The sequence below is a fragment of the Oncorhynchus mykiss genome, chromosome 19, assembly GCF_057628025.1.
Source record: "Oncorhynchus mykiss isolate SJ-2025 chromosome 19, ASM5762802v1, whole genome shotgun sequence".
NCBI classification, from domain to species: Eukaryota; Metazoa; Chordata; class Actinopteri; order Salmoniformes; family Salmonidae; genus Oncorhynchus; species Oncorhynchus mykiss.
In genome coordinates this window covers 2,116,367-2,187,111 of record NC_143040.1, presented here as the reverse complement: position 1 = coordinate 2,187,111, position 70,745 = coordinate 2,116,367, and the positions used below count along the sequence as shown (strand labels likewise).

General features: G+C 43.3%; 7 protein-coding genes across 8 annotated transcripts in view; all 7 read right to left on the bottom strand.

Annotated features, from left to right (window-relative positions):
* The window catches only part of LOC149974641 (NACHT, LRR and PYD domains-containing protein 1 homolog), a 14,965-nt gene extending 3,556 nt beyond the window's left edge, over positions 1–11,409 (bottom strand). The window contains exons 1-14 of the mRNA XM_090209853.1: positions 11,248–11,409; positions 9,306–9,472; positions 7,420–9,220; positions 7,163–7,336; positions 6,910–7,083; positions 6,568–6,741; positions 5,956–6,002; positions 5,270–5,819; positions 3,194–3,429; positions 2,672–2,709; positions 1,958–2,022; positions 1,611–1,825; positions 1,166–1,422; positions 880–1,008 (exon numbers count right to left, since the gene is read on the bottom strand). Coding sequence (XP_090065979.1) covers positions 880–1,008; positions 1,166–1,422; positions 1,611–1,825; positions 1,958–2,022; positions 2,672–2,709; positions 3,194–3,429; positions 5,270–5,819; positions 5,956–6,002; positions 6,568–6,741; positions 6,910–7,083; positions 7,163–7,336; positions 7,420–9,220; positions 9,306–9,472; positions 11,248–11,318 — 4,098 coding nt within the window. The 5' untranslated portion in view covers positions 11,319–11,409. The remainder of the gene's footprint in view (positions 1–879; positions 1,009–1,165; positions 1,423–1,610; positions 1,826–1,957; positions 2,023–2,671; positions 2,710–3,193; positions 3,430–5,269; positions 5,820–5,955; positions 6,003–6,567; positions 6,742–6,909; positions 7,084–7,162; positions 7,337–7,419; positions 9,221–9,305; positions 9,473–11,247) is intronic.
* A 9,686-nt stretch (positions 11,410–21,095) lies between these two features.
* LOC110510685 (NACHT, LRR and PYD domains-containing protein 1 homolog) lies at positions 21,096–27,824 on the bottom strand. The gene is made up of 6 exons (XM_090209860.1): positions 27,613–27,824; positions 27,168–27,424; positions 26,882–27,010; positions 22,497–22,623; positions 22,392–22,421; positions 21,096–21,492 (listed from the first exon to the last, which is right to left on the bottom strand). The coding sequence occupies exons 1-6, from the start codon at positions 27,701–27,703 to the stop codon at positions 21,158–21,160; spliced, it is 969 nt and encodes a 322-aa protein (XP_090065986.1). The 5' UTR covers positions 27,704–27,824; the 3' UTR covers positions 21,096–21,157.
* Positions 27,825–31,026: 3,202 nt separating this feature from the next.
* On the bottom strand, positions 31,027–32,535 carry LOC149974640 (neoverrucotoxin subunit beta-like). Its single transcript, XM_090211791.1, has 4 exons — positions 32,523–32,535; positions 32,310–32,403; positions 31,824–31,870; positions 31,027–31,687 (listed from the first exon to the last, which is right to left on the bottom strand). Exons 1-4 carry the CDS (start codon positions 32,533–32,535, stop codon positions 31,134–31,136), a joined length of 708 nt encoding a protein of 235 aa, XP_090067917.1. The 3' UTR covers positions 31,027–31,133.
* A 717-nt stretch (positions 32,536–33,252) lies between these two features.
* LOC149974639 (protein NLRC3-like) lies at positions 33,253–35,293 on the bottom strand. Its single transcript, XM_090209802.1, has one exon. It carries the CDS (start codon positions 35,209–35,211, stop codon positions 33,253–33,255), a length of 1,959 nt encoding a protein of 652 aa, XP_090065928.1. The 5' UTR covers positions 35,212–35,293.
* Positions 35,294–46,337: 11,044 nt separating this feature from the next.
* On the bottom strand, positions 46,338–48,808 carry LOC149974638 (caspase recruitment domain-containing protein 18-like). The gene is made up of 4 exons (XM_090209848.1): positions 48,678–48,808; positions 47,497–47,623; positions 47,390–47,419; positions 46,338–46,803 (listed from the first exon to the last, which is right to left on the bottom strand). The coding sequence occupies exons 2-4, from the start codon at positions 47,570–47,572 to the stop codon at positions 46,469–46,471; spliced, it is 441 nt and encodes a 146-aa protein (XP_090065974.1). The 5' UTR covers positions 47,573–47,623; positions 48,678–48,808; the 3' UTR covers positions 46,338–46,468.
* Positions 48,809–53,392: 4,584 nt separating this feature from the next.
* Positions 53,393–57,489, bottom strand: LOC149974637 (neoverrucotoxin subunit beta-like; the record flags this gene model as incomplete). Its single annotated transcript, XM_090211790.1, has 3 exons — positions 53,393–54,351; positions 54,488–54,534; positions 57,272–57,489. Coding segments are annotated over 3 exons (819 nt in total), but the record flags the coding sequence as incomplete, so codon positions are not given.
* On the bottom strand, positions 57,294–67,121 carry LOC149974636 (protein NLRC3-like). 2 transcript variants are annotated; one of them, XM_090209795.1, is made up of 4 exons: positions 67,054–67,121; positions 62,272–62,593; positions 60,330–60,496; positions 58,307–60,228 (listed from the first exon to the last, which is right to left on the bottom strand). In XM_090209795.1, exons 2-4 carry the CDS (start codon positions 62,565–62,567, stop codon positions 58,307–58,309), a joined length of 2,385 nt encoding a protein of 794 aa, XP_090065921.1. In that variant the 5' UTR covers positions 62,568–62,593; positions 67,054–67,121. The 2 variants fall into 2 exon arrangements, with proteins under 2 accessions (XP_090065920.1, XP_090065921.1); XM_090209794.1 differs by lacking the exons at positions 60,330–60,496; positions 62,272–62,593; positions 67,054–67,121 and adding an exon at positions 57,294–58,227 and having other exon boundaries at positions 58,311–60,327.
* Positions 67,122–70,745: the final 3,624 nt, after the last annotated feature.

Here is a 70,745-nt window from a genome sequence, read left to right as displayed (position 1 = left end):
ATCGCCCCACAAAAGCCGTGGCCCTTGCAGAGCAAGGGGAACCACTACTTCAAGGTCTTAGAGCAAGTGACGTCACTGATTGAAATGCTATTAGCGCGCACCACCGCTAACTAGCTAGCCATTTCACACCGGTTACACTCACCCCCCTTTTGACCTCCTCCTTTTCCGCAGCAACCAGTGATCCGCGTCACGGCACCAATGTAACAGTTTAACTTTAGACAATATATCAGTCCTGAAATTGGGCATCCCTGCCTGATGCCCCTTTGGATGGGGATGCGGCAGCTCAACCCACCCTCCCACCACAGACCACAGACTCCCCTCTGCCACATCCCTCTCAACACTCCCCTCCTGTACCACATCACTAGTACAGGGCATCTCCTCCACTACCTGGGAGACTAGCCCCACCTGAACCCCCTCCTGTACCACAACACTAGTACCGGGCATCTCCTCCACTACCTGGGAGACTAGCCCCACCTGAACCCCCTCCTGTACCACATCACTAGTACCGGGCATCTCCTCCACTACCTGGGAGACTAGCCCCACCTGAACCCCCTCCTGTACCACATCACTAGTACCGGGCATCTCCTCCACTGCCATCCCCATTTCCAGTGACATCCCCATGTGGGTCGCCATCCCAACCAAAACAATTCAACAAGAAATACAATATATCTAATTCTACCACTGAAAAAAACCTGAATCAGTGGCAAAAAGGAAACCACCCAGAGAAGTAACCACAGGCGATCTAACTCCAGGCAACACTCACACTCGCTCATACAATACCCAGCATGCACCAAACACTGCCAGCATGAACAGAGACAGAGAGAGAGAGATATGTGACTTAAATGTCAGATTCATGTTCTTAGTCTACTAAAACTGTACCGGTGGAGTGATGGAGGTTGAACAGGGAATGTTCAGTCTGAAGTAACTATTCAGTTTGAAGGAACGCTCTGGTCTTGTGATGGGAATCCTTTTAGACCCTTGAAACTTTATTTCCTGTTGTTCCACAGCCTGCGAAACGAGGCACGAAATGCCCAGCCAGTCAATGTATAGTCTGATTCAAACATTATTCAGAAAACTAGCAACACACTTATCTTCATTTAATGAGTGTCAACATAACGAACCAGTGGTGCAGTTTAAGGTCATCTCTATAATAATGGTACCTCACCTGTATTTGGCCGGGGTCACTGGGGAACAGGTATAGGCGTTGAATTAGTTTTTCCTTTATCACTGTCAGATAGAGCATCAGCTCACAGTGGACATCTACGTTCCAAGACAGTAATCTCAGTATCAGGGAGATAGGTGAGAACTTGGGATGGAGAATCTTAGCATGGAATCTGGTGACCTCATGCACTTCCTCTAAAGACACTCCATGTTCCTCTACATGAAGAATCTTCATCTCATTCCTCAGGGAAGGGTTGGTCCCTGAACAACACCATAAAAAGGAGACAGAACGACAAATATTGTGTTATTCATCCAACTAAAACACAAAGAATATGCAGTACCAGATCACAGTAAACTCAAACTCCCAGAATAGTTCATTAATTAATTTAAGAAGTGAAACTCAGTTACATGGAAATGTCTTTCTGAAAACTATTTCTATATGGTTTTACCTAAACAGACACAGTGTGGCAGATGAACTTCCTCCAGTTCACCTAACTCCATAGTGATGTCCAGCAATGGACCACCTTGTGTGTATTGCATGTCTTTCAGAAGTTGACTGTAGGGTTCCCAGTTCCTGAAGTGATACTTCAGAATGACATCTCTCTCACACAGCCAGCGGAGCCCAGACACTGTGCACTCATAACTCCCTTTGGGTGTCCTGTGCCTTATGCCAACAACAATATGTGGTAGAGAGGGTCAATGGTCAAATGGAGAGGTTGGATTAGAAGACTATTCCCAAAGGTAACGGGGAAATACACTAGCAGGTGGAATGAAATGTTAAAAGTAGTTATTTTACCTGAACATTGTCACTCCCTGGACAGTGGAAGTCAAGGGTTCAATCTCAAGCCAGTGTGTGGAGTCCTGAACAAGGACAAGCATGTCAGTAATACATATGGGGCCTGTTTCTTGGACACAGATTGAGTCTAGTGCTGAACTAAAAAGCATGCTCAATGGAAGTTTCAATAGAAAGTTCTTAAAGGTCCAGGACTAGACTTAATCTGTGTCTGGGAAACTGGCCCATTAACCAAAGTAACTAATCTATAACTAATGTATTTACTCAATGTTACATGGAATGATGGTGATTTATCAATTAAACTGTCTAATGACAAAATATGACAACAGCTAAAATCCTGCATGCCTCCAAGCAGAACACAGAACTGTCTATATCCCAGCATGAATGGTTGGTCAGTACACACCTGGCTTTGAGACTGTGTTTATATTACTAAAGCAGAACACAGGACTGTCTATATACCAGTATGAATTCTTGGTCAGTACACACCTGGCTGTGAGACTGTTTTAATATTACTAAAGCAGAACACAGGACTGTCTATATACCAGTATGAATTGTTGGTCAGTACACACCTGGATGTGAGACTGTGTTTATATTACTAAAGCAGAACACAGGACTGTCTATATCCCAGTATGAATGGTTGGTCACTACACACCTGGCTTTGAGACTGTGCCTGACTCCTGCAGGTATGTAAAAGTAAGAATTGACATTATGACTTACCTCAACATGGTCACAAGTCTCACAGCTCTGAGGAATCCCTGAAGTCAAAAGTAGTTATTTAAAATGGACAATCTCAAGTAATAATGAATTAATAATTATTAAATAGACTTGTAACTAAAATGAATATAAGTGAGCAACAGTCTCAGAATGTACACTCATTAGCATACCATAATCTGACATTAGAGTTATATTAATTAATGTTTGTGGAAGCAGGAAACAACATCGTTCTGGTCCGTGTTTTGTAGATGTTGAGGTCTGATTTCTGGTAGATCCTAGGATGTTCTCTTCACTCTCTAACAGTGTCAGCCAAGAAGTTTAGCATCGTGTTACAACGCTCTTAGTTGTTTTGCGGAAATCGGCCCACAATACCGTTTACTTTGTGCATCTACGTCATATCGCTGACTCTACCTTTAAGTTTGTTTTGACCAAATAGATCATGATTGTGTTCCTTGCCTGGGAATCAAGTGTAATGATTGCTTTCATCGTATTTGGATTTTAAAACAATTAAATTAGTTTACTCACATTTCTCAGGTCCAGACTTGATACAACACTCTCCACCATGGTCTCTGGTGTTCTCAGGTCCAGGCTTGGTCCAACTCTCTCCACGATGGTCTCTGGTGTTCTCAGGTCCAGGCTTGGTCCAACTCTCTCCACCATGGTCTCTGGTGTTCTCAGGTCCAGGCTTGGTCCAACTCTCTCCACCATGGTCTCTGGTGTCCTCAGGTCCAGACTTGGTCCAACTCTCTCCACCATGGTCTCTGGTGTTCTCAGGTCCAGGCTTGATCCAACACTCTCCACCATGGTCTCTGGTGTCCTCAGGTCCAGACTTGGTCCAACTCTCTCCACCATGGTCTCTGGTTTTCTCAGGTCCAGGCTTGGTCCAACTCTCTCCACCATGGTCTCTGGTGTTGGTAAAGCAGAAGGATAGACTGATTCAACTAAATACAACTTATTAAGGCTTTATAAAGCATACATTACATTTTTTTATTAAACCTTTATTTAACCAGGCAAGTCAGTTAAGAACAAATCCTTATTTTCAATGACGGCCTAGGAACAGTGGGTTAACTGCCTGTTCAGGGGCAGAACCACAGATTTGTACCTTGTCAGCTAGGGGGTTTGAACTTGCAACCTTCTGGTTACTAGTCCAACGCTCTCACCACTACGCATACAGTCTTCATAAGCAATACAACAAGAGTATAAAGGGTGATTGGACAGCTCCCTATGTAGGATGCATTACCTAAATGTGACATAACCCACCATGTCAACTTCCATAAAGTCAATACTGATGTTACAGTTCTTTAAATGTATTATTCAACCTTTATTTAACTAGGCAAGTCAATAAGATGAGAACAATAAGAAAAATATATTGTTTAAAATGGCGGCATACACCAGCCAGAACCTCCACTAACCCAGAACCTCCCCTACCCCGGAACATCCCCTACCCCGGAACATCCCCTACCCCGGAACATCCCCTACCCCAGAACCTCTCCTACACCAGCCAAACCCTCCCATACCTCAGACCCTCCGCTACACCAGCCAAACCCTCCCCTACCCCAGACCCTCCCCTAATCCGGACAGCGCTAGGCCAATTGTGCACCGCCCTCACGGCCGGTTGCGATACAGCCCGGGATCGAACCCTGGTCTGCGACACTCAGGATCCCTCAGGTGGACATTGCTTATAGATGTGAAGTCACCAGGTATCATGAGTTACATTCCCGCCTAGAGATGAAGTCACCAGGTATCATGAGTTACATACCCCCCTAGAGATGACGTCACCAGGTATCATGAGTTACATTCCCCCCTAGAGATGTGAAGTCACCAGATATCATGAGTTACATTCCCCCCTAGAGATGAAGTCACCAGGTATCATGAGTTACATTCCCCCCTAGAGATGAAGTCACCAGGTATCATGAGTTACATTCCCCCCTAGAGATGTGAAGTCACCAGATATCATGAGTTACATTCCCCCCTAGAGATGTGAAGTCACCAGATATCATGAGTTACATTCCCCCCTAGAGATGTGAAGTCACCAGGTATCATGAGTTACATTCCCCCCTAGAGATGTGAAGTCACCAGATATCATGAGTTACATACCCCCCTAGAGATGTGACGTCACCAGATATCATGAGTTACATACCCCCTAGAGATGTGACGTCACCAGATATCATGAGTTACATACCCCCCTAGAGATGTGACGTCACGTGCTATGTGAGACTAGATAAAATAAATGCTTCAAAATCATCATGTTGCTCCTCAGTCCTCACCTGTAAACACATCACTAATCTAACTGTCTGTGGGTCCAACAGAACCCATTAAAACACACCACTACCACTAATCTAACTGTCTGTAGGTCCAACAGAACCCATTAAAACACACCACTAATCTAACTGTCTGTGGGTCCAACAGAACGCATTAAAACACACCACTACTACTAATCTAACTGTCTGTAGGTCCAACAGAACCCATTAAAACACACCACTACCACTAATCTAACTGTCTGTAGGTCCAACAGAACCCATTAAAACACACCACTACTACTAATCTAATTGTAGGAATGATTCCAGAGGAAACAAATGATGAAACATTGCTATGACTCACCTCTGAATGTGTTGGTCATCTATCTGACACAGGGTCACTGAGGAGGAGGAGTAAACCCCAAACCCAGGATAGAGGGGTTCAGTGAATGTGGTGTGTTCTGTGTGAAGGTGTGTCAGTGTACCAGAGGAGGACACACTATAGAAGGACAAAGTACCAGCTGACCAGTCCAGATACACTCCAACTCTGTCAGAATCAGGACCAGAGATGGATCTGCAGAATGCAGTATGGTTAAATTCATAACCACTATGAGAGCAGTATAAACACCAGGATTCCCTATTGGATCCAATCCAACTGTCATCCTCCCTTCCCTTCCTCTTCATTCCTTTGTACACCACACCAATGTCAGCCCCGGTACCATCCCTCTCCACCTCCCAGTAATAACGACCTCCAGATAAGCCTTCTCTGCAGAGAACTTGGTACAGAGAGTCAAATCTGTCTGGATGGTCTTCATAAGGCTGCTTCTCCACCACCCGTGTCACCTTTCTGTTCCCCTCAGACAGTATCAGGTTTGGGTTTTCTGTATTTGGGTCCATAGTGAGATGACAGGCATCTGTAGACAAAATGAGAGTTTAATCAAACCACATCTTCATATAAAATGTTGTTTTGTAGGTACAGAACAAGTATTGATTGGTTACTATGTTACTATAGTTCTGAATATGCAGTTAATTAGGATTGAAGAGACTTACATTTCCTCAGTCCTGATTTCAGCCAGCACTCTCCACCATGATCCACACTGTAGGAGAAACAGGTTATTGACTGACAAAGACCTAATAAAGCAGTCAACATTTAAACCATATTGTTGTGTTCTGGTGCACTATCCCAGTTCATTACTATCCTACCTACTGCATACAGAACAGAGTAAAATTCATTACTAGAGACATACAGGCATTCTATCCTACCTACTGCATACAGAACGGAGTACAATTCATTACTAGAGACATACAGGTATTATAACCTACCTACTGCATACAGAACAGAGTACAATTCATTACTAGAGACATACAGGTATTATAACCTACCTACTGCATACAGAACAGAGTACAATTCATTACTAGAGACATACAGGTATTCTATCCTACCTACTGCATACAGAACAGAGTACAATTCCAACAGGATATCAGAGATGCAGAAGAAGAGTATTCATGTGGTGATGATGTATGCTGTGTTGGAGTGCTCAGCCTGCTGAGTAAACTTCCCCTTAATTCTACCATCATGTCCTCATGTTACTGACCCTACTACACTACATACAGTATGACACAACCACTGCTCACACTATTAGGACATCTATTCTGACTTACTTCAGCTTCATCAGTTTAAATGTGGGATCCACCAGAGCAGCTGAAAGCAGTCCCCCTGCAGAGTCTCCTGGGTGATTGTAGCTCAGGTCCAGCTTTTTCAGGTGGGAGGGGTTTGACCTCAGAGCTGAAGACAGAGCAGTACAGCCCTCCTCTGAGACCAGACAGCCAGACAGCCTACAAAGAGACACACAACAGCTGTCTAGGTTGGTGTACGGGTGTCAATCATCTTGTAGGACACCAATTCATTTGTACATGACACAAATATTGTGATGAAACATCAGATTTTGAGAGTTTTTGTTTTACTAAGCTCAGTACCGATCTGAATGTAACAGCTGTACTTACCCAAGTGTGTGTAGTTTACAGTCTGGATCCTCCAGTCCAGCAGACAGCAATGTAACTCCTGAGTCCTGCAGGTCATTGTCTCTCAGCTCCAGTTGGTTCAGTTGTGAGTTGGGTGAACTCAGGACTGAGGCCAGATCTGAACAGCAACCCTCTGTCAGACCACACTGACCTAGACTAGAGGGCAGAAGAACACAAGATTAACACATGTTTAAAACATCCACATAATAACTCATACTGAAGATAATTAATTCACACTAGTGTCTGTATGTTGCAGAGTGGACTGGTTAGTCCAATACAGAGCAGCTTCACTCCTCTGTCTCCCAGGTCATTGTAGCTGAGGTCCAGTTCTCTCAGGGGGGAGGTTGGTGTCTGCAGAGCTGAGGCCAGAGTCTCACAAGATTCATATGCGAGTTTACAGCCATGCAGTCTGGAGAGAGGAGATCATCTGTTAGATATACAAGTCCTTCATTATAATGATACTGTAAACATCAACTCAATAACAGAACTTACAGTGCTCTCTTGCAGGTTCTCACTACCGGCAGCAACCTCTGATAACCTTCCTTTGACGTGTTGTATGTCTTCATGTCAAACTCCTCCAGCACCTCCTCTGACATCAGTAACAGGTAAGCCAGGGCTGAACATTGGTCAGGTTCAAGCTCTGTTTCAGAAAGAGTTCCTGAACGCAGGGAGGTCTGCATGTCTTCAACAAGAGAATTGGCACCAAGTTCATTCAGACAGTGGAACAAGTTGATGATCCTTTCTGGTGAGGATTCCTGGTTGATCTTGTCTGAAAGGTACCTGACTGTTCTGTTAACTGTTTCCTCATTGGTCTGTGTTGTACTTCCTGTCTGTGTCAGAAGGCCTCGTAACAGATTCTGATTGGACTCCAGTGAAAGACCCAGAAGGAAGCGGAGGAACAGGTCCAGGTGTCCATTCTTACTCTTCAAGGCCTGGTCCACTGCTCTCCTGTGTAAGTCCGACAACTGGATTGACTCCTTCTCTTCATCATCACTAGTGGGGGAGAAAACATTTTCCTTCTTGTCCAGACATGATTCTAAAGCATGCACTGCTGCTAGAAACTCCTGAATGCTCAGATGCACAAAGCTGTAGACCTTGTCTTGGTACACCCCAGATTCTTCTTTAAAGATCTCTGTACACAATGCTGAGTACTCTGATGCCTCTGTGACATCAAGGCCACACTCTCTCAGGTCCTCCTCATAGAAGATCAGGTTGCCCTTCTGCAGCTGTTGGAAAGCCAGCTTTGCCAGTTTCAGGATCATCTCTTTGTCTGACTGAGACAGTTCCTCGGGGTTTGTCTCTGTGGCTTTGTTGTACTTCTTGTTCTTCACAATGATTTGGATGAGAATGAAGTGTGAGTACATCTGGGTCAGAGTTTTGGGGATGTCATCCTTCTCTGCCTCTTTCAGCATCATCTCAAGGACAGTGGCTGATAACCAACAGAACACTGGCATGTGGCACATGATGTGGAGGCTCCTTGATGTCTTCATGTGCTTGATGATTTCATTGGCCAGGTTCTGATCTGTGATTTTCTTCCTGAAATACTCCTCCTTCTGTGGATCATTGAACCCTCGTACCTCTGTCACCTGGTCAACACACTCAGGAGGGATCTGATTGGCTGCTGCAGGCCTTGAGGTAATCCAGAGGAGAGCAGAAGGAAGCAGATTCCCCTTAATGAGGTTTGTCAGCAGCACGTCCACTGAGGTTGGTTTCGTGACATCACAGCATTTCTCATTGTTTTTGAAGTCTAGAGGAAGTCGACACTCATCCAGACCATCAAAAATGAAAACAGTTTTGGTTTCACCATCTTCAATGCTGTCAATCTCTTTCAGCTCTGAGAAGTAGTGGGCAAGAAGTTGCATCAGACTGTATTGGTCCTTTTTCAGGTTCAGATCACGGAAAGGAAGAGGAAACATGAAATGAACGTCCTGATTTGCTTTTCCTTCTGCCCAGTCAAGGATGACCTTCTGCACAGAGACTGTTTTTCCAATGCCAGCGAATCCTTTGGTCAGCACAGTTTTGATAGGTTTGTCTTGTCCAGGTAAAGGCTTGAAGATGTTGTTGCATTTGATTGGTGTCTCTTGTGTGGTTAGTTTCTTGGATGCCATCTCGATCTGTCTAATCTCATGTTCATTATTGAGCCCTCCACTTCCACCCTCTGTGATGTAGAGGTCTGTGTAGATGTCCTTGAACAAACTTTGATTTCCATGGTGTCCAATTCCTTCAGATATGTGTTGATACTTGTGTTTCAGTTTAGCCTTAACGTCTTGTTGGACTGTCAGCAGAGTTTGACCTGTGGGAAAACAATGAGAGTTGGGACTCATAAGTTGGTGTGTTTTATAATGGCCTTTGTACCGTTCTTTGTGACACAGTCTTACTTCTTCTGTCCAGAAGGTTGTGTGTGATCTTTAATGCATCCTCACTGTCCAAACTCTCCACTTCATTATTGTCATCTGGTAATGGTTCCTGGCTGAAAGCAGGTGGCTGATCACTCTTCATTGATAGCAGGCTGGTTGTAGGTGACTCTGCTCTGGGCTTCTGGACACTGAACAAAACAGGGAGACAGAACACCTCATCAATATCACATCAAATCCTCATCTACTTCATTTTAACAACTGTATAGTGGAACTTCTAGAAGTCCTGATGTTTCTTTTAAAGCTACAGTCTGCAATTGTTAAATCAATTTTTGGCCTTTTAAATGAATGATGTACAGTCATGGCCAAAAGTTTTGAGAATGAATATAAATTTTCACAAAGTCTGCTGCCTCAGTTTGTATGATAGAAATTTGCATATACTCCAGAATGTTATGAAGAGTGATCAGATGATTTTCAAAGCCCCTCTTTGCCATGCAAATGAACTGAATCCCCCAAAAACATTTCCACTGCATTTCAGCCCTGCCGCAAAAGGACCAGCCGACATCATGTCAGTGATTCTCTCCTTAACACAGGTGCGAGTGTTGATGAGGATAAGGCTGTAGATCACTCTGTCATGCTGATTGAGTTCGAATAACAGACTGGAAGCTTCAAAAGGAGGGTTGTGTTTGGAATCATTGTTCTTCCTCTGTCAACCACGGTTACCTGCAAGGAAACACGTGCCGTCATCATTGCTTAGCACAATAAAAGGGATTCACGGGCAAGGATAATGCTGCCAGTAAGATCGCAACTAAATCAACCATTTATCGGATCATCAAGAGCTTCAAGGAGAGCGGTTCAATTGTTGTGAATGAAGGCTTCAGGGCTCCCAAATTCCAGAAAGCGAAAGCACCGTCTCCTAAAGTTGATTCAGCTGTAGAATCGGGGCACCACCAGTACAGAGTTTGCTCAGGAATGGCAGTAGGCAGGTGTGAGTGCATCTGCACGCACAGTGAGGTGAAGACTTTTGGAGGATGGCCTGGTGTCAAGAAGGGCAGCAAAGAAGCCACTTCTCTCCAGGAAAAAAGTCAGGGCCAGACTGATATTCTGCAAAAGGTACAGGGATTGGACTGCTGAGGACTGGGGTAAAGTCATTTTCTCTGATGAATCCCCTTTCCGATTGTTTGGGGCATCCAGAAAAAAGCTTGTCCGGAGAAGACAAGGTGAGCGCTACCATCAGTCCTGTGTCATGCAAACAGTAAAGCATCCTGAGACCATTCATGTGTGGGGTTGCTTCTCAGCTAAGGGAGTGGGCTCATTCACAATTTTGCCTAAGAACACAGCCATGAATAAAGAATGGTACCAACACATTCTCTGAGAACAACTTCTCCCAACCATCCAGAAACAGTTTGGTGACGAACCATGCCTTTTCCAGCATGATGGAGCGCCTTATCATAAGGCAAAAGTGATAACTAAGTGGCTCGGGGAAGAAAAAAATATCAATATTTTGGGTCCATGGCCAGGAAACTCCCCAGACCTTAATCCCATTGAGAACTTTTGGTCAATCCTCAACAGGTGGGTGGACAAACAAAACCCCATAAATTCTGACAAACTAGAAGCATTGATTATGCAAGAATGGGCTGCCATCAGTCAGGATGTGGCCCAGAAGTTAATTGACAGCATGCCAGGGCGGAATGCAGAGGTCTTGAAAAAGAAGGGTCAACACTGCAAATATTGACTCTTTGCATCAACTTCATGTAATTGTCAATAAAAGCCTTTGACACTTATGAAATGCTTGTAATTATACTTCAGTATTCCATAGTAACATCTGACAAAAATATCTAAAGACACTGAGGCAGCAGACTTTGTGAAAACGAATATTTGTGTCATTCTCAAAAATGTTGGGAACACTTTTCCCTTTAGTTTTATATCTTTAAGAGAAATGTATATTTTACATTTAATCTCTTACCACTTTGAACTGGTGTCTTGAGTCATTTTAGAGGCAGTGGTCCCGTCCTCTCTCTCCCCAAAGATACTCATTTTAGAGGCAGTGGTCCCCTCCTCTCTCTCCCCAGAGAGACTAATTTTAGAGGCAGTGGTCTCCTCCTCTCTCTCCCCAGAGAGACTAATTTTGATGTAAGTCAAAACTCACTCAGCTACAATAAGAAATAACAGAACAGTCAATATTTCTGAACATTGTTGAAGAACCATAAACAATGACAACACATTTACTATCTGTGGTCAAAGAGTTCAATCAGCGACTTCATATTGTATCCAACATACACAGTCCACTATGTTATTAAAGATACACAGTCCAATATGTTATTAAAGATACACAGTCCACTATGTTATTAAAGATACACAGTCCACTATGTTATTAAAGATACACAGTCCATTATGTTATTAAAGATACACAGTCCACTATGTTATTAAAGATACACAGTCCAATATATTATTAAAGATACACAGTCCACTATGTTATTAAAGATTCACAGTCCACTATGTTATTAAAGATACACAGTCCAATATGTTATTCATTTGATTTGACTTGGATCCCCATTTGCTGATTCCACAACAACAGCTAGTCTACCTGGTTGGATCCACTGACTCCATAACAACAGCTAGTCTACCTGGTTGGATCCCCTGATTCCATAACAACAGCTAGTCTACCTGGTTGGATTTCCTGACTTCATAACAACAGCTAGACTACCTGGTTGGATCCCCTGACTCCATAACAACAGCTAGTCTACCTGGTTGGATTCCCTGACTTCATAACAACAGCTAGTCTACCTGGTTGGATCCCCTGATTCCATAACAACAGCTAGTCTACCTGGTTGGATCCCCATTAGCTGACTCCATAACAACAGCTAGTCGACCTGGTTGGATCCCCTGATTCCATAACAACAGCTAGTCTACCTGGTTGGATCCCCTGACTACATAACAACAGCTAGTCTACCTGGTTGGATCCCCTGATTCCATAACAGACCATTTTTTGGGGGAAATCCATTACAGCAAAGTACTTCATTAATTGTTTACCAGAAATGATTTGATATTGATATAAACATGCCTGCTTTGGGTCTTTAAAGCTAGAATCCTTAGTTGCTACATCCATTTTTGGACTTATGAATTAATGATATACTGTATACTGTGACGACCCTCCCACTCTGTCTGCCGTATTCTCTCTTTGTTCTCGTTTCCTTATTAGGATGCCGGTGGGCGGAGTTTGGAGGGTCGTCAGCTACATGGGAAACACCTGGTGTCCAGTGTGTCCAAGGACAAATACACCACTTCCCCATTCTTGGAGGAGACTCCATGCAGACACCTTTTGGATTTTGTTGTGTATCTTGGTGGTTTTTGGTTGTTTGCTTTGGCACCTTTCAACACCCTGCATTATCACATTCATGCAAAACACTGACTTACATGACTGATTACACCATTACCATTGTATCTTGAACTTCGTTTACTTTATTTAATAAATATATGTTTTGTTACTCCTTATCTCCACGTTGTCTCCCTTTTGTTACGGGCTTTGAGCCGGTTCGTGACAATACTGATCCATTCTTGAAGAATAGAACTTATAAATGCCTCATGAGTTCAGTTCAACTGTCGTACTGCATCAGAACCCAAAATATAAGCTTGTTTTACCCCAATGTTTGTAAACAATCACCGTAGCCTTAAAACATGGTTAAAACTGTAATTTAATGTTGATATAATGTCTGGTCAGTCCTTGCATCCATAGCTTCGTCGATGAATCCGTCGATATCGCCCTTCCGCATCTGCGGTTGAAGATGGCAGAGCTTCAACGGTGTTTGTCAGACCACGAGACATCCCGAAAATCGTTTTTCTCACAAAATCTTATGTAGCGTCTGAACGGTTTGTCCTAAAAACTATTATGGCCTACAAACTATTATGACCATATTATATTGTATTTATACTAACAATAACATATAACATGTATTTTCGATAGGCAATGAGTTGAAAAACTACCAACCTCAGATTTCCAACTTCCTGGTTGGATTTTTCTCAGGTTTTCGCCTGCCATATGAGTTCTGTTATACTCACAGACATCATTCAAACAGTTTTAGAAACTTCAGAGTGTTTTCTATCCAATACAACTAATAATATGCATATATTAGCTTCTGGGCCTGAGTAGCAGGATGTTTACTCTGTGCACGCTTTTCATCCAAACATGAAAATGCTGCCCCCTATCCCAAACAGGTTTTAAACCTAACCTTAACCACACTGCTAACCTTGTGCCTAACCATTACCTCAGATTAAGGATAATTAACGTGGCAGGTTAGGATGACTAATGTGGCAGGTTAGGATTATTAACGTGGTAGGTTAGGATAATTAACGTGGCAGGTTAGGATAATTAATGTGGTAGGAGAGCAAAATGTTTCAACAACGAGAGTTTCTATTGGACAAATTCAGGTAGTTCCCTCTCCTTATCATTTAGTGCAGGGATGGAGAACATTGATAAGGTGGGGGCCACAAAAAAATGTCAGTCATCATGAGGGGCCTCAGTGTCTCGTGGGTCTGCATACCCACATCCATACACCCCCATGGGGCAGGAGAAAACATTTTCAGTTTTACAGATAATTCTACTCATGTTGCCATGGGGACATGTTGCCATGAGGTGGAGGCAAATGTTAACAGTTTTTAATATGATAACTGATGATCAATGGGACCCACCGCGGTTGGTAATTCAACCATGCTTACCACAAGTTTAGCCGCTAGACTAATTTACCAATCTAAAAACATGTAGCTAACATGGGCTAATAGACTGACTGCTGATGCTCAACCACATTTACTAACTGCACTGTGTTTTCTATTATTCTAACGGTCAACAGGAAGTTGAGATCCAGACTGAGTTCCAAAACAATGTTTTTATTATTATTGGTTGCGGGCCGCCAGTTGCACATCCCTGGTTTAGTGAAGAGACTCATGTTCTGCTTGAGTTCACTTGAGGTGCGATCAGTTTATCTCGCCCGGCGCACCGGGAATTTCATTCTGAGAAAAGGCGTGCTGACGATTCAACCCGTGGTTCACAACGCGCATAGATGAGCCGGTGACGTTATATCGAGCGCATCTGCAGTTCGTCAAACAGACCACTGCCTTCCTCATCTGTCACCAGAAAGCTTTAAAGTTGACATGTGATTTAGCCCTACATTTAAATAGTTTATATGCACATTGTTAAACGTCACATTTACTTGACGAGACAGACTATTTTACTTATTGACAGCTATACATAATTCCGATGTCTTCTTTCGGGAAGTGAAAGTGAGCCAGTTTCCTCAGATAATAATCACCTTAATGTGCTGTCAATCACCGATAACAATAATACCATACCTCATAGCCCTGTAGCCTTTCTCACATCACATTGGATCTTATTGATTAGGCTAATCACTATGAATCAATACCAACGTAAATAAGCCTAAAATAATCATTCTTGAACGTTTAAATCAATATTGTATTAACTTGGCGGATGTCTTAAACCCTAAATCATCTCTCTCTTTATGATGAACTAACTTCTCAAAAATACTTTTCTACATTACATTGTAAAAGAAAGCTACAAACCTCTGAAACATTTTTCTTCGACGATAACGTCCGTTACTTCCTCTACTTCCTTATACAAATATTTCCCGTTTCAACTAGTGATGGGTCGTTCGATAACGACAGGTTGTTTTTGAACGGATCTTTTTGGTGAACGTCGGTAACCGAATTGCATCGGTGAAAGAGCCGTTCATTTCGCTCCCTGGTTTACATACAGCTACGAGGTGCTTTTTGAGCTCAAAACAACGATTACCTGCAGATAAGTTACACAATAATTCTCTGAAGAGGGTGAATCCTTACTGCAGAAACAATAAATAGTGGGCCGAGCGCGTCATTCTTGTCAAGGCTTTGTAGTGCGTAAAAAACAAACAGTTGATCTAATCATTTAAATACTAGTTATTGAAAAAAAGAAAAACGCCCACTTAATTCTTTCGCCAAAACTTTTGTATTTTCCTGATGTATGAATTTTAGTGACGTTGCCAGTTCTTGTTCCTGAATGTGTTTCGTTATTTGGTCCTCAAAACTTGAACTCGAGATTTACCCATTTGGAGATTGCAGCGTTTCCCGCAACCATATGATTGGTCGGGTAAGCTAATGCGTCATCACCCTCCCTCATCTGATTGGTCGGTTAGGCGGACCTTCTTACTTTGTGGATGTGGTAACTAGTGAGCAAAGCAGATCACCACCTTTCTGAGTTTATCAACTTAATGTCGCATTCAAAACCACAGGGTTCTCGGTAAAAAAACAAATCTGACTGGGAAAAATCGATTTGAACCGTCCTCTTTCTCGAGAGCTGACATCGTATTTTTCAGAGCTCCGAGTTGTTGTGATCGCGGCAAAAACTTTTCACATGAGCCCTTCATTTGGTTTCAATACCCATTGCCGCACGTCACTTTTACTTGCACGAATTGACGAGAATTACTTTTATTTTTCAAAGAAACTAGTTTACGTGATACACGTCTTCCCCCGGGAAGTGAAAGAGCGCAAAGATAATAATCACGATCATGTGCAGTCAATCTCCCATACCCTACCTACCTCATAGCCCTGTAGACTATAATATAACATTGATTCATATTGACTAGGCTGATCAATATGAATCAGCATCAATGTAAGGAAGCCTAAAATAATTATTATTGAAAGTTTAAATCAGTATTGTAATAATTTAACAATTCTGTGGATGTCTTACCCCTCTGTGCGATGGCCTAACTCCTCCGAACCACTTTTCTCCATAAAATTGTAAAAGAACGGTACAGTACAAACCTTAGAAACATTTTTCTTCTACCGATATTGTCCATTTCTTCATTTACTTCCTTGTAAATGTACTTCCTATTTCAACACAGTGGGCTGGTTCAACATGTATACGATTATATTATAGATTCATATTTATGTCATGTAACGTTTTCATACACTTAATGCAAGTATTCAGCCCATAAATTCATATTCTATCTGGTAGACGTGCATTTTGTATTATTTTATATTAGGATTTGTTTGAGTGATGTTTTACAGTACTACCAGCAGAGGGCAGTGTGACAACAACCAGGTTCGGCAGAGGGACGCAAGACGTTCATATCTGTGTTTTTATGGTAACAATGATAGACAATGACAATGATTCTGTAAACCCCCCAAAATATTGATTATAATGTATAGCATATGAAGTTAAAAATAGACTATTTATAATGTGAAGTTACATTGAACTAATCACACTAATCAAAGACACAGAGACCAACACACATTCAGAGATAGACATGCGCAGACAAATACATTCCATTCCTTTTCCTGTCATTTATTGAAAATGTATTTGACAGAGATACTTCACATCAATCATAATTTCTGTAAATGTGACAGATTTAGCCAGCTAGCTAATTTAACTGTAGTTTCTGGGCAGGTAGATCAACGTAGGTCGAACAGCTCCTTATATGTCCTTCAGACACTCTCAAGTCATTGATAAAGGAGTGACAGGTCACACAGCTCCTTATATGTCCTTCAGACACTCTCAAGTCATTGGTAAAGGAGTGACAGGTTACACAGCTCCTTATGTCTGTCAATGGTCAATGTGTTCCAGACGTGAGGCTCTCACTGACAAAACTACTGATATACTGAGGTGGTGGTGTTGATAATCAGTCTCTCTCATGAACCTCTAACAGGCCAACACTGTATAGTATATTCATCAAATAAATGTCTGTGGTTTTAAGTTGAATGCCAAATTCTCAGAGCCAGTTTCCCAGACACATTCACAGTGAGTATGCAAATACAGTAAGTACATTCCAATAACATCACAATACATGTTTACAATCTCCTCCCATAGGGTGTCATTTCAGATGGTAATCCTAGACTCCCCTCATCTCCTCCAATAGGGTGTCATTTCAGATGGTAATCTTCGACTCCCCTCATCTCCTCCAATAGGGTGTCATTTCAGATGGTAGTCCTCGACCCCCTCATCTCCTCCAATAGGGTGTCATTTCAGATGGTAATCCTAGACTCTCCTCATCTCCTCCAATAGGGTGTCATTTCAGATGGTAGTCCTAGACTCTCCTCATCTCCTCCAATAGGGTGTCATTTCAGATGGTAATCTTAGTCTCCCCTCATCTCCTCCAATAGGGTGTCATTTCAGATGGAAGTTCGTTTTCTAATACTCATACTAACCATACTAACCACACTATTTGTGACGTGAATTGAGTATATAGTACGCTTAATGGTCATAGTATGATATAGTTTAGTATGCCAAAAGTTTCCGGATATCGTACAAAATTTGCCAAAATATGAAGTTTATACGCAGAGGACACTACTTCCGCACTTTAGGGCCCATAATGCAATTCTTCATGAAATGGGCGGGGCTTCACGTCGTTTTCAGATTTGAAGAAAATAGTGGAAAGTATGTTGCTGAAGTCCAACGACAGCGGATACAAATTAATTGCTTTAACTAATTATGACAAATGTTAAGAACATTTTGAGCAATGTAATAAAGTAATTACTTTTCAAATAAATTACCTTACACGTTATGTTGGCTGACAATTTGCTAGCTGCGCTGTCCTTACGAACCACACATCATATCATTACAGCTGTATGTACCGGTATGTTAGCTACCTACCTAACGCTACAGTAGTTGGCTACTTATACATCAAACGTGTCAGTATATTAACTACAGGCCAACTAACTACTCAACGTTTATTGACTTGATTATTCCCGTCATTCTTCGCTTAGCTAAATGGTATAGTCGTTGTGCTTTCGTAAATTCTCTCTGTCTCTACTCCGATTTCAGAGCATCTCGCCTGAGAGACCAGAGCGCAGAATAATGAATTTACGAGGCGCTCAACACCCGTTGAATATGACCAGTGTCAGTAAACATCGGGGGAAAAAAACGTAATTAAATTGTTTCCAGCAGCACCAGAAAGCTCAAATCAACCCTACTCCTCTGTCTGAGCGTCCAGCACTCCAGATTGAATTTAATAACACACCCAAAGTCGAACAATGTCTAACTAGTAATTTGTTACGCTAACTAGCTAGCAAGAGGTTGCATAGCAACAGCATCAACTTCCGGTAGAGAAAGCAACGAGCTGGTCGGTTACAGTATACTAAAATTAACTAATAGTATGTAGTATATAATCATTAAGTATGTAGTATACAGTATACTAAAATGAACTAATAGTATGTAGTATATCCTCATTAAGTATGTAGTATACAGTATACTAAAATGAACTAATAGTATGTAGTATACTGTATACTAAAATGAACTAATAGTATGTAGTATTTTCTCATTAAGTATGTAGTATACAGTATGTTAGTATGGGTATTCGAAAACAGCTCTAGACTCCCCTCTCCCACTCATCTCTGCACACTAGACTGTCACGTCTAAACCAGAGACAATCACACAAACTTTGTAGTCTATGATCATACCCTCAAATGGCACCCTCCTCCTTATATAATGTACTACTTCCCTCACAGCTCTGGTCTAAAGTAGTGCACTTCATAGGGAAGAGGGTGCCAGTTGAGATTAGAGCCTATTTGTATGGACCCGTATGCTACAGCTGGACATGGGCCAGTTTCCTGTATCCATGGCTCTGGGTTGTAGTGTCAGCCTAGTGACCGTTGCTTAGCGATAGATGAAGGACTGATCAGCTAAGCAGAACGACCGGAACAGTTTGTTTTTTTTCACCCTGTTGTTATGGTTACCTGTTCTGGTTTTTGTTTGGCACATTATTTACCTGTTCAGGGACACGGGGCAGTAGATGTTTTTGCGTTACTGTGTGTGTGTGTGTGTGTGTGTGTCTCATTCTTAATGTGTGTGTATTAGATGAATGTTTACAGGCTTCCCAGCCAACCAATGGTGAACAGACAGAAGTGTGGTGGAATACTCACCAAGTTAAAGAATGAGTCCTAAATGGTACCCTATTCCCTATGTAGTGCACTACTTTAGACCAGAGCCCTATTCCCTATATAGTGCACTACTTTAGACCAGGGCCCTATTCCCTATATAGTGGTACTACTTTAGACCAGGGCCCTATTCCCTATATAGTGGTACTGCTTTAGACCAGGGCCCTATTCCCTATGTAGTGCACTAGTATCGACCAGGGCCCTATTCCCTATGTAGCTCACTACTTTAGACCAGAGCCCTATTCCCTATATAGTGCACTACTTTAGACCAGGGCCATATTCCCTATATAGTGCACTACTTTAGACCAGAGTCCTATTCCCTATGTAGTGCACTACTTTAGACCAGGGCACTATTCCCTATATAGTGGTACTACTATAGACCAGAGTCCTATTCCTTATATAGTGTACTACTTTAGACCAGAGTCCTATTCCCTATATAGAGCCCTATGGGTCCTGGTCTAAAGTAGTGCACTACATAGGGAATAGGGCCCTGGTCGATACTAGTGCACTACATAGAGAATAGAGCACTATGGAACCATTTTAGGAACCAAAAATTATATTTAAATGGTCTAGGATCAGGATCAACACTGTTACTACCCATTCTACCATTAGGATGGTACCCCAACACTGTTACCATCCATTCTACCATTAGGATGGTACCCCAACACTGTTACTATCCATTAGGTTGGTACCCCAACACTGTTACCATCCATTCTACCATTAGGATGGTACCCCAACACTGTTACCATCCATTCTACCATTAGGTTGGTACCCCAACACTGTTACTATCCATTCTACCATTAGGATGGTACCCCAACACTGTTACCATCCATTCTACCATTAGGTTGGTACCCCAACACTGTTACTATCCATTCTACCATTAGGATGGTACCCCAACACTGTTACTACCCATTCTACCATTAGGTTGGTACCCCAACACTGTTACTATCCATTCTACCATTAGGTTGATACCCCAACACTGTTACTATCCATTCTACCATTAGGTTGATACCCCAACACTGTTACTATCCATTCTACCATTAGGTTGATACCCCAACACTGTTACTATCCATTCTACCATTAGGTTGATACCCCAACACTGTTACTACCCATTCTACCAGTAGGTTGATACCCCAACACTGTTACTATCCATTCTACCATTAGGTTGATACCCCAACACTGTTACTGTCCATTCTACCATTAGGTTGGCACCCCAACACTGTTACTATCCATTCTACCATTAGGTTGATACCCTAACACTGTTACTGTCCATTCCAAATCAAATCAAATGTATTTGTCACATACACATGGTTAGCAGATGTTAATGCGAGTGTAGCGAAATGATTGTGCTTCTAGTTCCGACAATGCAGTAATAACCAACAAGTAATAACCTAACCTAACAATTCCACAACTATTTCCTTATACACACAAGTGTAAAGGGATAAAGAATATGTACATAAAGATATATGAATGAGTGATGGTTACAGAACGGCATAGGCAAGATGCAGTAGATGGATCGAGTACAGTATATACATATGAGATGAGTAAAGTGGCATAGTTGGGGTACCATTAGGTTGGTACCCCAACACTGTTACTGTCCATTCTACCATTAGGTTGATACCCCAACACTGTTACTGTCCATTAGGTTGGTACCCCAACACTGTTACTATCCATTCTACCATTAGGTTGGTACCCCAACACTGTTAGTATCCATGCAACCATTAGGTTGGTACCCCAACACTGTTACTATCCATTCTACCATTAGGTTGGTACCCCAACACTGTTACTATCCATTCTACCATTAGGTTGGTACCCCAACACTGTTACTATCCATGCAACCATTAGGTTGGTACCCCAACACTGTTACTATCCATTCTACCATTAGGTTGGTACCCCAACACTGTTACTATCCATTGGGTTGGTACCCCAACACTGATACTGTCCCCATTCTACCATTATGTTGGTACCCCAACACTGTTGATCTGAAGCTGTGAACAAAGATAGGCGTCCAGTTCCCCAAATAAGTTGATCATCCTGTAACTTGACTCAGTTCCTTTTCTCAACACCATGTCGATGATGTCACGTGCCTTCTCTGCCCTCTCAGCTATCACCTTCACTGACTCCATTTCCTCCTGGTTGATGACTGTGTGTTGCAGGAGTCTGTCCAGCAGACCATCCAGGACAGGTCCTGATACTCGTTTCACAAACTCTGTCCGTACAGAACGCAGCTGCTGCTCTGCAGAACCAGTCAGACTACTTTCAGCCGGACCTCCTGCCCCCAACACAGCACCTGAGAGAGTCAGGTTACAAAATAATTACATTTGTACATTTACATTTCAGTCATTTAGAAGCAGACTCCTAAAATAAAAGTATTGAGAAAACATTCTGTTTTACAATAACGACCTGAACATATCACATATTCACATTTAGGTACGGTTTCACAGACATAGAAAAACAGACTGGGGCACTCAGAACCAGGCTAATCTACATCACGTCCTGAAGGAGATGTCATTGGGGCATTCAGAACCAGGCTAATCTACATCAAGTCCTGGAGGAGATGTCATTGGGGCATTCAGAACCAGGCTAATCTACATCACGTCCTGGAGGAGATGTCATTGGGGCATTCAGAACCAGGCTAATCTACATCACGTCCTGGAGGAGATGTCATTGGGGCATTCAGAACCAGGCTAATCTACATCAAGTCCTGGAGGAGATGTCATTGGGGCTTTCAGAACCAGGCTAATCTACATCAACTCCTGGAGGAGATGTCATTGGGGCATTCAGAACCAGGCTGATCTACATCAAGTCCTGGAGGAGATGTCATTGGGGCATTCAGAACCAGGATAATCTACATCAAGTCCTGGAGGAGATGTTATTGGGGCATTCAGAACCAGGCTAATCTCCATCAAGTCCTGGAGGAGATGTCATTGGGGCATTCAGAACCAGGCTAATCTACATCACGTCCTGGAGGAGATGTCATTGGGACATTCAGAACCAGGCTAATCTACATCAAGTCCTGGAGGAGATGTTATTGGGTCATTCAGAACCAGGCTAATCTACATCAAGTCCTGGAGGAGATGTCATTGTTCTTGAAGACAGTCTTTTATAATCAGGACTAGTCCGGGTCCTACAGTAAACCATGTTGACTGACCCTCAAGTCATTGGTTTGTATCTCTCATGTTTACTTACTAGTTGAATGGGTTTCAGTGATGAATTCATCTGAAAGAAACATACATTGGTTATATCACTAAATAGTATCTGTCAGAAAAAGTTGTGATTGACATGTTCTCCTACATTTTTGTAGAGTTTCTTTCCATACTATCCTCTCATCATCACCGATTAACTCCATCTCAATCCCTGTAATTTCCATATCCACCTTGAAAAAGCTTGGTGTGGTGTCTCTATGTATGAGATGAATCCTCTGGGGGGAGGGAGGGAGAGAGAGCGAGAGAGGTTAAACAAAAACATGGTTAAACATTAATTAAAAACACAACACCAAATCTTCCGCCACAGTAACTAAAAACAACAGCCTCTAAATACCCCATATACTCAAACAGATCAATGTTAACCATTTTGTAACAGGCAAACTCAACCCTCAGTCTGGCTGCCAACATCCCCTCCAGCATTCCCACCACGTCCACAGTCCCCTGTTCCCGAATACTGTTCTTTCATGTCTATCAAATTGATAATTTAGCTGCCCCTGACACAAAGTTAAGTAAGAGAACAACACCCCTTCTACTAAACCTGTACTTTGTCCCAAATATAAACATTTGGGAAGAAAAAACCTCTCCCAGAGCTGAGAACCAACCAGTGATCAGGTCAATCATCTCGACCAACCTGGGACACTGTAAGAACAGATGTGTCAGAGTTTTAGACTCAGCACAGAATGGACACCCATCCCCAACATGGTGAAAACTCTCCAAGCCTGTATAACAGACTTATAGAATGGAGTCAGACCAGACAAATCACCCCCCCTCCAGCTTCAAGAGGAAACTCTCCAAGCCTGCATAACAGACTCATAGAATGGAGTCAGGCCAGACAAATCACCCCCCTCCAGCTTTAAGAGGAAAAGTTGCTTGTCTAAGCCAAACAGCCTGCTCTCCTCATCAATGTGTCGGCTGTATCCACCCAGCTAGAACCGTCACAGTACAACAGTCTCTGGGCTGCATGAAGCCAGAAAGCCATGATCCAAGAAGAGATGTCCACCAGGCCTTGTGTAACAGTTTAGACTTTACACCCATCCCCTCGCCCCAACCTGGGCGCGAACCAGGGACGCTCTGCACACGTCAACAGTCACCCTCTTGGCATCGTTACCCATCGCCCCACAAAAGCCGTGGCCCTTGCAGAGCAAGGGGAACCACTACTTCAAGGTCTTAGAGCAAGTGACGTCACTGATTGAAATGCTATTAGCGCGCACCACCGCTAACTAGCTAGCCATTTCACACCGGTTACACTCACCTCCCTTTTGACCTCCTCCTTTTCCGCAGCAACCAGTGATCCGGGTCACGGCACCAATGTAACAGTTTAACTTTAGACAATATATCAGTCCTGAAATTGGGCATCCCTGCCTGATGCCCCTTTGGATGGGGATGGGGCAGCTCAACCCACCCTCCCCATACACGAGGCCCCAGCAGACAGTAAACTCATCCAAGACAAAAAAAACATCCCCAAACCCAAAGGCTTTCATTGTTTTAAACATGGTGGTCCACACGATCAAAAGCCTTCTTCATTCTATATACCTGTTTGAGAGACACGTAGATATCATTTAAAATTCTGCACACAGCAATGCAACAAGTTGGCAGTTTTTTTTAAAAGGGCCAAATCCCCCCCCTTTTGCAACAATGAAAGCACAACACGTTGACAGGATACAGGAAGAGAATACTCATGACAAGATTCACACACCACTTCATAAAAATCCCCCCCAATAGACAGCTGGGGTAGCACCCCAGTGCTTATAGAACTCAGATTGTAAAACATTGATGCCAGGGGCTCCGGGGTCCATCTGAGTGAGCAACTTCAATTCAATAGATGTGATGTCCTGTTTAAGGGCCCTGATAGTCTCTTTAACTCAATACTAGACGGAGCAGTATACTGTTGACAAGACACACGTATTTGGGCCTTCCCAACCACCCACCATTGTCTCAAGGATTCAAAATTCAAATGAATAACCCTCAATTTTTCCCAAAACACCAAAAACCTTTCCCAAAACATTGCGTCATGTAATATCTTCATGTTGAAATACCATGACAAGTGAATATCAACAGTAACAATATGGTGATCAGAAAAACCCTCAGGAGTAATGTCACCTTACAACCCTACTGCAGTAGTGATCAGATACATACAACCTGTTTAACCTTGCTGCACCGACACCACCTTCATTAACTACTACAGTAGAGCTCAGATAATACAACCTGTCTAACCTTGCTGCACCGACACCACCTTCATTAAATACTACAGTAGAGCTCAGATACATACAACCTGTCTAACCTTGCTGCAGCGACACCACCTTCATTAACTACTACAGAAGTGATCAGATACATACAACCTGTCTAACCTTGCTGCACCGACACCACCTTCATGAATTTTTAACCATGTTTACTGACTAACTTTTGCATTCTTTACACTCCACACATCAGAAAGCTCAAACTCAGTTAGTAGACCAGACAGACAAGAAGCCACGCTGTCTTAAGGTTTCCATTACTTGATCAAATACAGCAATAGGCTCTGTACCCTCATCAGGAGCAGAAACATTACAAAAAAAACATTGACCACTAAAACCCAACCCTTGACAATCTCTAGATACCAGTCACCCTTAAGCCTGAGGAAAACAAAATTGCCGTCCCAGCACTGAAAGTAGTACCATGACTGAGTATATCAAATCAAATGTATTTATAAAGCCCTTCGTACATCAGCTGATATCCCAAAGTGCTGAACAGAAACCCAGCCTAAAACCCCAAACAGCAGAACATGTGTAAAAGCTGCCCCTCCCAACATATTCCCAAGTCCACCTCATTGGCCTAATCATGTATCTCCTGTTGAAAAACTACATGAAGCCGTTTCTGTTTTATTACCTCTAATACCCAAGCCAATTTAACAGATTTCCCCAAAGTCTGGTCCAGAAACCCATTTACCTAGATTGTCCACTGAGTCATCGCCAGCTGCTATCATATCAGAAATGTCCATATCCTCCTCAACTGAGGCCACAGACACGTGACTCCCCTCTGCCACATCCCTCTCAACACTCCCCACTTGTACCACATCACTAGTACCGGGCATCTCCTCCACTACCTGGGAGACTAGCCCCACCTGAACCCCCTCCTGTACCACATCACTAGTACCGGGCATCTCCTCCACTACCTGGGAGACTAGCCCCACCTGAACCCCATCCTGTACCACATCACTAGTACCGGGCATCTCCTCCACTACCTGGGAGACTAGCCCCACCTGAACCCCCTCCTGTACCACAACACTAGTACCGGGCATCTCCTCCACTACCTGGGAGACTAGCTCCACCTGAACCCCCTCCTGTACCACATCACTAGTACCGGGCATCTCCTCCACTACCTGGGAGACTAGCTCCACCTGAACCCCCTCCTGTACCACATCACTAGTACCGGGCATCTCCTCCACTACCTGGGAGACTAGCCCCACCTGAACCCCCTCCTGTACCACATCACTAGTACCGGGCATCTCCTCCACTACCTGGGAGACTAGCCCCACCTGAACCCCATCCTGTACCACATCACTAGTACCGGGCATCTCCTCCACTACCTGGGAGACTAGCCCCACCTGAACCCCCTCCTGTACCACAACACTAGTACCGGGCATCTCCTCCACTACCTGGGAGACTAGCTCCACCTGAACCCCCTCCTGTACCACATCACTAGTACCGGGCATCTCCTCCACTACCTGGGAGACTAGCCCCACCTGAACCCCCTCCTGTACCACATCACTAGTACCGGGCAACTCCTCCACTACCTGGGAGACTAGCCCCACCTGAACCCCCTCCTGTACCACATCACTAGTACCGGGCATCTCCTCCACTACCTGGGAGACTAGCTCCACCTGAACCCCCTCCTGTGCCACATCACTAGTACCGGGCATCTCCTCCACTACCTGGGAGACTAGCTCCACCTGAACCCCCTCCTGTGCCACATCACTAGTACCGGGCATCTCCTCCACTGCCTGGGAGACTAGCCCCACCTGAACCCCCTCCTGTGCCACATCACTAGTACCGGGCATCTCCTCCACTGCCTGGGAGACTAGCTCCACCTGAACCCCCTCCTGTGCCACATCACTAGTACCGGGCATCTCCTCCACTGCCTGGGAGACTAGCCCCACCTGAACCCCCTCCTGTGCCACATCACTAGTACCGGGCATCTCCTCCACTGCCATCCCCATCTCCAGTGACATCCCCATGTGGGTCGCCATGCCAACCAAAACAATTCAACAAGAAATAAAATATATCTAATTCTACCACTGAAAAAAACCTGAATCAGCGGCAAAAAGGAAACCACCCAGAAAAGTAACCACAGGCGATCTAACTCCAGACAACACTCACACTCGCTCATACAATACCCAGCATGCACCAAACACTGCCAGCATGAACAGAGACAGAGAGAGAGAGAGATATGTGACTTAAATGTCAGATTCATGTTCTTAGTCTACTAAAACTGTACCGGTGGAGTGATGGAGGTTGAACAGGGAATGTTCAGTCTGAAGGAACTATTCAGTTTGAAGGACCGCTCTGGTCTTGTGATGGGAATCCTTTTAGACCCTTGAAACTTTATTTCCTGTTGTTCCACAGCCTGCGAAACGAGGCACGGAATGCCCAGCCAGTCAATGTATAGTCTAATTCAAACATTATTCAGAAAACTAGCAACACACTTATCTTCATTTAATGAGTGTCAACATAACTATCCAGTGGTACAGTTTAAGGTCATCTCTATAATAATGGTACCTCACCTGTATCTGGCCGGGGTCACTGGGAAACAGGTATAGGCGTTGAATTAGTTTTTCCTTTATCACTGTCAGATAGAGCATCAGCTCACAGTGGACATCTATGTTCCAAGACAGTAATCTCAGTATAACAGAGATAGCTGAGAACTTGGGATGGAGAATCTTAGCATGGAATCTGGTGACATCATGCACTTCCTCTAAAGACACTCCATGTTCCTCTACATGAAGAATCTTCATCTCATTCCTCAGGGAAGGGTTGGTCCCTGAACAACACCATAAAAAGGAGACAGAACGACAAATATTGTATTATTCATCCAACTAAAATACAAAGAATATGCAGTACCAGATCACAGTAAACTCAAACTCCCAGAATAGTTCATTCATTAATTTAGGAAGTGAAACTCAGTTACATGGAAATGTCTTTCTGAATAATATTTCTACATGGTTTTACCTAAACAGACAAAGTGTGGCAGATGAACTTCCTCCAGTTCACCTAACTCCATAGTGATGTCCAGCAATGGACCACCTTGTGTGTACTGCATGTCTTTCAGAAGTTGACTGTAGGGTTCCCAGTTCCTGAAGTGATACTTCAGAATTACATCTCTCTCACACAGCCAGCGGAGCCCAGACACTGTGCACTCATAACTCCCTTTGGGTGTCCTGTGTCTGAGAGCAACAACAAGATGTGGTAGAGAGGGTCAATGGTCAAATGGAGAGGTTGGATTAGAAGACTATTCCCAAAGGTAATGGGGAAATACAATAGCAAGTGGAATGAAATGTTAAAAGTAGTTATTTTACCTGAACATTGTCACTCCCTGGACAGTGGAAGTCAAGGGTTCAATCTGATGCCAGTGTGTGGAGTCCTGAACAAGGACAAGCATGTCAGTAATACATATGTATTAGTACTTGTGTTTTATTCTCCTGTCTCTTTTGATCCTGTGTTTGGATTATTCACCCTGTGTGTTGGGTTGACCGTGTTTTTTGTGCTCCGGAGAATGAACTGTCGAATCACTGAAACCTGCTCTCTGCGCCTGATTCCACCCACCTTGATAAAAACGTGACACTATAACTAATGTATTTAATCAATGTTACATGAAATGCTGGTGATTTATCAATTGAACTGTCTAATGACAAAATATGACAACAGCTAAAATCCTGCATGCCTCCAAGCACAACACAGGACTGTCTATATCCCAGCATGAATGGTTGATCAGTACACACCTGGCTGTGAGACTGTGTTTATATTACTAAAGCAGAACACAGGACTGTCTATATCCCAGTATGAATGGTTGGTCAGTACACACCTGGTTTTGAGACTGCAGGTATGTAAAAGTAAGAATTGACATTATGACTTACCTCAACATGGTCACAAGTCTTACAGCTCTGAGGAATCCCTGAAGTCAAAAGTAGTTATTTAAAATGGACAATCTCATGTAATAATGAATTAATAATTATTAAATAGACTTGTAATAAAATGAATAAAACTAAGCAACAGTCTCAGAATGTACACTCATTAGTATACCATAATCTGACATAAGTGTTATATTAATTAATGTTTGTGGAAGCAGGAAACAACATCGTTCTGGTCCGTGTTTTGTAGATGTTGGGGTCTGATTTCTGCTAGATCCTAGGATGATCTCTTCACTCTCTAACAGAGTGTCAGCCAAGAAGTTTAGCATCGTGTTACAAAGCTCTTAGTTGTTGCGGAAATCGGCCCACAATGCCATTTACTTTGTGCATCTACGTCATATCGCTGACAATACCTTTAAGTTTGTTTTGACCAAATATATCATTATTGTGTTCCTTGCCTGGGAATCAAGTGTAATGATTGTTTTCATCGTATTTGGATTTTAAAACAATTAAATTAGTTTACTCACATTTCTCAGGTCCAGACTTGATACAACACTCTCCACCATGGTCTCTGGTGTTCTCAGGTCCAGGCTTGATACAACACTCTCCACCATGGTCTCTGGTGTCCTCAGGTTCAGGCTTGATCCAACTCTCTCCACCATGGTCTCTGGTGTCCTCAGGTCCAGGCTTGGTCCAACTCTCTCCACCATGGTCTCTGGTGTCCTCAGGTCCAGGCTTGGTCCAACTCTCTCCACCATGGTCTCTGGTGTCCTCAGGTCCAGGCTTGTTCCAACTCTCTCCACCATGGTCTCTGGTGTCCTCAGGTCCAGGCTTGTTCCAACTCTCTCCACCATGGTATCTGGTGTTCTCAGGTCCAGACTTGATACAACTCTCTCCACCATGGTCTCTGGTGTTCTCAGGTCCAGGCTTGGTCCAACTCTCTCCACCATGGTCTCTGGTGTCCTCAGGTCCAGGCTTGGTCCAACTCTCTCCACCATGGTATCTGGTGTTCTCAGGTCCAGACTTGATACAACTCTCTCCACCATGGTCTCTGGTGTTCTCAGGTCCAGGCTTGATACAACTCTCTCCACCATGGTCTCTGGTGTTGGTAAAGCAGAAGGATAGACTGATTCAACTAAATATATTATATTTAGTTATATTATTATTTTATTATTTAACTAGGCAAGTCAATAAGATAAGAACAATAACAAAAATATCTTATTGAAAATGGCGGCCTACAACAGCCAGAACCTCCCCTACCCCAGACCCTCCCCTACCCCAGAACCTCCCGTACCCCAGACCCTCCCCTACCCCAGAACCTCCCCTACCCCAGACCCTCCCCTACCCCAGAACCTCCCCTACCCCAGAACCTCCCCTACCCCAGACCTTCCCCTACCCCGGAACATCCCCTACCCCAGAGCCTCACCTACCCCAGAGCCTCACCTATCCCAGCCAGACCCTACCCTACCCCAGAACCTCCCCTACCCCAGACCCTCCCCTACCCCAGAACCTCCCCTATCCCAGACCCTCCCCTACCCCAGCCAGAGCATCCCCTACCCCAGACCCTCCCCTACCTCAGAACCTACCCTACCCCAGACCCTCCCCTACCCCAGAACCTCACCTATCCCAGCCAGACCCTCCCCTACCCCAGAACCTCCCCTACCCCAGACCCTCCCCTACCCCAGAACCTCCCCTATCCCAGACCCTCCCCTACCCCAGCCAGAGCATCCCCTACCCCAGACCCTCCCCTACCCCAGAACCTACCCTACCCCAGCCAGAGCCTCCCCTACACCAGCCAGACCCTCCCCTACCCCAGACCCTCCCCTACCCCAGAGCCTCCCCCACCCCAGCCACACCCTCCCCTACCCCAGAACCTCCCCTACCCCAGCCAGATCCTCCCCTACCCCAGAACCTCCCCTACACCAGCCAAACCCTCCCATACCTCAGACCCTCCCCTACCCCAGCCAAACCCTCCCCTACCCCAGACCCTCCCCTAACCCAGACAACGCTAGGCCAATTGTGCGCCGCCCTCACGGCCGGTTGCGATACAGCCCGGGATCAAACCCTGGTCTGCGACACTCAGGATCCCTCAGGTGGACATTGCTTATAGATGTGAAGTCACCAGGTATCATGAGTTACATTCCCACCTAGAAATGAAGTCACCAGGTATCATGAGTTACATACCCCCCTAGAGATGACGTCACCAGGTATCATGAGTTACATCCCCCCTAGAGATGTGAAGTCACCAGGTATCATGAGTTACATTCCCCCCTAGAGATTATGTCACCAGGTATCATGAGTTACATTCCCCCTAGAGATGTGAAGTCACCAGGTATCATGAGTTACATTCCCCCCTAGAGATGTGAAGTCACCAGGTATCATGAGTTACACCCCCCCTAGAGATGTGAAGTCACCAGGTATCACGAGTTACATACCACCCTAGAGATGTGAAGTCACCAGGTATCAACCTCCACACACATACGTCCCCCTCATAAAACACTGAGCTTGTGCCACATCTAACTGTCTGTTGGTCCAAGAGAACACAGTAAAAAACACCACTACTACTAATCTAACTGTAGAAATGATTCCAGGGGAAAACAAATGATGAAACATTGCTATGACTCACCTCTGAATGTGTTGGTCATCTATCTGACACAGGGTCACTGAGGAGGAGGAGTAAACCCCAAATCCAGGATAGAGGGGTTCAGTGAATGTGGTGTGTTCTGTGTGAAGGTGTGTCAGTGTACCAGAGGAGGACACACTATAGAAGGACAAAGTACCAGCTGGCCAGTCCAGATATACTCCAACTCTGTGAGAATAACGACCAGAGATGGATCTGCTGACTCCAGCATGGATAAATTCATAAGCACTATCATAGCAGTATAAACACCAGGACTTCCTATTGAGTCCAATCCAACTGTCATCCTCCCGTCCCTTCCTCTTCATTCCTTTGTACACCACACCAATGTCAGCCATGTCACCATCCCTGTCCACCTCCCAGTAATAACGACATCCAGAAATGACTTCACTGCATACAACTTGGCAATGACAATCAAATCTGTCTGGATGGTCTTCATAATGCTGCTCCTTCAACACCCGTGTCACCTTCCTGTTCCCCTCAGACAGTCTCAGGTGTGGGTGTGCTGTATCTGGGTCCAGGGTGAGATGACAGGCATCTGTAGATGAAAGGAGAGTTTAATCAAACCACATCTTCACATAAAATGTTGTTTTGTAGGTACAGAACAAGTATTGATTAGTTACTATGTTACTATAGTTCTGAATATACCGTTAATTAGGATTGAAGAGACTTACATTTCCTCAGCCCTGATTTCAGCCTGCACTCTCCAACATGATCCACACTGTAGGAGAAACAGGTTATTGACTGACAAAGACCTAATAAAGCAGTCAACATTTAAACCATATTGTTGTGTTCTGGTGCACTATCCCAGTTCATTACTATCCTACCTACTGCATACAGAACAGAGTACAATTCATTACTAGAGACATACAGGTATTCTATCCTACCTACTGCGTACAGAACAGAGTACAATTTGTACTAGAGACATACAGGTATTCTATGCTACCTACTGCATACAGAACAGAGTAAAATTCCAACAGGATATCAGAGATGCAGAAGAAGAGTATTCATGTGGTGATGATGTATGCTGGATTGGTCAGCCTGCTGGGTAAACGTCCCCTTAATTCTACCATCATGTCCTCATGTTACTGACCCTAATACACTACATACAGTATGACACAACCACTGCTCACACTATTAGGACATCTATTCTGACTTACTTCAGCTTCATCAGTTTATATGTGGGATCCACCAGAGCAGTTGAAAGCAGTCCCCCTGCAGAGTCTCCTGGGTGATTGTAGCTCAGGTCCAGCTCTTTCAGGTGGGAGGGGTTTGACCTCAGAGCTGAAGACAGAGCAGCACAGCCCTCCTCTGTGACCAGACAGCCAGACAGCCTACAGAGAGACACACAACAGCTGTCTAGGTTGATGTACTGGTGTCAATCATCTTGTAGGACACCAATACATTTGTCCATGACACAAACAATGTGATAAAAAATAAGATTTTCTGATAATTTGTTTTAATAAGCTCATTACCCACCTGACTGAAACAGCTGTACTCACCCCAGTGTGTGTAGTTTACAGTCTGGATCCTCCAGTACAGCAGACAGCAGTGTAACTCAGCTCAGTACCAACCTGACTGAAACAGCTGTACTTACCCCAGTGTGTGTAGTTTACAGTCTGGATCCACCAGTCCAGCAGACAGCAGTGTAACTCCTGAGTCCTGCAGGTCATTGTCTCTCAGCTCCAGTTGTTTCAGTTGTGAGTTGGGTGAACTCAGGACTGAGGCCAGATCTGAACAGCAACCCTCTGTCAGACCACACTGACCTAGACTAGAGGGCAGAAGAACACATGATTAACACATCTTTAAAACATCCACATAATAACTCATACTGAAGATATTAAACTCACACTAGTGTCTTTATGTTGCAGAGTGGACTGGTTAGTCCAACACAGAGCAGCTCCACTCCTCTGTCTCCCAGGGCATTGTAGCTGAGGTCCAGTTCTCTCAGGGGGGAGTTTGGTGTCTGCAGAGCTGAGGTCAGAGTCTCACAGGATTTATATGTGAGTTTACAGCCAGCTAGTCTGGAGAGAGGAGATCATCTGTTAGATATACAAATCCTTCATTATAATGATACTGTATACATCAACTCAATAACATAACTTACAGTGCTCTCTTGCAGGTTCTCACTACCGACAGCAACCTCTGATAACCTTTCTCTGATGTGTTGTATGTTTTCAGGTCAAACTCCTCCAGCACCTCCTCTGACATCAGTAACAGGTAGGCCAGGGCTGAACATTGGTCAGGTTTTAGTCTTGTTTTTGAAAGAGTTCCTGAATGCAGGGAGGTCTGCATGTCTTCAACAAGAGAGTTGGCACCAAGTTCATTCAGACAGTGGAACAAGTTGATGATCCTTTCTGGTGAGGATTCCTCCTTGATGTTGTCTGTAAGGTACTTGACTGTTCTCTCAACTGTTTCCTCATTGGTCTGTGTGGTACATCCTGTCTGTGTCAGAAGGCCTCGTAACAGATTCTGATTGGACGCCAGTGAGAGACCCAGAAGGAAGCAGAGGAACAGGTCCAGGTGTCCAATCTCACTCTTCAAGGCCTGGTCCACTGCTCTCCTGTGTAAGTCAGACAACTGGATTGACTCCTCTTTATCATTGTCATCCTTTTTGTCTTCATCGGAATCATCATCATCGGAATCATTATCATCGATTGACGTCAACTTGTCAGGCTTCAACTTGCACGACCAGAATTTGAATCGGCTGTTTTCATAATAATCTTGACCCTTAGTGACTGCTTTGGGGGAGAAAACATTTTCCTTCTTGCACAGACATGTTTCTAAAGCATGCACTGCTGCTAGAAACTCTTGAATGCTCAGATGCACAAAGCTGTAGACCTTGTCTTGGTACAGCCCAGATTCTTCTTTAAAGATCTCTGTACACAATGCTGAGTACTCTGATGCCTCTGTGACATCAAGGCCACACTCTCTCAGGTCCTCCTCATAGAAGATCAGGTTGCCCTTCTGCAGCTGTTGGAAAGCCAGCTTTGCCAGTTTCAGGATCATCTCTTTGTCTGACTGAGACAGTTCCTTTGGGTTTGTCTCTGTGGCTTTGTTGTACTTCCTGTTCTCCACAATGATTTGGATCATGAAGTGTGAGTACATCTGGGTCAGAGTTTTGGGGACTTCATCCTTCTCTGCCTCTTTCAGCATCATCTCAAGGACAGTGGCTGATATCCAACAGAAGACTGGCATGTGGCACATGATGTGGAGGCTCCTTGATGTCTTCATGTGTTTGATGATTTCATTGGCCAGATTCTGATCTGTGATTTTCTTCCTGAAATACTCCTCCTTCTGTGGATCATTGAACCCTCGTACCTCTGTCATCTGGTCAACACACTCAGGAGGGATCTGATTGGCTGCTGCAGGCCTTGAGGTTATCCAGATGAGAGCAGAGGGAAGCAGATTCCCCTTGATGAGATTTGTCAGCAGCACGTCCACTGAGGTTGGCTCCGTGACATCACAGCATTTCTCATTGTTTTTGAAGTCTAGAGGAAGTCGACACTCATCCAGACCATCAAAAATGAAAACAGTTTTGGTTTCACCATCTTCAATGCTGTCAATCTCTTTCAGCTCTGAGAAGTAGTGGGAAAGAAGTTGCATCAGACTGTATTGGTCCTTTTTCAGGTTCAGATCACGGAAAGGAAGAGGAAACATGAAATGAACGTCCTGATTTGCTTTTCCCTCTGCCCAGTCAAGGATGACCTTCTGCACAGAGAATGTTTTTCCAATGCCAGCGATTCCTTTGGTCAGCACAGTTCTGATTGGTTTGTCTTGTCCAGGTAAAGGCTTGAAGATGTCGTTGCATTTGATTTGTGTCTCTTGTGTGGTTAGTTTCTTGGATGACATCTCTATCTGTCTAACCTCATGTTCATTATTGAGCCCTCCACTTCCACCCTCTGTGATGTAGAGCTCTGTGTAGATGTCCTTGAACAAACTTTGATTTCCATGGTGTCCAATTCCAATGTGTTGATACTTGTGTTTCAGTTTAGCCTTAACGTCTTGTTGGACTGTCAGCAGAGTTTGACCTGTAGGAAAACAATGAGAGTTGGGACTCATAAGTTTGTGTGTGTGTTTTATAAGGGCCTTTGTACCGTTCTTTGTGATATTGTATGAAACACAGTCTTACTTCTTCTGTCCAGAAGGTTGTGTGTGATATTTAATACATCCTCACTGTCCAAACTCTCCACTTCCTTATTGTCATCTGGTAATGGTTCCTGGCTGAAAGCAGGTGGCTGATCACTCTTCATTGATAGCAGGCTGGTTGTAGGGGACTCTGCTCTGGGCTTCTGGACACTGAACAAAACAGGGAGAGAGAACACCTCATCAATATCACATCAAATCCTCATCTACTTCATTTTAACAACTGTATAGCGGAACTTCTAGAAGGCCTGATGTTTCTTATAAAGCTACAGTCTGCAATTGGTAAATCAATTTTTGGCCTTTTAAATGAATGATGTACAGTCATGGCCAAAAGTTTTGAGAATTAATATTAATTTTCACAAAGTCTGCTGCCTCAGTTTGTATGTTGGCAATTTGCATATACCACAGAATGTTATGAAGAGTGATCAGATGATTTTCAAAGCCCCTCTTTGCCATGCAAATGAACTGAATCCCCCAAAAAACATTTCCACTGCATTTCAGCCCTGCCGCAAAAGGACCAGCTGACATCATGTCAGTGATTCTCTTCTTAACACAGGTGCGAGTGTTGATGAGGATAAGGCTGTAGATCACACTGTCATGCTGATTGAGTTTGAATAACAGACTGGAAGCTTCAAAATGAGGGTTGTGCTTGGAATCATTGTTCTTCCTCTGTCAACCATGGTTACCTGCAAGGAAACACGTGCTGTCATCATTGCTTTGCACAAAAAAAGGGATTCACGGGCAAGGATATTGCTGCCAGTAAGATCGCACCTAAATCAACCATTTATCGGATAATCAAGAGCTTCAAGGAGAGCGGTTCAATTGTTGTGAAGAAGGCTTCAGGGCTCCCAAAGTCCAGCAAGCGCCAGGACCGTCTCCTAAAGTTGATTCAGCTGTAGAATCGGGGCACCACCAGTACAGAGTTTGCTCAGGAATGGCAGCAGGCAGGTGTGAGTGCATCTGCACGCACAGTGAGGTGAAGACTTTTGGAGGATGACCTGGTGTCAAGAAGGGCAGCAAAGAAGCCACTTCTCTCCAGGAAAAAAGTCAGGGACAGACTGATATTCTGCAACAGGTACAGGGATTGGACTGCTGAGGGCTGGGGTAAAGTCATTTTCTCTGATGAATCCCCTTTCCGATTGTTTGGGGCATCCAGAAAAAAGCTTGTCCGGAGAAGACAAGGTGAGCGCTACCATCAGTTCTGTGTCATGCCAACAGTAAAGCATCCTGAGACCATTCATGTGTGGGGTTGCTTCTCAGCCAAGGGAATGGGCTCATTCACAATTTTGCCTAAGAACACAGCCATGAATAAAGAATGGTACCAACACATTCTCTGAGAGCAACTTCTCCCAACCATCCAGAAACGGGGGGTACTAGATGACCTAATAAACTGTCCACTTCAATGATTTTTAAACAAAACAATAAAAACAACAACAGAGACAATCCCAATCGTTCTGACGAACCATGCCTTTTCCAGCATGATGGAGCACCTTACCATAAGGCAAAAGTGATAACGAAGTGGCTCGGGGAAGAAAAAACAGATCAATATTTTGGGTCCATGGCCAGGAAACTCCCCAGACCTTAATCCCATTGAGAACTTCTGGTCAATCCTCAACAGGTGGGTGGACAAACAAAACCCCACAAATTCTGACAAACTCCAAGCATTGATTATGCAAGAATGGGCTGCCATCAGTCAGGATGTGGCCCAGAAGTTAATTGACAGCATGCCAGGGTGGAATGCAGAGGTCTTGAAAAAGAAGGGTCAACACTGCAAATATTGACTCTTTGCATCAACTTCATGTAATTGTCAATAAAAGCCTTTGACACTTATGAAATGCTTGTAATTATACTTCAGTATTCCATAGTAACATCTGACAAAAATATCTAAAGACACTGAGGCAGCAGACTTTGTGAAAACTAATATTTGTGTCATTCTCAAAACTTTTGGCCACGACTGTAGACCTACATTTGATATAATTTGGGAACACTTTTCCCTTTAGTTTTATATCTTTAAGAGAAATGTGTATTTTACATTTAATCTCTTACCACTTAGAACTGGTGTCTTGAGTCATTTTAGAGTCAGTGGTCCCCTCCTCTCTCTCCCCAGAGAGACTCATTTTAGAGGCCGTGGTCTCCTCCTCTCTCTCCCCAGAGAGACTCATATTACTCACAGTCCACTATGTTATTAAAGATACACAGTTCACTATGTTATTAAAGATACACAGTCCACTATGTTATTAAAGATACACAGTCCAATATGTTATTAAAGATACACAGTCCAATATGTTATTAAAGATACACAGTCCAATATTCATTTGATTTGACTTGGATCCCCATTTGCTGATTCCACAACAACAGCTAGTCTACCTGATTGGATCCCCTGACTCCATAACAACAGCTAGTCTACCTGGTTGGATCCCCTGACTCCATAATAACAGCTAGTCTACCTGGTTGGATCCCCATTAGCTGACTCCATAACAACAGTTAGTCGACCTGGTTGGATTCCCTGACTTCATAGCAACAGCTAGTCTACCTGGTTGGATCCCCTGACTCCATAACAACAGCTAGTCTACCTGGTTGGATCCCCTGACTCCATAACAACAGCTAGTCTACCTGGTTGGATCCCCATTTGCTGATTCCACAACAACAGCTAGTCTACCTGGTTGGATCCCATGACTCCATAACAACAGCTAGTCTACCTGGTTGGATCCCCTGACTCCATAACAACAGCTAGTCTACCTGGTTGGATCCCCTGACTCCATAACAACAGCTAGTCTACCTGGTTGGATCCCCTGACTACATAACAACAGCTAGTCTACCTGGTTGGATCCCCTGATTCCATAACAGACCATTTTTGGGGGGAAATCCATTACAGCAAAGTACTTCATTAATTGTTAACCAGAAATGATTTGATATTGATATAAACATGCCTGCTTTGGGTCTTTAAAGCTAGAATCCTTAGTTGCTACATCCATTTTTGGACTTATGAATTAATGATATACTGTATACTGTGACGACCCTCCCACTCTGTCTGCCGTATTCTCTCTTTGTTCTCGTTTCCTTATTAGGATGCCGGTGGGCGGAGTTTGGAGGGTCATCAGCTACATGGGAAACACCTGGGTCCAGTGTGTCCAAGGACAAATACACCACTTCCCCATTCTTGGAGGACACTCCATGCAGACACCTTTTGGATTTTGTTGTGTATCTTGGTGGTTTTTTGGTTGTTTGCTTTGGCACCTTTCAACACCCTGCATTATCACATTCATGCAAAACACTGACTTACATGACTGATTACACCATTACCATTGTATCTTGAACTTCGTTTACTTTATTTAATAAATATATGTTTTGTTACTCCTTATCTCCACGTTGTCTCCCTTTTGTTACGGGCTTTGAGCCGGTTCGTGACAATACTGATCCATTCTTGAAGAATAGAACTTATGAGTTCAGTTCAACTGTCGTACTGCATCAGAACCCAAAATATAAGCTTGTTTTACCCCAATGTTTGTAAAAAATCACCGTAGCCTTAAAACATGGTTAAAACTGTAATTTAATGTTGATATAATGTCTGGTCAGTCCTTGCATCCATAGCTTCGTCTATGAATCCGTCGATATCGCCCTTCCGCATCTGCGGTTGAAGATGGCAGAGCTTCAACGGTGTTTGTCAGACCACGAGACATCCCGAAAATCGTTTTTCTCACAAAATCTTATGTAGCGTCTGAACGGTTTGTCCTAAAAACTATTATGGCCTACAAACTATTATGACCATATTGTATTGTATTTATACTAACAATAACATATAACATGTATTTTCGATAGGCAATGAGTTGAAAAACTACCAACCTCAGATTTCCAACTTCCTGGTTGGATTTTTCTCAGGTTTTCGCCTGCCATATGAGTTCTGTTATACTCACAGACATCATTCAAACAGTTTTAGAAACTTCAGAGTGTTTTCTATCCAATACAACTAATAATATGCATATATTAGCTTCTGGGCCTGAGTAGCAGGATGTTTACTCTGTGCACGCTTTTCATCCAAACATGAAAATGCTGCCCCCTATCCCAAACAGGTTTTAAACCTAACCTTAACCACACTGCTAACCTTGTGCCTAACCATTACCTCAGATTAAGGATAATTAACGTGGCAGGTTAGGATGACTAATGTGGCAGGTTAGGATTATTAACGTGGTAGGTTAGGATAATTAACGTGGCAGGTTAGGATAATTAACGTGGTAGGAGAAAATGCAAAATGTTTCAACAACGAGAGTTTCTATTAGACAAATTCAGGTAGTTCCCTCTCCTTATCATTTAGTGCAGGGATGGAGAACATTGATAAGGTGGGGGCCACAAAAAAATGTCAGTCATCATGAGGGGCATCAGTGTCTCGTGGGTCTGCATACCCACATCCATACACCCCCATGGGGCAGGAGAAAACATTTTCAGTTTTACAGATAATTCTACTCATGTTGCCATGGGGACATGTTGCCATGAGGTGGAGGCAAATGTTAACAGTTTTTAATATGATAACTGATGATCAATGGGACCCACCGCGGTTGGTAATTCAACCATGCTTACCACAAGTTTAGCCGCTAGACTAATTTACCAATCTAAAAACATGTAGCTAACATGGGCTAATAGACTGACTGCTGATGCTCAACCACATTTACTAACTGCACTGTGTTTTCTATTATTCTAACGGTCAACAGGATGTTGAGATCCAGACTGAGTTCCAAAACAATGTTTTTATTATTATTGGTTGCGGGCCGCCAGTTGCACATCCCTGGTTTAGTGAAGAGACTCATGTTCTGCTTGAGTTCACTTGAGGTGCGATCAGTTTATCTCGCCCGGCGCACCGGGAATTTCATTCTGAGAAAAGGCGTGCTGACGATTCAGCCCGTGGATCAAAACGCGCATAGATGAGCCGGTGACGTTATATCGAGCGCATCTGCAGTTCGTCAAACAGACCACTGCCTTCCTCATCTGTCACCAGAAAGCTTTAAAGTTGACATGTGATTTAGCCCTACATTTAAATAGTTCCTACGCACATTGTTGAACGTCACATTTACTTGACGAGACAGACTATTTTACTTATTGACAGCTATACATAATTCCGATGTCTTCTTTCGGGAAGTGAAAGTGAGCCAGTTTCCTCAGATAATAATCACCTTAATGTGCTGTCAATCACCGATAACAATAATACCATACCTCATAGCCCTGTAGCCTTTCTCACATCACATTGGATCTTATTGATTAGGCTAATCACTATGAATCAATACCAACGTAAATAAGCCTAAAATAATCATTCTTGAACGTTTAAATCAATATTGTATTAACTTGGCGGATGTCTTAAACCCTAAATCATCTCTCTCTTTATGATGAACTAACTTCTCAAAAATACTTTTCTACATTACATTGTAAAAGAAAGCTACAAACCTCTGAAACATTTTTCTTCGACGATAACGTCCGTTACTTCCTCTACTTCCTTATACAAATATTTCCCGTTTCAACTAGTGATGGGTCGTTCGATAACGACAGGTTGTTTTTGAACGGATCTTTTTGGTGAACGTCGGTAACCGAATTGCATCGGTGAAAGAGCCGTTCATTTCGCTCCCTGGTTTACATACAGCTACGAGGTGCTTTTTGAGCTCAAAACAACGATTACTTGCAGATAAGTTACACAATAATTCTCTGAAGAGGGTGAATCCTTACTGCAGAAACAATAAATAGTGGGCCGAGCGCGTCATTCTTGTCAAGGCTTTGTTGTGCGTAAAAAACAAACAGTTGATCTAATCATTTAAATACTAGTTATTGAAAAAAAGAAAAACGCCCACTTAATTTTTTGGCCAAAACGTTTGTATTTTCCAGATGTTATGAATTTTAGTGACGTTGCCAGTTCTTGTTCCTGAATGTATTTCGTTATTTGGTCCTCAAAACTTGAACTCGAGATTTACCATTTGGAGATTGCAGCGTTTCCCGCAACCATATGATTGGTCGGGTAAGCTATTGCGTCATCACACTCCCTCATCTGATTGGTCGGGTAGGCGGACCTGCTTACTTTGTGGATGTGGTAACTAGTGAGCAAAGCAGATCACCACCTTTCTGAGTTTATCAACTTAATGTCGCATTCAAAACCACAGGGATCTCGGTAAAAAACTAAATCTGACTGGGAAAAATCGATTTGAACCGTCCTCTTTCTCGAGAGCTGACATCGTATTTTTCAGAGCTCCCAGTTGTTCCCAGTTGTTGTGATGGCGGCAAAAACTTTTCACATGAGCCCTTCATTTAGTTTCAATACCCATTGCCGCACGTCACTTTTACTTGAATTGACGAGAATTACTTTTATTTTTCAAAGAAACTAGTTTACGTGAAGTGAAAGAGCGCAAAGACAATAATCACGGTCATGTGCAGTCAATCTCCCATACCCTACCTACCTCATAGCCCTGTAGACTATAATATAACATTGATTCATATTGACTAGGCTGATCAATATGAATCAGCATCAATGTAAGGAAGCCTAAAATAATCATTATTGAAAGTTGAAATCAGTATTGTAATAACTTAACAATTTTGTGGATGTCTTACCTGTGCGATGGCCTAACTTCTCCGAACCACTTTTCTCCATAAAATTGTAAAAGAACGGTACAGTACAAACCTTAGAAACATTTTTCTTCTACTGATATTGTCCATTTCTTCCTTCACTTCCTTATAAATGTACTTCCTATTTCAACACAGTGGGCTGGTTCAACATGTATCAGTTTATATTATATATTCACATTCATGTCATGTAACGTTTTCATACACTTAATGCCAGAATTCAGCCCATAAATTCATATTCTATCTGGTAAAAGTGCATTTTGTATTATTTTATATCAGGATTTGATTAAGTGATGTTTTGCAGTGCTACCAGCAGAGGGCAGTGTGACAACAACCAGGTTCGGTAGAAGGACGCAAGACGGTCATATCTGTGTTGTTATGGTAACATGATAGGATGGGTAACCAATGATAGACAATGATTCTGCAAACTCCCCCAAAATATTGATTATAATGTATAGCATATGAAGTTAAAATTATACTATTTATAATGTGAAGTTACATTGAACTAATCACACTAATCAAAGACACATTCACACACAGAGACCAACACACATTCAGAGATAGACATGCACAGACAAATACATTCCATTACTTTTCCTGTCATTTATTGAAAATGTATTTGACAGAGATACTTCACATCAATCATCATTTCTGTAAATGTGACAGATTTAGCCAGCTAGCTAGTTTAACTGTAGTCCCTGGGCAGGTAGATCAACGTAGGTTGAACAGCTCCTTATATGTCCTTCAACCACTCTCAAGTCATTGGTAAAGGGGTGACAGGTTACACAGCTCCTTATATGTCCTTCAACCACTCTCAAGTCATTGGTAAAGGAGTGACAGGTTACACAGCTCCTTATATGTCCTTCAACCACTCTCAAGTCATTGGTAAAGGAGTGACAGGTTACACAGCTCCTTATATGTCCTTCAACCACTCTCAAGTCATTGGTAAAGGAGTGACATGTTACACAGCTCCTTATATGTCCTTCAGACACTCTCAAGTCATTGGTAAAGGAGTGACAGGTCACACAGCTCCTTATATGTCCTTCAGACACTCTCAAGTCATTGGTAAAGGAGTGACAGGTTACACAGCTCCTTATATGTCCTTCAGACACTCTCAAGTCATTGGTAAAGGAGTGACAGGTCACACAGCTCCTTATATGTCCTTCAGACACTCTCAAGTCATTGGTAAAGGAGTGACAGGTCACACAGCTCCTTATGTCTGTCAATGGTCAATGTGTTCCAGACATGAGGCTCTCACTGAGAAAACTGCTGATAGACTGAGGTGGTTGTGTTGATATTCAGCCTCTCTCATGAACCTCTAACAGGCCAATACTGTATAGTATATTCATCAAATACATTTCTGTGGTTTTAAATTGAATGCCACATTCTCAGAGCCAGTTACCCAGACACATTCACAGTGAATATGCAAATACAGTAAGTACATTCCAATAACATCACAATACATGTTTACAATATATTTACAATACATGTTTACTATCTCCTCCAATAGGGTGTCATTTCAGATGGTAATCTTAGTCTCCCCTCATCTCCTCCAATAGGGTGTAATTTCAGATGGTAATCCTCCACTCCCCTCATCTCCTCCAATAGGGTGTCATTTCAGATGGTAATCCTAGACTCTCCTCATCTCCTCCAATAGGGTGTCATTTCAGATGGTAATCCTCCACTCCCCTCATCTCCTCCAATAGGGTGTCATTTCAGATGGAAGTCCGTTTTCTAATACTCATACTAACCACACTAACCGTACTATTTGTGACGAAACTTTAAGTATATAGTATGCTTATTGGTATATGTATGATATAGTTTAGTATGCCAAAAGTTCCCGGGTGTCGTACCTATTCGCCAAAATATGTTTACAAGCAGAGCACACTACTTCCGTACTTTGGGCCCATAATGCAATTCTTCATGAAATGGGCGGGGCTTCACATAGTTTTCAGATTTGAAGAAAATCGTGGAAAGTATGTTGCTGAGGTCCAACGAGAGCGGATATAAAGTCATTGCTTTAACAAATTTTGACAAATGTTCAGAAAATGTTGAGCAATGTAAGAAAGTAATTACTTTTCAAATAAGTTACCTTACACGTTATGTTGGTTGACAATTTGCTAGCTACGCTGTCCTTACGAACCACACATCATATCATTACAGCTGTATGTACCGGTATGTTAGCTACCTACCTAACGCTACAGTAGTTGGCTACTTATACATCAAACGTGTCAGTATATTAACTACAGGCCAACTAACTACTCAACGTTTATTGACTTGATTATTCCCGTTATTCTTAGCTTAGCTAAATGGTATAGTCGTTGTGTTTTCGTAAATTCTCTCTGTTTCTACTCCGATTTCAGAGCATCTCGCCTGAGAGACCAGAGCGCAGAATAGTGAATTTACGAGCCGCTCAACACCCGTTGAATATGACCAGTGTCAGTAAACATCGGGGGAAAAAAATATAATGAAATTGTTTCCAGCAGCACCAGAAAGCTCAAATCAACCCTACTCCTCTGTCTGAGCGTCCAGCACTCCAGATTTAATTTAATAACACACCCAAAGTCGAACAATGTCTAACTAGTAATTTGTTACGCTAACTAGCTAGCAAGAGGTTGCATAGCAACAGCATCAACTTCCGGTAGAGAAGGCAACGAGCTGGTCATTTACAGTATACTAAAATGAACTAATAGTATGTAGTATACAGTATACTAAAATTAACTAATAGTATGTAGTATATACTCATTAAGTATGTAGTATACAGTATACTAAAATTAACTAATAGTATGTAGTATATACTCATTAAGTATGTAATATACAGTATACTAAAATGAACTAATAGTATGTAGTATTTTCTCATTAAGTATGTAGTATACAGTATGTTAGTATGGGTATTCGAAAACAGCTCTAGACTCCCCTCTCCCACTCATCTCTGCACACTAGACTGTCACGTCTAAACCAGAGACAATCACACAAACTCTGTAGTCTATGATCACACCCTCAAATTGCACCCTCCTCCTTATATAATGTACTACTTCCCTCACAGCTCTGGTCTAAAGTAGTGCACTTCATAGGGAAGAGGGTGCCAGTTGAGATTAGAGCCTATTTGTATGGACCCGTATGCTACAGCTGGACATGGGCCAGTTTCCTGTATCCATGGCTCTGGGTTGTAGTGTCAGCCTAGTGACCGTTGCTTAGCGATAGACGGAGGACTGATCAGCGAAGCAGAACGAACGGAACGAAGCTGTTTGTTTTTCTTCACCTTGTTGTTTTGGTTACCTGTTCTGGTTTTTGTTTGGCACATTATTTACCTGTTCAGGGACACGGGGCAGTAGATGTTTTTGCGTTACTGTGTGTGTGTGTGTGTGTGTCTCATTCTTAATGTGTGTGTATTAGATGAATGTTTACAGGCTTCCCAGCCAACCAATGGTGAACAGACAGAAGTGTGGTGGAATACTCACCAAGTTAAATGATAGTCCTAAATGGGACCCTATTCCCTATGTAGTGGTACTACTTTAGACCAGAGCCCTATTCCCTATGTAGTGGTACTACTATAGACCAGGGCCCTATTCCCTATATAGTGCACTACTTTAGACCAGAGTCCTATTCCCTATATAGTGGTACTACTTTAGACCAGGGCCCTATTCCCTATGTAGTGCACTACTATAGACCAGAGTCCTATTCCCTATATAGTGCACTACTTTAGACCAGAGTACTATTCCCTATTAGGGTGTACTACTTTAGACCAGAGTCCTATTCCCTATATAGAGCCCTATGGGTCCTGGTCTAAAGTAGTGCACTACATAGGGAATAGGGCCCTGGTCGATACTAGTGCACTACATAGTGAATAGAGCACTATGGAACCATTTTAGGAACCAAAAACTATATTTAATTGGTCTAGGATCAGGATCAACACTGTTACTACAACACCTAACCCCAACACTGTTACTGTCCATTCTACCATTAGGTTGGTACCCCAACACTGTTACTGTCCATTAGGTTGGTACCCCAACACTGTTACTGTCCATTCTACCATTAGGATGGTACCCCAACACTGTTACTGTCCATTAGGTTGGTACCCCAACACTGTTACTACCCATTCTACCATTAGGTTGATACCCCAACACTGTTACTGTCCATTAGGTTGGTACCCCAACACTGTTACTACCCATTCTACCATTAGGTTGATACCCCAACACTGTTACTATCCATTCTACCATTAGGTTGATACCCCAACACTGTTACTATCCATTCTACCATTAGGTTGGTACCCCAACACTGTTACTATCCATTATACCATTAGGTTGGTACCCCAACACTGTTACTATCCATTCTACCATTAGGTTGGTACCCCAACACTGTTACTAACCATTCTACCATTAGGTTGGTACCCCAACACTGTTACTATCCATTCTACCATTAGGTTGGTACCCCAACACTGTTACTATCCATTCTACCATTAGGTTGGTACCCCAACACTGTTACTATCCATTCTACCATTAGGTTGGTACCCCAACACTGTTACTATCTATTCTACCATTAGGTTGGTACCCCAACACTGTTACTATCCATTGTACCATTAGGTTGGAACCCCAACACTGTTGATCTGAAGCTGTGAACAAAGACAAGGGTCCAGTTCCCCAAATAAGTTGATCATCCTGTAACTTGACTCAGTTCCTTTTCTCAACACCATGTCGATGATGTCACGTGCCTTCTCTGCCCTCTCAGCTATCACCTTCACTGACTCCATTTCCTCCTGGTTGATGACTGTGTGTTGCAGGAGTCTGTCCAGCAGACCATCCAGGACAGGTCCTGATACTCGTTTCACAAACTCTGTCCGTACAGAACGCAGCTGCTGCACTGCAGAAGCAGTCAGACTGCTCTCAGCCGGACCTCCTGCCCCCAACACAGCACCTGAGAGAGTCAGGTTACAAAATAATTACATTTGTACATTTACATTTCAGTCATTTAGAAGCAGACTCCTAAAATAAAAGTATTGAGAAAACATTCTGTTTTACAATAACGACCTGAACATATCACAAATTCACATTTAGGGGCGGTTTCACAGACATAGAAAAACAGACTGGGGCATTCAGAACCAGGCTAATCTACATCAAGTCCTGGAGGAGATGTCATTGGGGCATTTAGACCAGGCTAATCTACATCAAGTCCTGGAGGAGATGTCATTGGGGCATTCAGAACCAGGCTAATCTCCATCAAGTCCTGGAGGAGATGTCATTGGGGCATTCAGAACCAGGCTAATCTACATCACGTCCTGGAGGAGATGTCATTGGGACATTCAGAACCAGGCTAATCTACATCAAGTCCTGGAGGAGATGTAATTGGGGCATTCAGAAACAGGCTAATCTACATCAAGTCCTGGAAGAGATGTCATTGTTCTTGAAGACAGTCTTTTATAATCAGGACTAGTCCGGGTCCTACAGTAAACCATGTTGACTGACCCTCAAGTCATTGGTTTGTATCTCTCATGTTTACTTACTAGTTGAATGGGTTTCAGTGATGAATTCATCTGAAAGAAACATAAATTGGTTATATCACTCTACATAGCATCTGTCAGAAAAAGTTATGATTGACATATTCTCCTACATTTTTGTAGAGTTTCTTTCCATACTATCCTCTCATCATCACCGATTAACTCCATCTCAATCCCTGTAATTTCCATATCCACCTTGAAAAAGCTTGGTGTGGTGTCTCTATGTATGAGATGAATCCTCTGGGGGGAGGGAGGGGGAGAGAGAGCGAGGGAGGGGGAGAGAGAGCAAGAGAGAGAGAGAGAGAGGAGAGGTTAAACAAAAACATGGTTAAACATTAATTAAAAACACAACTCCAAATCTTCCGCCACAGTAACTAAATATAACAGCCTCTGAATAACCCACATACTCAAACAGATCAATGTTAACCATTTTGTAACAGGCAAACTCAACCCTCAATCTGGCTGCCAACATCCCCTCCAGCACGTCCACAGTCCCCTGTTCCCGAATACTGTTCTTTCATGTCTATCAAATTGATAATTTAGCTGCCCCTGACACAAAGTTAAGTAAGAGAACAACACCCCTTCTACTAAACCTGTACTTTGTCCCAAATATAAACATTTGGGAAGAGAAAACCTCTCCCAGAGCTGAGAACCAACCAGTGATCAGGTCAATCATCTCGACCAACCTGGGACACTGTAAGAACAGATGTGTCAGAGTTTCAGACTCAGCACAGAATGGACACCCATCCCCAACATGGTGAAAACTCTCCAAGCCTGTATAACAGACTTATAGAATGGAGTCAGACCAGACAAATCACCCCCCCTCCAGCTTTAAGAGGAAACTCTCCAAGCCTGCATAACAGACTCATAGAATGGAGTCAGGCCAGACAAATCACCCCCCTCCAGCTTTAAGAGGAAAAGTTGCTTGTCTAAGCCAAACAGCCTGCTCTCCTCATCAATGTGTCGGCTGTATCCACCCAGCTAGAACCGTCACAGTACAACAGTCTCTGGGCTGCATGAAGCCAGAAAGCCATGATCCAAGAAGAGATGTCCACCAGGCCTTGTGTAACAGTTTAGACTTTACACCCATCCCCTCGCCCCAACCTGGGCGCGAACCACACGTCAACAGTCACCCTCTTGGCATCGTTACCCATCGCCCCACAAAAGCCGTGGCCCTTGCAGAGCAAGGGGAACCACTACTTCAAGGTCTTAGAGCAAGTGACGTCACTGATTGAAATGCTATTAGCGCGCACCACCGCTAACTAGCTAGCCATTTCACACCAGTTACACTCACCTCCCTTTTGACCTCCTCCTTTTCCGCAGCAACCAGTGATCCGGGTCACGGCACCAATGTAACAGTTTAACTTTAGACAATATATCAGTCCTGAAATTGGGCATCCCTGCCTGATGCCCCTTTGGATGGGGATGGGGCAGCTCAACCCACCCTCCCCATACACGAGGCCCCAGCAGACAGTAAACTCATCCAAGACAAAAAAAACATCCCCAAACCCAAAGGCTTTCATTGTTTTAAACATGGTGGTCCACACGATCAAAAGCCTTCTTCATTCTATATACCTGTTTGAGAGACACGTAGATATCATTTAAAATTCTGCACACAGCAATGCAACAAGTTGGCAGTTTTTTTTAAAAGGGCCAAATCCCCCCCTTTTGCAACAATGAAAGCACAACACGTTGACAGGATACAGGAAGAGAATACTCATGACAAGATTCACACACCACTTCATAAAAATCCCCCCCAATAGACAGCTGGGGTAGCACCCCAGTGCTTATAGAACTCAGATTGTAAAACATTGATGCCAGGGGCTCCGGGGTCCATCTGAGTGAGCAACTTCAATTCAATAGATGTGATGTCCTGTTTAAGGGCCCTGATAGTCTCTTTAACTCAATACTAGACGGAGCAGTATACTGTTGACAAGACACACGTATTTGGGCCTTCCCAACCACCCACCATTGTCTCAAGGATTCAAAATTCAAATTAATAACCCTCAATTTTTCCCAAAACACCAAAAACCTTTCCCAAAACATTGCGTCATGTAATATCTTCATGTTGAAATACCAATAAGGTGAACCTTCATGGACATGACAAGTGAATATCAACAGTAACAATATGGTGATCAGAAAAACCCTCAGGAGTAATGTCACCTTACAACCCTACTGCAGTAGTGATCAGATACATACAACCTGTTTAACCTTGCTGCACCGACACCACCTTCATTAAATACTACAGTAGAGCTCAGATAATACAACCTGTCTAACCTTGCTGCACCGACACCACCTTCATTAAATACTACAGTAGAGCTCAGATAATACAACCTGTCTAACCTTGCTGCAGCGACACCACCTTCATTAAATACTATAGTAGAGCTCAGATACATACAACCTGTCTAACCTTGCTGCACCGACACCACCTTCATTAAATACTACAGTAGAGCTCAGATAATACAACCTGTCTAACCTTGCTGCACCAACACCACCTTCATTAAATACTACAGTAGAGCTCAGATACATACAACCTGTCTAACCTTGCTGCACCGACACCACCTTCATTAACTACTACAGTAGAGCTCAGATAATACAACCTGTCTAACCTTGCTGCACCGACACCACCTTCATTAAATACTACAGTAGAGCTCAGATAATACAACCTGTCTAACCTTGCTGCACCGACACCACCTTCATTAACTACTACAGTAGTTATCAGATACATACAACCTGTCTAACCTTGCTGCACCGACACCACCTTCATTAAATACTACAGTAGAGCTCAGATAATACAACCTGTCTAACCTTGCTGCACCAACACCACCTTCATTAAATACTATAGTAGAGCTCAGATACATACAACCTGTCTAACCTTGCTGCACCGACACCACCTTCATTAAATACTACAGTAGAGCTCAGATAATACAACCTGTCTAACCTTGCTGCACCAACACCACCTTCATTAAATACTATAGTAGAGCTCAGATACATACAACCTGTCTAACCTTGCTGCACCGACACCACCTTCATTAACTACTACAGTAGAGCTCAGATAATACAACCTGTCTAACCTTGCTGCACCGACACCACCTTCATTAAATACTACAGTAGAGCTCAGATAATACAACCTGTCTAACCTTGCTGCACCGACACCACCTTCATTAACTACTACAGTAGTTATCAGATACATACAACCTGTCTAACCTTGCTGCACCGACACCACCTTCATTAACTACTACAGTAGAGCTCAGATAATACAACCTGTCTAACCTTGCTGCACCGACACCACCTTCATTAACTACTACAGTAGAGCTCAGATACATACAACCTGTCTAACCTTGCTGCACCGACACCACCTTCATTAACTACTACAGTAGTGATCAAATACATACAACCTGTCTGACCTTCGGCTGACACTCCCACGGGAGTATGACGGAACGGCGGCTGGGTGCCAGGGTTTCCTCCTTCAACTGGAACTATACCTGGCTACCGTGCGTCCTGCTCCCTCCGGAGAGGAGAGCGTGAGCGCCCTCGTCTCCTGCTTGACTGGGCGAGCCCTCGAGTGGGCCAACGCAGTGTGGAATGGTCCGGACTCGGTGAGGGATAATTACCCAGAGTTCACCCGCCGATTCCGAGCTGTTTTTGACCATCCACCAGAGGGTCGGGCGGCGGGTGAACGGCTGTTCCACCTGCGTCAGGAGACGAGGAGCGTACAGGACTTTGCTCTGGAGTTCAGGACCTTGGCCGCAGGAGCAGGATGGAACGACAGGGCCTTGATCGATCATTTCAGATGCAGTCTCAGGGAGGACGGCCGCAGGGAGCTGGCATGTCGGGACACCACATTCACACTGGATGAACTCATTGACTTGGCTATCCGTCTCGACAACCTGCTGGCTGCCCGCGGGCGTTCGGATCAGGCCCTGTCGTTTCCACTTCCCAGCCCTCCTGCCCCTATCCCTATGGAATTAGGAGGGGCGGCTTCGAGGGGGACCGGAGGAGGAGTGTCCTCCTGCACCAGTTGTGGTCGACGAGGAAACACGTCCGACCGGTGCTGGAGGAACTCGTCTGGGAGTCGGGAGGGCAGGCGGAGCACTGCTCGATCACCCCAGGTGAGTAAGCACCAGACTCACCCAGAGCTTCCTTTCGGTCATGTGTATGTGTTGACTTCTTTCCCTGGGTTTTTTCCCTCTCTACAGCATAAGGCGCTAGTCGATTCAGGCGCAGCTGGGAATTTCATGGATCGTGGGCTTGCGTTAAGGCTAGGGATTCCCCTGGTGTCGTTAGACCTACCTTTCCCCGTGCACGCCTTAGATAGCCGACCATTAGGGTCAGGAGTAGTTAGGGAGGCTACGGTGCCGCTGGACATGGTAACGCAGGGTGATCATAAGGAGCAGATTAGTCTGTTCCTTATAGATTCACCTGCGTTTCCAGTGGTGTTGGGGGTTCCCTGGTTAGCTCAACACAACCCTGTGATTCCCTGGCAACAGGGGGCTTTTAAGGGGTGGTCAGAGGAGTGTTCAGGTAGGTGTATAGGAGTTGCCGTTGGTGCGACTACGGTGGAGAGTCCAGACCAAGTTTCCACCGTGCCCACCGGTGCCACGAGACATGACGGTGAAATGATGGGAGTTGGCTCAACGGACCGCTCCTCGGTATCATAGAGGCGGGACAGCGCGTCGGCTTTGGTGTCGAAATCGGTGTTGAAATCGGCCCACAATACCGTTTACTTTGTGCATCTACGTCATATCGCTGACAATACCTTTAAGTTTGTTTTGACCAAATAAACCATGATTGTGTTCCTTGCCTGGGAATCAACTGTAGTGATTGCTTTCATCGTATTTGGATTTTAAAACAATTAAATTAGTTTACTCACATTTATCAGGTCCAGACTTGATACAACACTCTCCACCATGGTCTCTGGTGTCCTCGGGTCCAGGCTTGATCCAACTCTCTCCACCATGGTCTCTGGTGTTCTCAGGTCCAGGCTTGGTCCAACTCTCTCCACCATGGTCTCTGGTGTTCTCAGGTCCAGACTTGATACAACACTCTCCACCATGGTCTCTGGTGTCCTCAGGTCCAGGCTTGGTCCAACTCTCTCCACCATGGTCTCTGGTGTTCTCAGGTCCAGACTTGATACAACACTCTCCACCATGGTCTCTGGTGTCCTCAGGTCCAGGCTTGGTCCAACTCTCTCCACCATGGTCTCTGGTGTTCTCAGGTCCAGGGTTGGTCCAACTCTCTCCACCATGGTCTCTGGTGTTGGTAAAGCAGAAGGATAGACTGATTCAACTAAATATATTATATTTAGTTATATTATTATTTTATTATTTAACTAGGCAAGTCAATAAGATAAGAACAATAAGAAAAATATCTTATTTAAAATGGCGGCCTACAGCCAGAACCTCCCCTACCCCAGACCCTCCCCTACCCCAGCCAGAGCATCCCCTACCCCAGACCCTCCCCTACCCCAGAGCCTCCCCTATCCCAGCCAGACCCTCCCCTACCCCAGAACCTCCCCTACCCCAGACCCTCCCCTACACCAGAACCTCCCCTATCCCAGACCCTCCCCTACCCCAGCCAGAGCATCCCCTACCCCAGACCCTCCCCTACCCCAGAACCTCCCCTACCCCAGAACCTCCCCAACCCCAGCCAGAGCCTCCCCTACACCAGCCAGACCCTCCCCTACCCCAGACCCTCCTCTACCCCAGAGCCTCCCCTACCCCAGCCAGACCCTCCCCTACCCCAGAACCTTCCCTACCCCAGCCAGATCCTCCCCTACCCCAGAACCTCCCCTACACCAGCCAAACCCTCCCATACCTCAGACCCTCCCCTACCCCAGCCAAACCCTCCCCTACCCCAGACCCTCCCCTAACCCGGACAACGCTAGGCCAATTGTGCGCCGCCCTCACGGCCGGTTGCGATACAGCCCGGGATCGAACCCTGGTCTGCGACACTCAGGATCCCTCAGGTGGACATTGCTTATAGATGTGAAGTCACCAGGTATCATGAGTTACATTCCCCCCTAGAGATGAAGTCACCAGGTATCATGAGTTACATTCCCCCCTAGAGATGAAGTCACCAGATATCATGAGTTACATAACCCCCTAGAGATGAAGTCACCAGGTATCATGAGTTACATTCCCCCCTAGAGATGTGAAGTCACCAGGTATCATGAGTTACATACCCCCCTAGAGATGTGAAGTCACCAGGTATCATGAGTTACACACCCCCCTAGAGATGTGAAGTCACCAGGTATCAACCTCCACACACATACGTCCCCCTCATAAAACACTGAGCTTGTGCCACATCTAACTGTCTGTTGGTCCAAGAGAACACATTAAAAAACACCACTACTACTAATCTAACTGTAGAAATTATTCCAGGGGAAAACAAATGATGAAACATTGCTATGACTCACCTCTGAATGTGTTGGTCATCTATCTGACACAGGGTCACTGAGGAGGAGGAGTAAACCCCAAATCCAGGATAGAGGGGTTCAGTGAATGTGGTGTGTTCTGTGTGAAGGTGTGTCAGTGTACCAGAGGAGGACACACTATAGAAGGACAAAGTACCAGCTGGCCAGTCCAGATATACTCCAACTCTGTGAGAATAACGACCAGAGATGGATCTGCTGACTCCAGCATGGATAAATTCATAAGCACTATCATAGCAGTATAAACACCAGGACTTCCTATTGAGTCCAATCCAACTGTCATCCTCCCGTCCCTTCCTCTTCATTCCTTTGTACACCACACCAATGTCAGCCATGTCACCATACCTCTCCACCTCCCAGTAATAACGACCTCCAGAAATTACTTCACTGCAGACAACTTGGCAATGACAATCAAATCTGTCTGGATGGTCTTCATAATGCTGCTCCTTCAACACCCGTGTCACCTTCCTGTTCCCCTCAGACAGTCTCAGGTTTGGGTGTGCTGTATCTGGGTCCAGGGTGAGATGACAGGCATCTGTAGATGAAAGGAGAGTTTAATCAAACCACATCTTCACATAAAATGTTGTTTTGTAGGTACAGAACAAGTATTGATTAGTTACTATGTTACTATAGTTCTGAATATGCAGTTAATTAGGATTGAAGAGACTTACATTTCCTCAGCCCTGATTTCAGCCTGCACTCTCCACCATGATCCACACTGTAGGAGAAACAGGTTATTGACTGACAAAACCCTAATAAAGCAGTCAACATTTAAACCATATTGTGTGTTCTGGTGCACTATCCCAGTTCATTAGTATCCTACCTACTGCATACAGAACAGAGTACAAATCAATACTAGAGACATACAGGTATTCTATCCTACCCAATGCATACAGAACGGAGTACAATTCATTACTAGAGACATACAGGTATTCTATCCTACCCAATGCATACAGAACGGAAACATACAGGTATTCTATCCTACCTACTGCATACAGAATGGAGTACAATTCAGTACTAGAGACATACAGGTATTCTATCCTACCTACTGCATACAGAACAGAGTACAATTCATTACTAGAGACATACAGGTATTCTATCCTACCTACAGTGCCTTGCGAAACTATTCGGCCCCCTTGAACTTTGTGACCTTTTGCCACATTTCAGGCTTCAAACATAAAGATATAAAACTGTATTTTTTGTGAAGAATCAACAACAAGTGGGACACAATCATGAAGTGGAACGACATTTATTGGATATTTCAAACTTTTTTAACAAATCAAAAACTGAAAAATTGGGCGTGCAAAATTATTCAGCCCCCTTAAGTTAATACTTTGTAGCGCCACCTTTTGCTGCGATTACAGCTGTAAGTCGCTTGGGGTATTGTCTCTATCAGTTTTGCACATCGAGAGACTGAAATGTTTTCCCATTCCTCCTTGCAAAACAGCTCGAGCTCAGTGAGGTTGGATGGAGAGCATTTGTGAACAGCAGTTTTCAGTTCTTTCCACAGATTCTCGATTGGATTCAGGTCTGGACTTTGACTTGGCCATTCTAACACCTGGATATGTTTATTTTTGAACCATTCCATTGTAGATTTTGCTTTATGTTTTGGATCATTGTCTTGTTGGAAGACAAATCTCCGTCCCTGTCTCAGGTCTTTTGCAGACTCCATCAGGTTTTCTTCCAGAATGGTCCTGTATTTGGCTCCATCCATCTTCCCATGAATTTTAACCATCTTCCCTGTCCCTGCTGAAGAAAAGCAGGCCCAAACCATGATGCTGCCACCACCATGTTTGACAGTGGGGATGGTGTGTTCAGGGTGATGAGCTGTGTTGCTTTTACGCCAAACATAACATTTTGCATTGTTGCCAAAAAGTTCAATTTTGGTTTCATCTGACCAGAGCACCTTCTTCCACATGTTTGGTGTGTCTCCCAGGTGGCTTGTGGCAAACTTTAAACAACACTTTTTATGGATATCTTTAAGAAATGGTTTTCTTCTTGCCACTCTTCCATAAAGGCCAGATTTGTGCAATATACGACTGATTGTTGTCCTATGGACAGAGTCTCCCACCTCAGCTGTAGATCTCTGCAGTTCATCCAGAGTGATCATGGGCCTCTTGGCTGCATCTCTGATCAGTCTTCTCCTTGTATGAGCTGAAAGTTTAGAGGGACGGCCAGGTCTTGGTAGATTTGCAGTGGTCTGATACTCCTTCCATTTCAATATTATTGCTTGCACAGTGCTCCTTGGGATGTTTAAAGCTTGGGAAATCTTTTTGTATCCAAATCCGGCTTTAAACTTCTTCACAACAGTATCTCGGACCTGCCTGGTGTGTTCCTTGTTCTTCATGATGCTCTCTGCGCTTTTAACGGACCTCTGAGACTATCACAGTGCAGGTGCATTTATACGGAGACTTGATTACACACAGGTGGATTGTATTAATCATCATTAGTCATTTAGGTCAACATTGGATCATTCAGAGATCCTCACTGAACTTCTGGAGAGAGTTTGCTGCACTGAAAGTAAAGGGGCTGAATAATTTTGTACGCCCAATTTTTCAGTTTTTGATTTGTTAAAAAAGTTTGAAATATCCAATAAATGTCGTTCCACTTCATGATTGTGTCCCACTTGTTGTTGATTCTTCACAAAAAAATACAGTTTTATATCTTTATGTTTGAAGCCTGAAATGTGGCAAAAGGTCGCAAAGTTCAAGGGGGCAGAATACTTTCGCAAGGCACTGTACTTCATACAGAACGGAGTACAATTCATTACTAGAGACATACAGGTATTCTATCCTACCTAATGCATACAGAACGGAGTACAATTCATTACTAGAGACATACAGGTATTCTATCCTACCTACTGCATACGGAACGGAGTACAATTCATTACTAGAGACATACAGGTATTCTATCCTACCTACTGCATACAGAACAGAGTACAATTCATTACTAGAGACATACAGGTATTCTATCCTACCTACTGCATACAGAACAGAGACATACAGGTATTCTATCCTACCTACTGCATACAGAACAGAGTACAATTCATTACTAGAGACATACAGGTATTCTATCCTACCTACTGCATACAGAACAGAGACATACAGGTATTCTATCCTACCTACTGCATACAGAACAGAGTACAATTCATTACTAGAGACATACAGGTATTCTATCCTACCTACTGCATACAGAACAGAGTACAATTCATTACTAGAGACATACAGGTATTCTATCCTACCTACTGCATACAGAACGGAGTACAATTCCAACAGGATATCAGAGATGCAGAAGAAGAGTATTCATGTGGTGATGATGTATGCTGTGTTGGAGTGCTCAGCCTGCTGAGTAAAGTTCCCCTTAATTCTACCATCATGTCCTCATGTTACTGACCCTACTACACTACATATGACACAACCGCTGCTCACACTATTAGGACATCTATTCTGACTTACTTCAGCTTCGTCAGTTTATATGTGGGATCCACCAGAGCAGCTGAAAGCAGTCCCCCTGCAGAGACTCCTGGGTGATTGTAGCTCAGGTCCAGCTCTTTCAGGTGGGAGGGGTTTGACCTCAGAGCTGAAGACAGAGCAGCACAGCCCTCCTCTGTGACCAGACAGCCAGACAGCCTACAGAGAGACACACAACAGCTGTCTAGGTTGATGTACTGGTGTCAATCATCTTGTAGGACACCAATACATTTGTCCATGACACAAACAATGTGATAAAAAATAAGATTTTCTGATAATTTGTTTTAATAAGCTCATTACCGACCTGACTGAAACAGCTGTACTCACCCCGGTGTGTGTAGTTTACAGTCTGGATCCTCCAGTTCAGCAGACAGCAGTGTAACTCAGCTCAGTACCAACCTGACTGAAACAGCTGTACTTACCCCAGTGTGTGTAGTTTACAGTCTGGATCCTCCAGTCCAGCAGACAGCAGTGTAACTCAGCTCAGTACCAACCTGACTGAAACAGCTGTACTTACCCCAGTGTGTGTAGTTTACAGTCTGGATCCACCAGTCCAGCAGACAGCAGTGTAACTCCTGAGTCCTGCAGGTCATTGTCTCTCAGCTCCAGTTGTTTCAGTTGTGAGCTGGGTGAACTCAGGACTGAGGCCAGATCAGAACAGGTACCCTCTGTCAGACCACACTGACCTAGACTAGAGGGCAGAAGAGCACAGGATTAACAAATGTTCAAACACACATAATAACTAATTGTCAAGTTATTTAACTCACACTAGTGTCTGTATGTTGCAGAGTGGACTGGTTAGTCCAACACAGAGCAGCTCCACTCCTCTGTCTCCCAGGTCATTGTAGCTGAGGTCCAGTTCTCTCAGGGGGGAGTTTGGTGTCTGCAGAGCTGAGGTCAGAGTCTCACAGGATTTATATGTGAGTTTACAGCTTTCCAGTCTGGAGAGAGGAGATAATCTGTTAGATATACAAATCCTTCATTATAATGATACTGTATACATCAACTCAATAACAGAACTTACAGTGCTCTCTTACAGGTTCTCACTACCGACAGCAACCTCTGATAACCTTTCTCTGATGTGTTGTATGTTTTCAGGTCAAACTCCTCCAGCACCTCCTCTGACATCAGTAACAGGAAGGCCAGGGCTGAACATTGGTCAGGTTCTAGCTCTGTTTCTGAAAGAGTTCCTGATCGCAGGGAGGTCTGCATGTCTCCAACTAGAGAATTGGCATCAAGTTCATTCAGACAGTGGAACAAGTTGATGATCCTTTCTGTTGAGGATTCCCTTTTGATGTTGTCTGTAAGGTACTTGACTGTTCTCTCAACTGTTTCCTCATTGGTCTGTGTGGTACATCCTGTCTGTGTCAGAAGGCCTCGTAACAGATTCTGATTGGACGCCAGTGAGAGACCCAGAAGGAAGCAGAGGAACAGGTCCAGGTCTCCAATCTCACTCTTCAAGGCCTGGTCCACTGCTCTCCTGTGTAAGTCAAACAACTGGATTGACTCCTCTTCATCATTGTCATCCTTTTTGTCTTCATCGCAATCATCGGAATCATTATCATCGATTGACGTCAACTTGTCAGGCTTCAACTTGCATGACCAGAATTTGAATCGGCTGTTTTCATAATAATCTTGACCCTTAGTGACTGCTTTGGGGGAGAAAACATTTTCCTTCTTGCCGAGACATGATTCTAAAGCATGCACTGCTGCTAGAAACTCCTGAATGCTCAGATGCACAAAGCTGTAGACCTTGTCTTGGTACAGCCCAGATTCCTCTTTAAAGATCTCTGTACACAATGCTGAGTACTCTGATGCCTCTGTGACATCAAGGCCACACTCTCTCAGGTCCTCCTCATAGAAGATCAGGTTGCCCTTCTGCAGCTGTTGGAAAGCCAGCTTTGCCAGTTTCAGGATCATCTCTTTGTCTGATTGAGACAGTTCCTTTGGGTTTGTCTCTGTGGCTTTGTTGTACTTCCTGTTCTTCAAAATTATTTGGATCATGAAGTGTGAGTACATCTGGGTCAGAGTTTTGGGGACTGCATCATTCTCTGCCTCTTTCAGCATCATCTCAAGGACAGTTGCTGATATCCAACAGAAGACTGGCATGTGGCACATGATGTGGAGGCTCCTTGATGTCTTCATGTGTTTGATGATTTCATTGGCCAGATTCTGATCTGTGATTTTCTTCCTGAAATACTCCTCCTTCTGTGGATCATTGAACCCTCTTACCTCTGTCACCTGGTCAACACACTCAGGAGGGATCTGATTGGCTGCTGCAGGCCGTGAGGTTATCCAGAGGAGAGCAGAGGGAAGCAGATTCCCCTTGATGAGATTTGTCAGCAGCACGTCCACTGAGGTTGGCTCCGTGACATCACAGCATTTCTCATTGTTTTTGAAGTCTAGAGGAAGTCGACACTCATCCAGACCATCAAAAATGAAAACAGTTTTGGTTTCACCATCTTCAATGCTGTCAATCTCTTTCAGCTCTGACAAGTAGTGGGAAAGAAGTTGCATCAGACTGTATTGGTCCTTTTTCAGGTTCAGATCACAAAAAGGAAGAGGAAACATGAAATGAATGTCTTGATTTGCTTTTCCTTCTGCCCAGTCAAGGATGACCTTCTGCACAGAGACTGTTTTTCCAATGCCAGCGATTCCTTTGGTCAGCACAGTTCTGATTGGTTTGTCTTGTCCAGGTAAAGGCTTGAAGATGTCGTTGCATTTGATTTGTGTCTCTTGTGTGGTCAGTTTCTTGGATGCCATCTCAATCTGTCTAACCTCATGTTCATTATTGAGCCCTCCACTTCCACCCTCTGTGATGTAGAGCTCTGTGTAGATGTCCTTGAACAAACTTTGATTTCCATGGTGTCCAATTCCAATGTGTTGATACTTGTGTTTCAGTTTAGCCTTAACGTCTTGTTGGACTGTCAGCAGAGTTTGACCTGTAGGAAAACAATGAGAGTTGGGACTCATAAGTTAATGTGTGTGTTTTATAAGGGCCTTTGTACCGTTCTTTGTGATATTGTATGAAACACAGTCTTACTTCTTCTGTCCAGAAGGTTGTGTGTGATCTTTATTACATCCTCACTGTCCAAACTCTCCACTTCCTTATTGTCATCTGGTAATGGTTCCTGGCTGAAAGCAGGTGGCTGATCACTCTTCATTGATAGCAGGCTGGTTGTAGGTGACTCTGCTCTGGGCTTCTGGACACTGAACAAAACAGGGAGACAGAACACCTCATCAATATCACATCAAATCCTCATCTACTTCATTTTAACAACTGTATAGTGGAACTTCTAGAAGTCCTGATGTTTCTTTTAAAGCTACAGTCTGCAATTGTTAAATCCATTTTTGGCCTTTTAAATGAATGATGTACAGTCATGGCCAAAAGTTTTGAGAATGAATATACATTTTCACAAAGTCTGCTGCCTCAGTTTGTATGATAGAAATTTGCATATACTCCAGAATGTTATGAAGAGTGATCAGATGATTTTCAAAGCCCCTCTTTGCCATGCAAATGAACTGAATCCCCCAAAAACATTTCCACTGCATTTCAGCCCTGCCGCAAAAGGACCAGCCGACATCATGTCAGTGATTCTCTCCTTAACACAGGTGCGAGTGTTGATGAGGATAAGGCTGTAGATCACTCTGTCATGCTGATTGAGTTCGAATAACAGACTGGAAGCTTCAAAAGGAGGGTTGTGTTTGGAATCATTGTTCTTCCTCTGTCAACCACGGTTACCTGCAAGGAAACACGTGCCGTCATCATTGCTTAGCACAATAAAAGGGATTCACGGGCAAGGATAATGCTGCCAGTAAGATCGCAACTAAATCAACCATTTATCGGATCATCAAGAGCTTCAAGGAGAGCGGTTCAATTGTTGTGAATGAAGGCTTCAGGGCTCCCAAATTCCAGAAAGCGAAAGCACCGTCTCCTAAAGTTGATTCAGCTGTAGAATCGGGGCACCACCAGTACAGAGTTTGCGCAGGAATGGCAGTAGGCAGGTGTGAGTGCATCTGCACGCACAGTGAGGTGAATACTTTTGGAGGATGGCCTGGTGTCAAGAAGGGCAGCAAAGAAGCCACTTCTCTCCAGGAAAAAAGTCAGGGCCAGACTGATATTCTGCAAAAGGTACAGGGATTGGACTGCTGAGGACTGGGGTAGAGTCATTTTCTCTGATGAATCCCCTTTCCGATTGTTTGGGGCATCCAGAAAAAAGCTTGTCCGGAGAAGACAAGGTGAGCGCTACCATCAGTCCTGTGTCATGCCAACAGTAAAGCATCCTGAGACCATTCATGTGTGGGGTTGCTTCTCAGCTAAGGGAGTGGGCTCATTCACAATTTTGCCTAAGAACACAGCCATGAATAAAGAATGGTACCAACACATTCTCTGAGAACAACTTCTCCCAACCATCCAGAAACAGTTTGGTGACGAACCATGCCTTTTCCAGCATGATGGAGCGCCTTATCATAAGGCAAAAGTGATAACTAAGTGGCTCGGGGAAGAAAAAAATATCAATATTTTGGGTCCATGGCCAGGAAACTCCCCAGACCTTAATCCCATTGAGAACTTTTGGTCAATCCTCAACAGGTGGGTGGACAAACAAAACCCCACAAATTCTGACAAACTCCAAGCATTGATTATGCAAGAATGGGCTGCCATCAGTCAGGATGTGGCCCAGAAGTTAATTGACAGCATGCCAGGGCGGAATGCAGAGGTCTTGAAAAAGAAGGGTCAACACTGCAAATATTGACTCTTTGCATCAACTTCATGTAATTGTCAATAAAAGCCTTTGACACTTATGAAATGCTTGTAATTATACTTCAGTATTCCATAGTAACATCTGACAAAAATATCTAAAGACACTGAGGCAGCAGACTTTGTGAAAACGAATATTTGTGTCATTCTCAAAAATGTTGGGAACACTTTTCCCTTTAGTTTTATATCTTTAAGAGAAATGTATATTTTACATTTAATCTCTTACCACTTTGAACTGGTGTCTTGAGTCATTTTAGAGGCAGTGGTCCCGTCCTCTCTCTCCCCAAAGATACTCATTTTAGAGGCAGTGGTCTCCTCCTCTCTCTCCCCAGAGAGACTCATTTTAAAGGCAGTAGTCCCCTCCTCTCTCTCCCCAGAGAGACTAATTTTAGAGGCAGTGGTCTCCTCCTCTCTCTCACCAGAGAGACTTATTTTAGAGGCAGTAGGCCCCTCCTTTCTCTCCCCAGAGAGACTCATTTTAGAGGCAGTGGTCTCCTCCTCTCTCTCCCCAGAGAGACTCATTTTGATGTAAGTCAAAACTCACTCAGCTACAATAAGAAATAACAGAACAGTCAATATTTCTGAACAATGTTGAAGAACCATAAACAATGACAACACATTTACTATCTGTGGTCAAAGAGTTCAATCAGCGACTTCATATTGTATCCAACATACACAGTCAACTATGTTATTAAAGATACACAGTCCACTATGTTATTAAAGATACACAGTCCACTATGTTATTAAAGATACACAGTCCACTATGTTATTAAAGATTCACAGTCCACTATGTTATTAAAGATACACAGTCCAATATGTTATTCATTTGATTTGACTTGGATCCCCATTTGCTGATTCCACAACAACAGCTAGTCTACCTGGTTGGATCCCCTGACTCCATAACAACAGCTAGTCTACCTGGTTGGATCCCCTGATTCCATAACAACAGCTAGTCTACCTGGTTGGATCCCCATTAGCTGACTCCATAACAACAGCTAGTCGACCTGGTTGGATCCCCTGATTCCATAACAACAGCTAGTCTACCTGGTTGGATCCCCTGACTTCATAACAATAGCTAGTCTACCTGGTTGGATCCCCTGATTCCATAACAACAGCTAGTCTACCTGGTTGGATCCCCTGACTCCATAACAACAGCTAGTCTACCTGGTTGGATACCCTGACTCCATAACAGACCATTTTTTGGGGGGAAATCCATTACAGCAAAGTACTTCATTAATTGTTTACCAGAAATGATTTGATATTGATATAAACATGCCTGCATTGGGTCTTTAAAGCTAGAATCCTTAGTTGCTACATCCATTTTTGGACTTATGAATTAATGATATACTGTATACTGTGACGACCCTCCCACTCTGTCTGCCGTATTCTCTCTTTGTTCTCGTTTCCTTATTAGGATGCCGGTGGGCGGAGTTTGGAGGGTCGTCAGCTACATGGGAAACACCTGGGTCCAGTGTGTCCAAGGACAAATACACCACTTCCCCATTCTTGGAGGAGACTCTCTCCATGCAGACACCTTTTGGATTTTGTTGTGTATCTTGGTGGTTTTGGGTTGTTTGCTTTGGCACCTTTCAACACCCTGCATTATCACATTCATGCAAAACACTGACTTACATGACTGATTACACCATGACCATTGTATCTTGAACTTCGTTTACTTTATTTAATAAATATATGTTTTGTTACTCCTTATCTCCACGTCGTCTCCCTTTTGTTACGGGCTTTGAGCCAATTCGTGACAATACTTATCCATTCTTGAAGAATAGAACTTATAAATGCCTCATGAGTTCAGTTCAACTGTCGTACTGCATCAGAACCCAAAATAGAAGCTTGTTTTACTCCAATGTTTGTAAACAATCACCGTAGCCTTAAAACATGGTTAAAACGGTAATTTAATGTTGATATAATGTCTGGTCAGTCCTTGCATCCATAGCTTCGTCTATGAATCCGTCGATATCGCCCTTCCGCATCTGCGGTTGAAGATGGCAGAGCTTCAACGGTGTTTGTCAGACCACGAGACATCCCGAAAATCGTTTTTCTCACAAAATCTTATGTAGCGTCTGAACGGTTTGTCCTAAAAACTATTATGGCCTACAAACTATTATGACCATATTATATTGTATTTATACTAACAATAACATATAACATGTATTTTCGATAGGCAATGAGTTGAAAAACTACCAACCTCAGATTTCCAACTTCCTGGTTGGATTTTTCTCAGGTTTTCGCCTGCCATATGAGTTCTGTTATACTCACAGACATCATTCAAACAGTTTTAGAAACTTCAGAGTGTTTTCTATCCAATACAACTAATAATATGCATATATTAGCTTCTGGGCCTGAGTAGCAGGATGTTTACTCTGTGCACGCTTTTCATCCAAACATGAAAATGCTGCCCCCTATCCCAAACAGGTTTTAAACCTAACCTTAACCACACTGCTAACCTTGTGCCTAACCATTACCTCAGATTAAGGATAATTAACGTGGCAGGTTAGGATGACTAATGTGGCAGGTTAGGATTATTAACGTGGTAGGTTAGGATAATTAACGTGGCAGGTTAGGATAATTAATGTGGTAGGAGAGCAAAATGTTTCAACAACGAGAGTTTCTATTGGACAAATTCAGGTAGTTCCCTCTCCTTATCATTTAGTGCAGGGATGGAGAACATTGATAAGGTGGGGGCCACAAAAAAATGTCAGTCATCATGAGGGGCCTCAGTGTCTCGTGGGTCTGCATACCCACATCCATACACCCCCATGGGGCAGGAGAAAACATTTTCAGTTTTACAGATAATTCTACTCATGTTGCCATGGGGACATGTTGCCATGAGGTGGAGGCAAATGTTAACAGTTTTTAATATGATAACTGATGATCAATAGGACCCACCGCGGTTGGTAATTCAACCATGCTTACCACAAGTTTAGCCGCTAGACTAATTTACCAATCTAAAAACATGTAGCTAACATGGGCTAATAGACTGACTGCTGATGCTCAACCACATTTACTAACTGCACTGTGTTTTCTATTATTATAACGGTCAACAGGAAGTTGAGATCCAGACTGAGTTCCAAAACAATGTTTTTATTATTATTGGTTGCGGGCCGCCAGTTGCACATCCCTGGTTTAGTGAAGAGACTCATGTTCTGCTTGAGTTCACTTGAGGTGCGATCAGTTTATCTCGCCCGGCGCACCGGGAATTTCATTCTGAGAAAAGGCGTGCTGATGATTCAACCCGGGGTTCACAACGCGCATAGATGAGCCGGTGACGTTATATCGAGCGCATCTGCAGTTCGTCAAACAGACCACTGCCTTCCTCATCTGTCACCAGAAAGCTTTAAAGTTGACATGTGATTTAGCCCTACATTTAAATAGTTTATATGCACATTGTTAAACGTCACATTTACTTGACGAGACAGACTATTTTACTTATTGACAGCTATACATAATTCCGATGTCTTCTTTCGGGAAGTGAAAGTGAGCCAGTTTCCTCAGATAATAATCACCTTAATGTGCTGTCAATCACCGATAACAATAATACAATACCCCATAGCCCTGTAGCCTTTCTCACATCACATTGGATCTTATTGATTAGGCTAATCACTATGAATCAATACCAACGTAAATAAGCCTAAAATAATCATTCTTGAACGTTTAAATCAATATTGTATTAACTTGGCGGATGTCTTAACCCCTAAATCATCTCTCTCTTTATGATGACTTAACTTCTCAAAAATACGTTTCTACATTACATTGTAAAAGAAAGCTACAAACCTCTGAAACATGTTTCTTCGACAATAACGTCCGTTACTTCCTCTACTTCCTTATACAAATATTTCCTGTTTCAACTAGTGATGGGTCGTTCGATAACGACAGGTTGTTTTTTGAACGGATCTTTTTGGTGAACGTCGGTAACCGAATTGCATCGGTGAAAGAGCCGTTCATTTCGCTCCCTGGTTTACATACAGCTACGAGGTGCTTTTTGAGCTCAAAACAGCGATTACCTGCTGATAAATTACACAATAATTATCCGAAGAGGGTGAATCCTTACTGCAGAAACAATAAATAGTGGGCCGAGCGCGTCATTCTTGTCAAGGCTTTGTAGTGCGTAAAAAACAAACAGTTGATCTAATCATTTAAATACTAGTTATTGAAAAAAAGAAAAACGCCCACTTAATTCTTTGGCCAAAACGTTTGTATTTTCCAGATGTTATGAATTTTAGTGACGTTGCCAGTTCTTGTTCCTGAATGTGTTTCGTTATTTGGTCCTCAAAACTTGAACTCGAGATTTACCCATTTGGAAATCGCAGCGTTTCCCGCAACCATATGATTGGTCGGGTAAGCTATTGCGTCATCACACTCCCTCATCTGATTGGTCGGGTAGGCGGACCTTCTTGTGGTAACTAGTGAGCAAAGCAGATCACCACCTTTCTGAGTTTATCAACTTAATGTCGCATTCAAAACCACAGGGATCTCAGTAAAAAACTAAATCTGACTGGAAAAATCGATTTGAACCGTCCTCTTTCTCGAGAGCTGACATCGTATTTTTCAGAGCTCCCAGTTGTTCCCAGTTGTTGTGATCGCGGCAAAAACTTTTCACATAAGCCCTTCATTCAGTTTCAATACCCATTGCCGCACGTCACTTTTACTTGCCCGAATTGACGAGAATTACTTTTATTTTTCAAAGAAACTAGTTTACGTGAAGTGAAAGAGCGCAAAGACAATAATCACGGTCATGTGCAGTCAATCTCCCATACCCTACCTACCTCATAGCCCTGTAGACTATAATATAACATTGATTCATATTGACTATGCTGATCAATATGAATCAGCATCAATGAAAGGAAGCCTAAAATAATCATTATTGAAAGTTGAAATTAGTATTGTAATAATTTAACAATTCTGTGGATGTCTTACCCCTCTCTGTGCGATGGCCTAACTTCTCCGAACCCCTTTTCTCCATAAAATTGTAAAAGAACGGTACAGTACAAACCTTAGAAACATTTTTCTTCTACTGATATTGTCCATTTTTTCATTTACTTCCTTATAAATGTACTTCCTATTTCAACACAGTGGGCTGGTTCAACATGTATACGATTATATTATAGATTCATATTTATGTCATGTAACGTTTTCATACACTTAATGCAAGTATTCAGCCCATAAATTCATATTCTATCTGGTACACGTGCATTTTGTATTATTTTATATCAGGATTTGTTTGAGTGATGTTTTGCAGTGCTACCAGCAGAGGGCAGTGTGACAACAACCAGGTTCGGCAGAAGGACGCAAGACGGTCATATCTGTGTTGTTAAGGGAACATGATAGGATGGGTAACCAATGATAGACAATGATTCTGCAAACTCCCCCAAAATATTGATTATAATGTATAGCATATGAAGTTAAAAATACACTATTTATAATGGGAAGTTACATTGAACTAATCACACTGATCAAAGACACATTCACACACAGAGACCAACACACATTCAGAGATAGACATGCACAGACAAATACATTCCATTCCTTTTCCTGTCATTTATTGAAAATGTATTTGACAGTGATACTTCACATCAATCAACATTTTCTGTAAATGTGACAGATTGAGCCAGCTAGCTAGTTTAACTGTAGTCCCTGGGCAGGTAGATCAACATAGGTTGAACAGCTCCTTATATGTCCTTCAACCACTCTCAAGTCATTGGTAAAGGAGTGACAGGTTACACAGCTCCTTATATGTCCTTCAGCCACTCTCAAGCCATTGGTAAAGGAGTGACAGGTCACACAGCTCCTTATATGTCCTTCAACCACTCTCAAGTCATTGGTAAAGGAGTGACATGTTACACAGCTCCTTATATGTCCTTCAGACACTCTCAAGTCATTGGTAAAGGAGTGACAGGTCACACAGCTCCTTATATGTCCTTCAGACACTCTCAAGTCATTGGTAAAGGAGTGACAGGTCACACATCTCCTTATATGTCCTTCAACCACTCAAGTCATTGGTAAAGGGGTGACAGGTTACACAGCTCCTTATATGTCCTTCAATGGTCAATGTGTTCCAGACATGAGGCTCTCACTGAGAAAACTGCTGATAGACTGAGATGGTTGTGTTGATATTCAGCCTCTCTCATGAACCTCTAACAGGCCAACACTGTACAATATATTCATCAAATACATTTATGTGGTTTTAAGTTGAATGCCAAATACTTAGAGCCAGTTTCCCAGACACATTCACAGTGAGTATGCAAATACAGTAAGTACATTCCAATAACATCACAATACATGTTTACAATATATATACAATACAATCTCCTCCAATAGGGTGTCATTTCAGATGGTAGTCCTAGACTCTCCTCATCTCCTCCAATAGGGTGTCATTTCAGATGGTAATCCTAGCCTCCCCTCATCTCCTCCAATAGGGTGTCATTACAGATGGTAATCTTAGACTCCCCTCATCTCCTCCAATAGGGTGTCATTTCAGATGGAAGTCCGTTTTCTAATACTCATACTAACCACACTAACCGTACTATTTGTGACGTGATTTGAGTATATAGTATGCTTATTGGTCATAGTATGATATAGTTTAGTTTGCCAAAAGTTCCCGGATCTCGTACGTATTCGCCAAAATATTAAATTTACAAGCAGAGCACACTAATTCCATACTTTAGGGCCCATATTGCAATTCTTCATGAAGTGGGCGGGGCTTCACATAGTTTTCAGATTTGAAGAAAATAGTGGAAAGTATGTTGCTGAAGTCCAACGACAGCGGATACAAATTAATTGCTTTAACAAATTTTGACAAATGTTAAGAAAATGTTGAGCAATGTAAGAAAGTAATTACTTTTCAAATAAGTTACCTTACACGTTATGTTGGCTGATAATTTGCTAGCTACGCTGTCCTTACGAACCACACATCATAACATTACAGCTGTATGTACCGGTATGTTAGCTACCTACCTAACGGTACATTAGTTGGCTACTTATACATCAAACGTGCCAGTATATTAATTACAGGTCAACTAACTACTCAACGCTTATTGACTTGATTATTCCCGTCATTCTTAGCTTAGCTAAATGGTATAGTCGTTGTGTTTTCGTAAATTCTCTCTGTTTCTACTCCGATTTCAGAGCATCTCGCCTGAGAGACCAGAGTGCAGAATAATGAATTTACGAGGCGCTCAACACCCGTTGAATATGACCAGTGTCAGTAAACATCGGGGGGGAAAAGCGTAATTAAATTGTTTCCAGCAGCACCAGAAAGCCCAAATCAACCCTACTCCTCTGTCTGAGCGTCCAGCACTCCATATTTAATTTAATAACACACCCAAAGTCGAACAATGTCTAACTAGTAATTTGTTACGCTAACTAGCTAGCAAGAGGTTGCATAGCAACAGCATCAACTTCCGGTAGAGAAAGCAAAGAGCTGGTCGGTTACAGTATACTAAAATGAACTAATAGTATGTAGTATACAGTATACTAAAATTAACTAATAGTATTTAGTATTTTCTCATTAAGTATGTAGTATACAGTATGTTAGTATGGGTATTCGAAAACAGCTCTAGACTCCCCTCTCCCACTCATCTCTGCGCACTAGACTGTCACCTCTAAACCAGAGACAATCACACAAACTCTGTAGTCTATGATCACACCCTCAAATGGCACCCTTCTCCTTATATAATGTACTACTTCCCTCACAGCTCTGGTCTAAAGTAGTGCACTTCATAGGGAAGAGGGTGCCAGTTGAGATTAGAGCCTATTTGTATGGACCCGTATGCTACAGCTGGACATGGGCCAGTTTCCTGTATCCATGGCTCTGGGTTGTAGTGTCAGCCTAGTGACCGTTGCTTAGCGATAGACGGAGGACTGATCAGCGAAGCAGAACGAACGGAACGGAGCTTTTTGTTTTTCTTCACCCTGTTGTTCTGGTTACCTGTTCTGGTTTTTGTTTGGCACATTATTTACCTGTTCAGGGACACGGGGCAGTAGATGCTTTTGCGTTACTGTGTGTGTGTGTGTGTCTCATTCTTAATGTGTGTGTATTAGATGAATGTTTACAGGCTTCCCAGCCAACCAATGGTGAACAGACAGAAGTGTGGTGGAATACTCACCAAGTTAAATGATAGTCCTAAATGGGACCCTATTCCCTATGTAGTGGTACTACTTTAGACCAGAGCCCTATTCCCTATGTAGTGGTACTACTTTAGACCAGGGCCCTATTCCCTATGTAGTGCACTACTATAGACCAGGGCCCTATTCCCTATGTAGTGCACTATTTTAGACCAGAGCCCTATTCCCTATATAGTGCACTACTTTAGACCAGGGCCCTATTCCCTATATAGTGCACTACTTTAGACCAGAGTCCTATTCCCTATATGTAGTGCACTACTTTAGACCAGAGTCCTATTCCCTATATAGTGCACTACTTTAGACCAGAGTCCTATTCCCTATATAGAGCCCTATGGGCCCTGGTCTAAAGTAGTGCACTACATAGGGAATAGGGCCCTGGTCGATACTAGTGCACTACATAGTGAATAGAGCACTATGGAACCATTTTAGGAACCAAAAACTATATTTAATTGGTCTAGGATCAGGATCAACACTGTTACTACAACACTTAACCCCAACACTGTTACTGTCCATTCTACCATTAGATTGGTACCCCAACACTGTTACTGTCCATTAGGGTGG

What these genes read in the sequence shown, in the direction of transcription:
- LOC149974640 (XM_090211791.1), bottom strand. An exon ending in TATAAACTGATGAAGCTGAA is followed by an intron (nt 31,871 to 32,309) that starts GTAAGTCAGAAT and finishes TTTCTCCTACAG; the next exon opens with TGTGGATCATGTTGGAGAGT. An exon ending in GAAATCAGGGCTGAGGAAAT is followed by an intron (nt 31,688 to 31,823) that starts GTAAGTCTCTTC and finishes TTTCATCTACAG; the next exon opens with ATGCCTGTCATCTCACCCTG.
- LOC149974639 (XM_090209802.1), bottom strand. Translation starts at nt 35,211, where the DNA reads ATGAGTCCCAACTCTCATTGTTTTCCTACAGGTCAAACTCTGCTGACA.
- LOC149974638 (XM_090209848.1), bottom strand. Translation starts at nt 47,572, where the DNA reads ATGGAAATTACAGGGATTGAGATGGAGTTAATCGGTGATGATGAGAGG. An exon ending in GAAAGAAACTCTACAAAAAT is followed by an intron (nt 47,420 to 47,496) that starts GTAGGAGAATAT and finishes TGTTTCTTTCAG; the next exon opens with ATGAATTCATCACTGAAACC. An exon ending in CACTGAAACCCATTCAACTA is followed by an intron (nt 46,804 to 47,389) that starts GTAAGTAAACAT and finishes TGACTCTCTCAG; the next exon opens with GTGCTGTGTTGGGGGCAGGA.
- LOC149974636 (XM_090209795.1), bottom strand. Translation starts at nt 62,567, where the DNA reads ATGAGTCTCTCTGGGGAGAGAGAGGAGGAGACCACTGCCTCTAAAATG. An exon ending in CAAGACACCAGTTCAAAGTG is followed by an intron (nt 60,497 to 62,271) that starts GTAAGAGATTAA and finishes TGTTTTGTTCAG; the next exon opens with TGTCCAGAAGCCCAGAGCAG. An exon ending in CAACCTTCTGGACAGAAGAA is followed by an intron (nt 60,229 to 60,329) that starts GTAAGACTGTGT and finishes GTTTTCCTACAG; the next exon opens with GTCAAACTCTGCTGACAGTC.
- LOC110510685 (XM_090209860.1), bottom strand. Translation starts at nt 27,703, where the DNA reads ATGCAGTACACACAAGGTGGTCCATTGCTGGACATCACTATGGAGTTA. An exon ending in GTGACCCCGGCCAGATACAG is followed by an intron (nt 27,011 to 27,167) that starts GTGAGGTACCAT and finishes CTCGTTTCGCAG; the next exon opens with GCTGTGGAACAACAGGAAAT. An exon ending in GAAAGAAACTCTACAAAAAT is followed by an intron (nt 22,422 to 22,496) that starts GTAGGAGAACAT and finishes TGTTTCTTTCAG; the next exon opens with ATGAATTCATCACTGAAACC.